This window comes from Pan paniscus, chromosome 6, assembly GCF_029289425.2.
Source record: "Pan paniscus chromosome 6, NHGRI_mPanPan1-v2.0_pri, whole genome shotgun sequence".
In the NCBI taxonomy this organism is placed as follows: domain Eukaryota; kingdom Metazoa; phylum Chordata; class Mammalia; order Primates; family Hominidae; genus Pan; species Pan paniscus.
Window position 1 is genome coordinate 124,749,651 of NC_073255.2, and position 72,089 is coordinate 124,821,739.

Consider the following 72,089-nt stretch of genomic DNA (forward strand, 5'->3'; position numbering starts at 1 on the left):
TGTCTACACCACTATCTGTGCAAAGATGGAAATTTGTAGACCGCAATCTGTGCAAAGATGGAAATAACTACACCGCTATCTTTGTAAACATGGAAATATCTACACCACTCTCTCCATAAACATGGAAATAACTACACCGCCATCTCTATAAACATGGAATTATCTACACCGCTATCTCTATAAATATAGTAATATCTACACCACCATCTCTATAAACATGGAAATATCTACACTGCCATCTGCATAAACATGGAAATACCTACACCGCCATCTGTATAAACATGGAAATATCAACACCGCTATCTGTGCAAAGTTGGAAATTTGTACACCGCAATCTGTGCAAAGATGGAAATATCTATACCGCTATCTGTGTAAACATGGAAATATCTACACCACTATCTCCATAAACAAGGAAATATCTACACCACCATCTCTATAAACATGGAATTATCTACACCGCTATCTCTATAAATTCAGTAATAACTACGCAACCATCTATATAAACATGGAAAAATCTACACCGCCATCTACATAAACATGGAAATATCTACACCGCCATCTGTATAAACATGGAAATATCTACAGCGCTATCTCTATAAACCTGGAAATCTCTGCACCGCTGTCTGTATAAACATGGAAATATCTACACCGCTATCTCTACAAACATGGAAATATCTACACCGCCATCTGTGTAAACATGGAAATATCTACACAGTCATCTGTATAAACATGGAAATATCTACACCACCATCTCTATTACATGGAAATATCTACACTGCCATCTGTATAAACATGGATATATCTACACCACCATCTCTATAAACATGGAAATATCTACACTGCCATCTGTATACACATGGAAATATCTACACAGCCATCAGTATAAACATGGAAATATCTACACCGCTATTTCTATACACATGGAAATACCTATACCGCTATCTCTATAAACATGGAAATATCTACATAGTCACCGCAATAAACATGAAAATATCTACTCCGCCATCTCCATAAACATGGAACTATCTACACCTCCATCTGTGTAAACGTGGAAATATCTACACCGCTATCAGTATAAACATGGAAATATATACACTGCCATCTGTATAAAGATGGAAATATCTACACTGCAAGCTGTATAAATATGGAAATATCTACACCGCTATCTGTATAATCATGGAAGTACCAACACCGCTATCTGTATAAACATGGAAATAGCTACACCGCTATGTATATAAACATGGAAATATCTACGCCAGTATCTCCAAAAACATGAAAATAACTAAGACGCCATCTCTATAAACATGGAATTATCTACACCGCTATCTCTATAAATATAGAAAAAACTACACCGCCATCTCTATAAACATGGAAATATCTACACCGCCATCTGCATAAAAATGGATATATCTACAACGCCATCTGTATAAACATGGAAATATCTACCCTGGTGTTTGTAAAAAGATGGAAATATCTACACCGTGATTTGTATAAACATGGAAATATCTACACCGGTATTTGTATAAACATGGAAATATCTACACCACGATCTGTATCAACATGGAAATATCTACACCACTATCTCCAGAAGCATGGACTTGTCTACACCTCTATCTGTATAAACATGGAAATATCTACATGGCTATCTCTATAAACATGGAAATTTCTACACCATCATCTGCATAAAATTGGAAATACCTACACAGTCTTCTGTATAAACATGGAAATACCTACAGCAACATCTGTATAAACATGGAAATATCTACACTGCCTTCTGTATAAACTTGGAAATATCTACACAGCCATCTCTATAAACATGGATATATCCACACCGCTATCTGCATAAACATGGACATATCTGCACCGCTATCTGTATAATCGTGGAAATACCTACATCCCCATGTGTATAAACATGGAAATATCTACACCATCATCTGTATAAACATGGAAATATATCATCGCTGTCTGTATTAACATGGAAATATCTACACTGCTATCTCTATAAACATGGAAATATCTGCTCAGCTATCTGTATAAACATGGAAATAACTACACCGCTATCTCTTTAAACATGGAAATATCTAAACCGCCATCTGTATAAACATGGAAGTATCAACACAGACATCTGTATAAACATGGATATATCTACTCCACCATCTCTATAAACATGAAAATATCTGCACTGCCATCTGTATACACAAGGAAATACCTACACAGCCGTCAGTATAAACATGGAAACTTCTACAACGCTATCTCTATACACATGGAAATACCTACACTTCTATCTCTATAAACATGGAAATATCTACACCGTCATCTCTATAAACATGAAAATATCTACACTGCCATCTCCATAAACATGGAACTATCTGCAACGCCATCTGTGTAAACATGGAATTATCTACACAGCTATCTGTATAAACATGGAAATATCTACACTGACATCTGTATAAAGATGGAAATATCTACAACACGAGCTGTATAAACATGGAAATTTCTACAACGCTATCTGCATAAACATGGAAATACCAACACTGCTATCTGTATAAACATGGAAATATCTACACCGCTATCTGTATAAACATGGAAATATCTACAACGCTAATTGTGTAAACATGGAAATATCTACACTGCCATCTCTATACACATAGAAATATCTACACAGCCATCAGTATAAACATGGAAACATCTACACCGCTATCTGTATACACATGGAAATAACTATACCGCTGTCTCTATAAACATGGAAATATCTACACCGTCATCTCTGTAAACATGAAAATATCTACACCGCCATCTCCATAAACACGGAAATATCTACACCGAGATCTGTTTAAACTTGGAAATATCTACACCGCTCTCTGCATAAATATGGAAATATCTACACTGCCATCTGAATAAAGATGTAAATATCTACACCACGAGCTGTATAAACATGGAAATATAAACACCGCTATCTGTATAAACAAGGAAATAACAACACCGCTATCTGTGTAAACTTGGAAATATCTACACTGGTATCTATATAAACATGGAAATATATACAACGCTACCTGTGTAAAGATGGAAATTTCTACACCTCAATCTGTGCAAAGATGGAAATATCTACACCGCTATCTGTGTAAACATGTAAATATCTTCACCGATATCTGTATAAACATGGAAATATCCTCCCCACCATGTGTATAAACATGGAAATATCTACGTCGTCATCTGTATAAACATGGAAATATCTACACTACTATCTGTATAAACATGGAAATGTCTACAGCGCTATCTCTATAAACATGGAAATATCTGCACCGCTATGTGTATAAACATGGAAATATCTACACCGCTATCTAAACATGGAAATATCTACACCACTATCACTATAAATATGGAAATGTCTACACCGCTATCTCTATAAACATGGAAATGTCTACACCGCTTTTTGTATAAAGATGGAAATATCTACATGGATATCTGTATAAACATGGAAATATCTACACCGCCATCTGTATAAACTTGGAAACACCTGCACAGTCTTCTGTATAAACATGGAAATATCTACACCACCATCTTTACAAACCTGGAAATATCTACACTGCCATCTGTATAAACATGGAAATATCAACACAGCCATCTGTATAAACATGGAAATATCTACACTGCTATCTGTATAAATATGGAAATATCTACACCGCTATCTGTATAAACATGGAAATATCTACACCGCCATGTGTAGGAACATGGAAATATCTACACCGTCATCTGTATAAATATAGAAATATAACACCGCTATCTGTACAACCATGGAAATATCTACAACACAATCTCTATAAACATGGAAATATCTACACAGACAACAGTATAAACATGGAAACATCTACACCGCTATCTCTATACACATGGAAATACCGACACCGCTATGTCTATAAACATGGAAATATCTGCACTGCAATCTGTATAAACATGGAAATATCTACACCGCCATCTCTATAAACATGAAAATATCTACACTGCCATCTCCATAAACATGGAACTATCTGCAACGCCATCTGTGTAAACATGGAAATATCTACACAGCTATCTGTATAAACATGGAAATATCTACACTGACATCTGTATAAAGATGGAAATATCTACACCACGAGCTGTATAAACATGGAAATATCTACAACGCTATCTGCATAAACATGGAAATACCAACACTGCTATCTGTATAAACATGGAAATATCTACACCGCTATATGTATAAACATGGAAATATCTACAACGCTAATTGTGTAAACATGGAAATATCTACACTGCCATCTCTATACACATAGAAATATCTACACAGCCATCAGTATAAACATGGAAACATCTACACCGCTATCTCTATACACATGGAAATAACTATACCACTGTCTCTATAAACATGGAAATATCTACACCGTCAACTCTGTAAACATGAAAATATCTACACCCCCATCTCCATAAACACGGAAATATCTACACCTCCATCTGTTTAAACTTGGAAATATCTACACCGCTATCTGCATAAATATGGAAATATCTACACTGCCATCTGAATAAAGATGTAAATATCTACACCGCGAGCTGTATAAACATGGAAATATAAACACCGCTATCTGTATAAACAAGGAAATAACAACACCGCTATCTGTATAAACGTGGAAATATCTACATCACTATCTATATAAACATGGAAATATCTACAACGCTACCTGTGTAAAGATGGAAATTTCTACACCTCAATCTGTGCAAAGATGGAAATATCTACACCGCTATCTGTGTAAACATGGAAATATCTACACCGCTATCTGTATAAACATGGAAATATCCTCCCCACCATGTGTATAAACATGGAAATATCTACGTCGTCATCTGTATAAACATGGAAATATCTACACTACTATCTGTAAAAACATGGAAATGTCTACAGCGCTATCTCTATAAACATGGAAATATCTGCACCGCCATGTGTATAAACATGGAAATATCTACACCGCTATCTAAACATGGAAATATCTACACCGCTATCACTATAAATATGGAAATGTCTACACCGCTATCTCTATAAACATGGAAATGTCTACACCGCTTTTTGTATAAAGATGGAAATATCTACATGGCTATCTGTATAAACATGGAAATATCTACACCGCCATCTGTATAAACTTGGAAACACCTGCACAGTCTTCTGTATAAACATGGAAATATCTACACCACCATCTTTACAAACCTGGAAATATCTACACCACAATCTGTGCAAAGATGGAAATATATACACCGATATCCGTGTAAACATGGAAATATCTACACTGCTATCTGTATAAACATGGAAATATCTACACCGCTACCTGTATAAACATGGAAATAACTACACCGGTATCTGTATATACATGGAAATATCTACACCACTATCTGTATCAACATGGATATATCTACACCGCTATCTCCATAAACATGGAAATATCTACACCGCTATCTGTATAAACATGGAAATATCTACACAACCATCTTTATAAACATGGAAATATCCACACTGCCATCTGTATAAACATGGAAATATGTACACAGCCATCTCTATAAACATGGAAATATCTACACCGCTATCTGTATAAACATGGAAATATCTACATATTCATGTGTACAAACATGGAAATATCTACACCACCATCTCTATAAACATGGAAATGTCTACACTGCCATCTGTATACACATGTAAATATCTACACTGCCATCAGTATTAACATGGAAACATCTACACCGCTATCTCTATACACATGGAAATAGCTACACTGCTATCTCTATAAACATGGAAATATCTACACTGCCATCCCTATAAACATGGAAATATCTACACCGCCATCTCTATAAACATGAAAGTATCTACACCGCCATCTGCATAAACATGTTTCTATCTACACCGCCATCAGTGTAAACATGGAAATATCTACACCGCTATCTGTATAAACATGGAAAATCTACACTGCCATCTGTATAAAGATGGAAATATCTACACCGTGATCTGTATAAACATGGAAACAACTACACCGCTACCTGTATAAACATGGAAATATCTACTCCGATATCTGTATAAACATGGAAATATCTACACCACGATCTGTATAAACATGGAAATATCTACATGGCTATCTGTATAAACATGGAAATATGTACACCGCCATCTGTATAAACTTGGAAATACCTGCACAGTCTTCTGTATAAACATGGAAATATCTACACCACCATCTGTATGAACACGGAAATATCTACACTGCCATCTGTATACATGGAAATATCTACACAGCCATCTCTATAGACATGGAAATATCTACAACACTGTCTCTATAAACATGGAAATATCTACACCGCCATCTCCATAAACATGAAAATATCTACACTGGCATCTCCATAAACATGGGAATATCTCCACCGCCATCTGTATAAACATGGAAATATCTACACTGCCATCTGTATAAAGATGTAAATATCTACACCGCGAGCTGTATAAACATGCAAATATCTACACCGATATCTGTATTAACCTGGAAATATCGACACCACAATCAGTATAAACTTGGAAATATCTACACCGCTATGTGTATAAACATGGAAATATCTACTCCACTATCTCTATAAACATGGAAATACCTACACCACTATCTCTATATACATGGAAATATCTACACTGCTGTCTCTATAAACATGGCAATATATACACTGCCATCTCTATAAACATGGAAATATCTACACCGCTACGTGTGTAAAGATGGAAATTTATACACCGCAATCTGTTCAAAGATGGAAATAACTACACCGATATCTGTGTAAACATGGAAATATCTACACCACTGTCTGTATTAACATGGAAATATCTACACCGCTGTCTGTATAAACTTGGAAATATCTACACCACCATTGGTATAAACATGGAAATATCTACACCGTCATCTGTATAAACATGGAAATGTCTACACTACTATCTGTGTAAACATGGAAGTATCTACACCACCATGTCTATAAACATGAAAATGTCTACACTGCCATCTGTATACACATGGAAATATTTACACTGCCATCAATATAAACATGGAAACATCTACACCGCTATCTCTATACACATAGAAACACCTATACTGCTGTCTCTTTAAACATGAAAATATCTACACCTCCATCTCCATAAAGATGTAATTATCTACACCGCCATCTTTGTAAACATGGAAATATCTACACCGCTATCTGTATAAACATGGAAATACCTACGCTGCCATCTGTATAAAAATGGAAATATCTACACCGTGAGCTGTATAAACATGGAAATACCTACACCGCTATCTGTATAAACATGGAAATACCAACACAGCTATCTGTATAAACATGGAAATAGCTACACCGCTAACTGTATAAACATGGAAATACCTACACCAATATCTCCATAAACATGGAAGTACCTACACCGCCATCTCTATAAACATGGAAATATCTACACCGCCATCTGCATAAACATGGAAATATCTACACTGCCATCTGCTTAAACATGGAAATATCTACACCTCGATCTATGTCAACATGGAAATATCTACACCGCTATCTCCATAAACATGGAAATATCTACACCGCTATCTGTATAAACATCAAATATCTACACAACTATCTTTATAAATATGGAAATATCTACACTGCCATCTGTATAAACATGGAAATATCTACACAGCCATCTCTATAAACATGGAAATATCTACACCGCTATCTGTATAAACACGGAAATATCTACACCGCTCTCTGTATATACATGGAAATATCTACACCGCTATCTGTATAAACAGGGAAATATCTGCACCGCCATGTGTATAAACATGGAAATATCTACACCGTCATCTGTATAAACATATAAATATAACACCGCTATCTCTATAAACATGGAAATATCTGCACCGCTATCTGGATAAACATGGAAATATCTGCACCACTGTCTCTGTAAACATGGAAATATCTACACCGCTATCTCTGTAAGCATGGAAATATCTACACCGCCATCTCTATAAACATGGAAATATCTACATATTCATGTGTATAAACATGGAAATATCTACACCACCATCTCTATAAACATGGAAATATCTCCACCGCCATCTGAATAAACATGGAAATATCTTCAATGCCATCTGTATAAACAGGGAAATATCTCCACCGCCATCTGGTTAAACATGGAAATATCTACACCGCTATCTGTATAAACATGGAAATATCTACACCACAATCTGTGCAAAGATGGAAATATCTACACCGATATCCGTGTAAACATGGAAATATCTACACCGCTATCTGTATAAACATGGAAATATCTACAGCGCTACCTGTATAAACATGGAAATATCTACACCGCCATGAGTATAAACGTGGAAATACCTACACCGTCATCTGTATAAACATGGAAATGTCTACACTATTACCTGTGTAAACATGGAAGTATCTACACCACCATGTCTATAAACATGAAAATGTCTACACTGCCATCTGTATACACATGGAAATATCTACACAGGCATCAGTATGAACCTGGAAACATCTACACCGCTTTCTCTATACACATGGAAACCCCTATACCGCTATCTCTTTAAACAGGAAAATATCTACACCTCCATCTCCATAAAGTTGTAATTATCTACACCGCAATCTTTGTAAACATGGAAATATCTACACCGCTACCTGTATAAACATGGAATTATCTACACTGCCATCTATATAAAGATGGAAATATCTACACGGTGATCTGTAGAAACATGGAAATATCTACACCGCTACCTGTATAAACATGGAAATATCTACACCGGTATCTGTATATACATGGAAATATCTACACCACGATCTGTATCAACATGGATATATCTACACCGCTATCTCCATAAACATGGAAATATCTACACCGCTATCTGTATAAACATGGAAGTATCTACACAACCATCTTTATAAACATGGAAATATCTACACTGCCATCTGTATAAACATGGAAATATGTACACAGCCATCTCTATAAACATGGAAATATCTACTCCGTTATCTGTATAAACATGGAAATATCTACACCGCAATCTGTATAAACATGGAAATATCTACACCGCCATGTGTATAAACATGGAAATATCTACACCGTCATCTGTATAAACATGGAAATATCTACAGATTCATGTGTACAAACATGGAAATATCTACACCACCATCTCTATAAACATGGAAATGTCTACACTGCCATCTGTATACACATGGAAATATCTACACTGCCATCAGTATTAACATGGAAACATCTACACCGCTATCTCTATACACATGGAAATAGCTACACCGCTATCTCTATAGACATGGAAATATCTACACTGCCATCTCTATAAACATGGAAATATCTACACCGCCATCTCTATAAACATGAAAGTATCTACACCGCAATCTGCATAAACATGTTTCTATCTACACCGACATTAGTGTAAACATGGAAATATCTACACCGCTATCTGTATAAACATGGAAATATCTACACTGCCATGTCTATAAAGATGGAAATATCTACACCGTGATCTGTATAAACATGGAAACATCTACACCGCTACCTGTATAAACATGGAAATATCTACTCCAGTATCTGTATAAACATGGAAATACCTACACCACGATATGTATAAACATGGAAATATCTACATGGCTATCTGTATAAACATGGAAATATCTACACCGCCATCTGTATAAACTTGGAAATACCTGCACAGTCTTCTGTATAAACATGGAAATATCTACACCACCATCTGTATGAACATGGAAATATCTACACTGCCATCTGTATACATGGAAATATCTACACAGCCATCTCTATAGACATGGAAATATCTACAACACTGTCTCTATAAACATGGAAATATCTACACCGCCATCTCCATAAACATGAAAATATCTACACTGCCATCTCCATCAACATGGGAATATCTCCTCCGCCATCTGTATAAACATGGAAACATCTACACCGCCATCTGTGTGAATAAGGAAATATCTACAATGCCATCTGTATAAAGATATAAATATCTGCACCGCGAGCTGTATAAACATGGAAATATCTACATCGCTATCTGTATAAACGTGGAAATACCAACACATCTATCGGTATAAACATTTAAATATCTACAACGCCATCTATATAAACATGGAAATATCTACACCGCTATGTCTATAAACATGGAAATACCTACACCGCTATCTCTATAAACATGGAAATATCTACACTGCTATCTGTATAAACATGGAAATATCTACACCGCTATCTGTATAAATATGGAAATATCTACACCGCGATCTGTATAAACATGGAAATATCTACAGCGCGATCTGTATAAACATGGAAATATCTTCACCACGATCTGTATAAACATGGAAATATCTAAACCGCTATCTGTATAAATATGGTAATACCTACACCACCATCTATATAAACATGGAAATATCTACACCGCCATCAGCATGAACATGGAAATATCTACAATGCCATCTGTAGAAAGATGGAAATATCTACACCGCAATCTGTGTAAACATGGAAATATCTACACCGATATCTGTAAAAACATGGAAATATCTACACCGCTATCTGAATAAACATGGAAATACCTACACCACGATCTGTATAAATATGGAAATATCTACAGCGCCATCTCTATAAACATTGAAATATCTACACTTCCATCTGTAAAACATGGAAATACCTACACAGTCATCTGAATAAACATGGAAATATCTACACCACCATCTGTATAAACATGGAAATACCTACAATACTATCTGTATACACTTGGAAATATCTACACAGACATCTCTATAAGTATGGAAATATTTACACCGCCATCTGTATAAACATGGAAATATCTACACTGCCATCTGTAGAAAGATGGAAATATCTACACCGCTATCTCTATAAATATGGAAATATCTACACCGCCATCTCTGTAAACATGAAAATATCTACACTGCCATCTCTATAAAGATGGAAGTATCTACTCCGCCATGTGTATAAACACGGAAATATCTACACAAACATCTGTGAAAACATGGAAATATCTACACCGCTCTCTGTATAAACATGGAAATATCTACGCTGCCATCTGTATAAACATGGAAATATCTACACGGCCATCTGTGTATACATGGAAATATCAACAACGCCATCTGTAAAAACATGGAAACATGTACACCGCTATATCTATAAACATGGAAATATCTGCAGAGCCATCGGTAAAACATGGAAATACCTCCACAGTCATCTGTATAAACATGGAAATATCTTCAATGTCATCTGTATACACATGGAAATATCTACACAGCCATCTGTATAAACATGTAAATATCTACACTGCTATCTCTATAAACATGGAAATATCTACACCGCCATCTCTATAAACATGAAAATATCTACACTGCCATCTCCATAAACATGGAACTAACTACTCCGCCATCTGTATAAACATGGAAACATCTACACCGCCATCTGTGTGAATAAGGAAATATCTACAATGCCATCTGTATAAAGATATAAATATCTGCACCGCGAGCTGTATAAACATGGAAATATCTACATCGCTATCTGTATAAACGTGGAAATACCAACACATCTATCGGTATAAACATGGAAATATCTACAACGCCATCTATATAAACATGGAAATATCTACACCGCTATGTCTATAAACATGGAAATACCTACACCGCTATCTCTATAAACATGGAAATATCTACACCGCTATCTGTATAAACATGGAAATATCTACACCGCTATCTGTATAAACATGGAAATATCTACATCGCGATCTGTATAAACATGGAAATATCTACAGCGCCATCTCTATAAACATTGAAATATCTACACTGCCATCTGTACAACATGGAAATATCTACACAGTCATCTGAATAAACATGGAAATATCTACACCACCATCTGTATAAACATGGAAATACCTACAATACCATCTGTATACTCATGGAAATATCTACACAGACATCTCTATAAGTATGGAAATATCTACACCGCCATCAGTATAAACATGGAAATATCCACACTGCCATCTGTAGATAGATGGAAAAATCTACACCGCTATCTCTATAAATATGGAAATATCTACACCGCCATCTCTATAAACTTGAAAATATCTACACTGCCATCTCTACAAAGATGGAAGTATCTACTCTGCCATGTGTATAAACACGGAAATATCTACACCACCATCTGTGAAAACATGGAAATAACTACACCGCTATCTGTATAAACATGGTAATATCTACACCGCCATCTGCATGTCCATGGAAATATCTACGCTGCCATCTGTATAAACATGGAAATATCTACACGACCATCTGTGTATAGATGGAAATATCAACAACGCCATCTCTACAAACATGGAAATATCTACACCGCTATCTCTATAAACATGGAAATATCTGCACAGCCATCTGTAAAACATGGAAATACCTCTACAGTCATCTATATAAACATGGAAATATCTACACAGCCATCTGTATAAACATGTAAATATCTACACTGCTATCTCTATAAACATGGAAATACCTACACCGCCATCTCTATAAACATGAAAATATCTACACTGCCATCTCCATAAACATGGAACTAACTACTCCGCCATCTGTATAAGCATGGAAACATCTACACCGCCATCTGTGTGAATAAGTAAATATCTTCAATGCCATCTGTATAAAGATATAAATATCTGCACCGCGAGCTGTATAAACATGGAAATATCCACATCGCTATCTGTATAAACGTGGAAATACCAACACATCTATCGGTATAAACATGGAAATATCTACAACGCCATCTACATAAACATGGAAATATCTACACTGATATGTCTATAAACATGGAAATATCTACAACGCCATCTGTATAAACATGGAAATATCTACACCGCGATCTGTATAAACATGGAAATATCTACACCGCGATCTGTATAAACATGGAAATAACTTCACCACGATCTGTATAAACATGGAAATATCTACACCGCTATCTGTATAAACATGGTAATATCTACACCACCATCTATATAAACATGGAAGTATCTACACCGCAATCTGCATAAACATTGAAATATCTACACTGCCATCTGTAAAAACATGGAAATATCTACACAGTCATCTGAATAAACATGGAAATATCTACTCCACCATCTGTATAAACATGGAAATACCTACAATACCATCTGTATACACATGGAAATATCTACACAGACATCTGTATAAGTATGGAAATATCTACACCGCCATCTGTATAAACATGGAAATATCTACACTGCCATCTGTAGAAAGATGGAATTATCTACACTGCTATCTCTATAAACATGGAAATATCTACACCGCCATCTCTATAAACATGAAAATATCAACACTGCCATCTCCATAAAGATGGAAGTATCTACTCCGCCATGTGTATAAACACGGAAATATCTACACCACCATCTGTGAAAACATGGAAATATCTAAACCGCTATCTTTATAAACATGGAAATATCTACATCGCCATCTGCATGTCCATGGAAATATCTACGCTGCCATCTGTATAAACATGGAAATATCTACACGGCCATCTGTGTATAGATGGAAATATCAACATCGCCATCTGTACAAACATGGAAATATCTACACCGCTATCTCTATAAACATGGAAATATCTGCACAGACATCTGAAAAACATGGAAATAACTCTACAGTCATCTGTATAAACATGGAAATATCTACAATGCCATCTGTATACACATGGAAATATCTACACAGCCATCTGTATAAACATGTAAATATCTACACTGCTATCTCTATAAACATGGAAATATCTACACTGCCATCTCTATTAACATGAAAATATCCACACTGCCATCTCCATAAACATGGAACTAACTACTCCGCCATCTGTATAAACATGGAAACATCTACACCGCCATCTGTGTGAATAAGGAAATATCTACAATGCCATCTGTATAAAGATATAAATATCTGCACCGCGAGCTGTATAAACATGGAAATATCTACATCGCTATCTGTATAAACGTGGAAATACCAACACATCTATCGGTATAAACATGGAAATATCTACCATGCCATCTATATAAACATGGAAATATCTACACCGCTATGTCTATAAACATGGAAATACCTACACCGCTATCTCTATAAACATGGAAATATCTACACAGCTATCAGTATAAACATGGAAATATCTACACCGCTATCTGTATAAACATGGAAATATCTACACAGCGATCTGTATAAACATGGAAATATCTACACCGCGATCTGTATAAACATGGAAATATCTACACCGCGATCTGTATAAACATGGAAATATCTACACCACCATCTATATAAACATGGAAATATCTACACCGCCATCTGCATAAACATGGAAATATCTACAATGCCATCTGTAGAAAGATGGAAATATCTACACCGCAATCTGTGTAAACATTTAAATATCTACAGCGATATCTGTAAAAACATGGAAATATCTACAGCGCCATCTCTATAAACATTGAAATATCTACACTGCCATCTGTAAAACATGGAAATATCTACACAGTCATCTGAATAAACATGGAAATATCTACACCACCATCTGTATAAACATGGAAATACCTACAATACCATCTGTATGCACATGGAAATATCTACACAGACATCTCTATAAGTATGGAAATATCTACACCGCCATCTGTATAAACATGGAAATATTTACACTGCATTCTGTAGAAAGATGGAAATATCTACACGGCTATCTCTGTAAATATGGAAATATCTACACCGCCATCTCTGTAAACATGAAAATATCTACACTGCCATCTCCATAAAGATGGAAGTATCTACTCCGCCATGTGTATAAACACGGAAATATCTACACCACCATCTGTGAAAACATGGAAATATCTACACCGTTCTCTGTATAAACATGGAAATATCTACGCTGCCATCTGTATAAACATGGAAATATCTACACGGCCATCTGTGTATACATGGAAATATCAACAGCGCCATCTGTAAAAACATGGAAACATGTACACCGCTATATCTATAAACATGGAAATATCTGCAGAGCCATCGGTAAAACATGGAAATACCTCCACAGTCATCTGTATAAACAAGGAAATATCTTCAATTTCATCTGTATACACATGGAAATATCTACACAGCCATCTGTATAAACATGTAAATATCTACACTGCTATCTCTATAAACATGGAAATATCTACATCGCCATCTCTATAAACATGAAAATATCTACACTGCCATCTCCATAAACATGGAACTAACTACTCCGCCATCTGTATAAACATGGAAACATCTACACCGCCATCTGTGTGAATAAGGAAATATCTACAATGCCATCTGTATAAAGATATAAATATCTGCACCGCGAGCTGTATAAACATGGAAATATCTACATCGCTATCTGTATAAACGTGGAAATACCAACACATCTATCGGTATAAACATGGAAATATCTACAACGCCATCTATATAAACATGGAAATATCTACACCGCTATGTCTATAAACATAGAAATACCTACACCGCTATCTCTATAAACATGGAAATATCTACACCGCTATCTGTATAAACATGGAAATATCTACACCGCTATCTGTATAAACATGGAAATATCTACATCGCGATCTGTATAAACATGGAAATATCTACAGCGCCATCTCTATAAACATTGAAATATCTACACTGCCATCTGTACAACATGGAAATATCTACACAGTCATCTGAATAAACATGGAAATATCTACACCACCATCTGTATAAACATGGAAATACCTACAATACCATCTGTATACTCATGGAAATATCTACACAGACATCTCTATAAGTATGGAAATATCTACACCGCCATCAGTATAAACATGGAAATATCTACACTGCCATCTGTAGATAGATGGAAAAATCTACACCGCTATCTCTATAAATATGGAAATATCTACACCGCCATCTCTATAAACTTGAAAATATCTACAATGCCATCTCTATAGAGATGGAAGTATCTACTCTGCCATGTGTATAAACACGGAAATATCTACACCACCATCTGTGAAAACATGGAAATAACTACACCGCTATCTGTACAAACATGGTAATATCTACACCGCCATCTGCATGTCCATGGAAATATCTACGCTGCCATCTGTATAAACATGGAAATATCTACACGACCATCTGTGTATAGATGGAAATATCAACAACGCCATCTCTACAAACATGGAAATATCTACACCGCTATCTCTATAAACATGGAAATATCTGCACAGCCATCTGTAAAACATGGAAATACCTCTAAAGTCATCTATATAAACATGGAAATATCTACACAGCCATCTGTATAAACATGTAAATATCTACACTGCTATCTCTATAAACATGGAAATACCTACACCGCCATCTCTATAAACATGAAAATATCTACACTGCCATCTCCATAAACATGGAACTAACTACTCCGCCATCTGTATAAGCATGGAAACATCTACACCGCCATCTGTGTGAATAAGTAAATATCTACAATGCCATCTGTATAAAGATATAAATATCTGCACCGCGAGCTGTATAAACATGGAAATATCCACATCGCTAACTGTATAAACGTTGAAATACCAACACATCTATCGGTATAAACATGGAAATATCTACAACGCCATCTACATAAACATGGAAATATCTACACTGATATGTCTATAAACATGGAAATATCTACAACGCCATCTGTATAAACATGGAAATATCTACACCGCGATCTGTATAAACATGGAAATATCTACACCGCGATCTGTATAAACATGGAAATAACTTCACCACGATCTGTATAAACATGGAAATATCTACACCGCTATCTGTATAAACATGGTAATATCTACACCACCATCTATATAAACATGGAAGTATCTACACCGCAATCTGCATAAACATTGAAATATCTACACTGCCATCTGTAAAAACGTGGAAATATCTACACAGTCATCTGAATAAACATGGAAATATCTACTCCACCATCTGTATAAACATGGAAATACCTACAATACCATCTGTATACACATGGAAATATCTACACAGACATCTGTATAAGTATGGAAATATCTACACCGCCATCTGTATAAACATGGAAATATCTACACTGCCATCTGTAGAAAGATGGAATTATCTACACTGCTATCTCTATAAACATGGAAATATCTACACCGCCATCTCTATAAACATGAAAATATCAACACTGCCATCTCCATAAAGATGGAAGTATCTACTCCGCCATGTGTATAAACACGGAAATATCTACACCACCATCTGTGAAAACATGGAAATATCTAAACCACTATCTTTATAAACATGGAAATATATACATCGCCATCTGCATGTCCATGGAAATATCTACGCTGCCATCTGTATAAACATGGAAATATCTACACGGCCATCTGTGTATAGATGGAAATATCAACATCGCCATCTGTACAAACATGGAAATATCTACACCGCTATCTCTATAAACATGGAAATATCTGCACAGACATCTGAAAAACATGGAAATAACTCTACAGTCATCTGTATAAACATGGAAATATCTACAATGCCATCTGTATACACATGGAAATATCTACACAGCCATCTGTATAAACATGTAAATATCTACACTGCTATCTCTATAAACATGGAAATATCTACACTGCCATCTCTATTAACATGAAAATATCCACACTGCCATCTCCATAAACATGGAACTAACTACTCCGCCATCTGTATAAACATGGAAACATCTACACCGCCATCTGTGTGAATAAGGAAATATCTACAATGCCATCTGTATAAAGATATAAATATCTGCACCGCGAGCTGTATAAACATGGAAATATCTACATCGCTATCTGTATAAACGTGGAAATACCAACACATCTATCGGTATAAACATGGAAATATCTACCATGCCATCTATATAAACATGGAAATATCTACACCGCTATGTCTATAAACATGGAAATACCTACACCGCTATCTCTATAAACATGGAAATATCTACACCGCTATCTGTATAAACATGGAAATATCTACACCGCTATCTGTATAAACATGGAAATATCTACACAGCGATCTGTATAAACATGGAAATATCTACACCGCGATCTGTATAAACATGGAAATATCTACACCGCGATCTGTATAAACATGGAAATATCTACACCACCATCTATATAAACATGGAAATATCTACACCGCCATCTGCATAAACATGGAAATATCTACAATGCCATCTGTAGAAAGATGGAAATATCTACACCGCAATCTGTGTAAACATTTAAATATCTACACCGATATCTGTAAAAACATGGAAATATCTACAGCGCCATCTCTATAAACATTGAAATATCTACACTGCCATCTGTAAAACATGGAAATATCTACACAGTCATCTGAATAAACATGGAAATATCTACACCACCATCTGTATAAACATGGAAATACCTACAATACCATTTGTATACACATGGAAATATCTACACAGACATCTCTATAAGTATGGAAATATCTACACGGCCATCTGTATAAACATGGAAATATTTACACTGCCATCTGTAGAAAGATGGAAATATCTACACGGCTATCTCTGTAAATATGGAAATATCTACACCGCCATCTCTATAAACATGAAAATATCTACACTGCCATCTCCATAAAGATGGAAGTATCTACTCCGCCATATGTATAAACACGGAAATATCTACACCACCATCTGTTAAAACATGGAAATATCTACACCGTTCTCTGTATAAATATGGAAATATCTACAGCGCCATCTGCATGTCCATGGAAATATCTATGCTGCCATCTGTATAAACATGGAAATATCTACACGGCCATCTGTGTATAGATGGAAATATCAACAACGCCATCTGTACCAACATGGAAATATCTACACCGCTATCTCTATAAACATGGAAATATCTGCAGAGCCATCGGTAAAACATGGAAATAGCTCTACAGTCATCTGTATAAACATGGAAATATCTACAATGCCATCTGTATACACATGGAAATATCTACACAGCCATCTGTATAAACATGTAAATATCTACACTGCTATCTCTATAAACATGGAAATATCTACACCGCCATCTCTATAAACATGGAACTAACTACTCCGCCATCTGTATAAACATGGAAACATCTACACCGCCATCTGTGTGAATAAGGAAATATCTACAATGCCATCTGTATAAAGATATAAATATCTGCACCGCGAGCTGTATAAACATGGAAATATCTACATCGCTATCTGTATAAACGTGGAAATACCAACACATCTATCGGTATAAACATGGAAATATCTACAACGCCATCTATGTAAACATGGAAATATCTACACCGCTATGTCTATAAACATGGAAATAACTACACCGCTATCTCTATAAACATGGAAATATCTAAACCGCTATCTGTATAAACATGGAAATATCTACACTGCTATCTGTATAAACATGGAAATATCTTCACCGCGATCTGTATGAACATGGAAATATCTATAACGCGATCTGTATAAACATGGTAATATCTTCACCACGATCTGCATAAACATGGAAATAACTACACCGCTATCTGTATAAACATAGTAATATCTACACCACCATCTATATAAACATGGAAATATCTATACCGCCATCTGCATAAACATGGAAATATCTACAATGCCATCTGTAGAAAGATGGAAATATCTACACCACAATCTTTGTAAACATGGAAATATCTACACCGATATCTGTAAAAACATGGAAATATCTACACCGCTATCTGTATAAACATGGAAATATCTGCACCACGATCTGTATAAACATGGAAATATCTACACCGCCATCTGTATAAACATGCAAATATCTACACCACGATCAGTATAAACATGGAAATATCTACAACGCTATCTGTTTAAAGATGGAAATATCTCCACTGCTATCTCTATAAACATCGAAATATCTACAAAGCCATCTGTATAAACATGGAAATCCTTACAAAATTATCTGCATAACCATGGAAATTTCTACACCACCATCTGTATAAACATGGAAATATCTACACAGCCATGTGTATATACATGAAAATATCTACACCGCTATCTATATAAACATGGAAATAACTACAACGCTATCTGTATAAACATGGAAATATCTACACCGCCATCTATATATCCATGGAAATATCTGCCCCGCCATCTATATAAGCATGGAAATATCTACACGGTCATCTGTGTATAGGTGGAAATATCAACACCGCCATCTGTACAAACATGGAAATATGTGCACCGCTATCTGTATAAACATGGAAATATCTACACCGCGGTCTGTGTAAACATGGAAATATCTACACCGCTATCTGAATAAACATGGAAATATCTACACGGCTATCTCTATAAACATGGAAATATCTACACCGTGATCTGTATAAACTTGGAACTATTTACACCGCTATCTGTATAAACATGGAAATTTCTACACCGTTATCTGTATAAACATGGAAATAATATCTACACAGCTATCTCTATAAACTTGGAAATATCTACACCGCCATCTGTAGAAACATGGAAATACCTATACAGTCATCTGTGTAAACATGGAAATATCTACACAACCATCTGTATAAACATGGAAATATCTACAATGCCATCTGTATACACATGGAAATATCTACACGGCAATCTGTGTATAGATGGAAACAACAACACCGCCATCTGTGCAAACATGAAAATATCTACACTGGTATCTCTATAAACATGGAATTATCTACACTGCATTCCGCATAAACATGGAAGTATCTACACGGGTATCTGTATGAACATTTAAATACCTACACCACAGTCTGTATAAACATGGAAATGTATACAGCGCTATCTGTATAAACATGGAAATATCTGCACCGCTATCTCTATAAACATGGTAATATCTTCAAAGCCATCTGTATAAACATGGAAATACCTACACAGCCATGTGTAGGAACATGGAAATATCTACACTGCCATCTGTATAAACCTAGAAATATCTACACAGCCCTCTGTATAAATATGGAAATATCGGCATAGGCATCGTGTAAACATGGAAATATCTGTACCGCTATCTGTATAAACATGGAAATACCTACACAGCTGTCTCTATAGACATGGAATTATGTACATCGCTATGTGTATAAACATGGAAATATCTCCACTGCTGTCTGTATAAACATGGAAATACCTCCACCGATATCTGTTTAAACATGGAAATATCTACAGCGCCATCTCTATAAACATTGAAATATCTACACTGCCATTTGTAAAAACATGGAAATATCTACACAGTCATCTGAATAAACATGGAAATATCTACACCACCATCTGTATAAACATGGAAATACCTACAATACCATCTTTATACACGTGGAAATATCTACACAGACATCTGTGTAAATATGGAAATATCTACACGGCCATCTGTATAAACATGGAAATATCCACACTGCCATCTGCAGAAAGATGGAAATATGTACACCGCTATCTCTATAAATATGGAAATATCTACACAGCAATCTCTATAAACATGGAAATATCTACACCGCCATCTGTATAAACATGGAAACATCTACACCGCCATCTGTGTGTATAAGGAAATATCTACAATGCCATCTGTATAAAGAAATAAATATCTGCACCGCGAGCAGTAAAAACATGGATATACCTACGTCGCTATCTGTATAAACGTTGAAATACCAACACCGCTATGGGTATAAACATGGAAATATCTACAACGCCATCTCTAGAAACATGGAAATATCTACACCGCTATGTCTGTAAACATGGAAATACCTACACCGCTATTTCTACAAACATGGAAATAGCTACACGGCTATCTGTATAAACATGGAAATACCTACACCGCGATCTGTGTAAACATGGAAATATCTACACCGCTATCTCTATAAACATGGAAATAACTACACCGCGATCTGTATAAACATGGAAATATCTACCCCGTGATCTGTATAAACATGGAAATATCTTCACCACGATCTGTATAAACATGGAATTATCTACACCGCTATCTGTCTAAACATGGTAATATCTACACCACCATCTATATAAACATGGAAATATCTACACCGCCATCTGCATAAACATGGAAATATCTACAATGCCATCTGTAGAAAGATGGAAATATCTACACCGCAATCTGTGTAAACATGGAAATATCTACACCGATATCTGTAAAAGCATGGAAATATCTACACCGCTATCTGTATAAACATGTAAACATCTACACCGCGTTGTGTATAAACATGGAAATATCTACACAGTGATCTGTATAAAGATGGAAATATCTACACAGATATCTCTATAAACATGGAAATATCTACACCGCCATCTGTATAAACATGGAAATACCTACAAAGTCACGTGTATAAACGTGGAAACATCTACACAGCCATCTGTATAAACATGGAAATATCTACACAGCCATCTGTATATACATGGAAATATCTACATCGCTATCTGTATAAACATGGAAATAACTACACCGTTATCTGTATATACAAGGAAATATCTACACCGTGATCTGTATAAACATGGAAATATCTACACCGCTATTTGTATAAATAAGGAAATATCTACACAGGTATCTGTATAAGCATGGAAAAAACTACACCTCTATTTGTATAAACAAGGAAATATATACACCGTGATCTGTATAAACATGGAAATAACCACACCGCTATTTGTAAAAACAAGGAAATATCTACACAGCCATCGGTTTAAACATGGAAATATATTCACAGACATCTGTTTTTACATGGAAATATCTACACCGTTATCTGTATAAACATGCTAATAACTACACCGCTATCTGTATAAATGTGGAAATATTTACACCGCTATCCCTATAAACATGGTAATATCAACACCGCGATCTGCATAAACATGGAAATATCTACACCATGATCTGTATAAACATGGAAATATCTACACCGCGATCTGTATAAACATGGAAATATCTACACCGTGATCTGTATAAACATGGAAATAACTACACCGCCATCTCTATAAACATGGATATATCTACACCCCTATCTGTATAAACATGGAAATATCCACACCGCTATCTCTATAAACATGGAAAAATCAACACCGCTATCTCTATGAACATGGAAATATCTACACCGCTATCTCTATGAACATGGAAATATCTACACCGCCATCTCTATAAACATGGAAATATCTACACCGCGATCAGTATAAACGTGGAAATATCTACACCGCCATCTGTATAAACATGGAAATACTTACGAAGTTATCTGTATAAACAAGGAAATATCTACACCGCCATCTGTATAAACTTGGAAATATCTACACCGCCATCTACGTATCCATGGAAATATCTGTGCCGCCATCTGTATAAACACGGAAATATCTACACGGTCATCTGTGTATAGATGGAAATATTTACACCGCCATCTCTATAAACATGGAAATATCTACACCGTGGTCTGTATAAACATGGAAATATCTAAACCGCTATCTGTATAAACATGGAAATATCTACACCGCTAACTCTATAAACATGGAAATATCTACACCGTGATCTGTATAAACATGGAAATATTTACACCGCTATCTGTATAAACATGGAAATTTCCACACCGGTATCTGTATAAATATGGAAATATATACACCGCTATCTCTATAAACATGGAAATATCTACACCGCCATCTGTATAAACATGGAAAAACCTATACAGTCATCCGTGTAAACATGGAAATATCTACACCACCATCTGTATAAACATGGAAATATCTACACCGGTATCTGAATAAACATGGAAATATCTACACCACGATCTGTATAAACAAGGAAATATATACACCGCTATCTGTATAAACATGGAAATATCTGCACCGCTATCTCTATAGACATGGAAATATCTAAAAAGCCATCTGTATAAACATGAAAATACCTACACAGTCATGTGTAGGAACATGGAAATATCTACACTGCCATCTGTATAAACATAGAAATATCTACATAGCCCTCTGTATAAATATGGAGATATCTTCATAGGCATCTATATATACCTGGAAATATCTACACCAACATCTGTATAAACATGGAAATATCTACACCGCTATCTGTATAAACATGGTAATATCTACACCACCATCTATATAAACATGTAAATATCTACACCGCCATCTGTATAAACATGGAAATATCTACAATGCCATCTGTTGAAAGATGGATCTATCCACACCGCAATCTGTGTAAAGATGGAAATATCTTCACCGATATCTGTAAAAACATGGAAATATCTACACCGCTATCTGTATATACATGGAAATATCTACACCGCGATCTGTGTAAACATGGAAATATCTATTGCTCCATCTCTATAATCATTGAAATATCTACACTGCCATCTGTAAAAACATGGAAATATCTACACAGTAACATCTGAATAAACATGGAAATATCTACACCACCATCTGTATAAACATGGAAATACCTACAATACCATCTGTATACACATGGAAATATCTACACAGGCATCTGTTTAAATATGGAAATATCTAGACTGCCATCTGTATAAACATGGAAATATCTACAGTGGCATCTGTAGAAAGATGGAAATATCTACACCGCTATCTCTATAAATACGGAAATATCTACACCGCCATCTCTATAAACATGAAAATATCTACACTGCCATCTCCATAAAGATGGAAGTATCCACTCCGCCATGTGTATAAACACGGAAATATCTACACCACCATCTGTGTAAACATGGAAATCTCTACACCGCTATCTGTATAAACATGGAAATATCTACACCACCATCTTCATGTCCATGAAAATATCTATGCCGCCATCTGTATAAACATGGAAATATCTACACGGCCATCTGTGTATAGATGGATATACCAACACCGCCATCTGTACAAACATGGAAATATCTACACCGCTATCTCTATAAACATGGAAATATCTGCACTGCCATCAGTAAAAACGTGGAAATACCTATACAGTCATCTGTATAAACATGGAAATATCTACAATGCCATCTGTATACACATGGAAATATCTACACAGCCATCTGTATTTACATGTAAATATCTACACTGCTATCTCTATAAACACTGAAATATCTACACCGTCATCTATATAAACATGAAAATATCTACACTGCCATCTCCATAAACATGGAACTAACTACTCCGCCAGCTGTATAAACATGGAAACATCTACACCGCCATCAGTGTGAATAAGGAAATATCTACAATGCCATCTGTATAAAGATATAAATTTCTGCACCGCGAGCTGTATAAACATGGAAATATCTACATCGCTAACTGTATAAACGTGGAAATACCAACACATCTATCGGTATAAACATGGAAATATCTACAACGCCATCTATATAAACATGGAAATATCTACACCGCTATCTCTATAAACATGGAAATATCTACACCGCTATCTGTATAAACATGGAAATATCAACACCGCGATCTGTATAAACATGGAAATATCTACACAGCGATCTGTATAAACATGGAAATATCTACACCGCTATCTGTATAAACATGGAAATATCTACACCGCGATCTGTATAGACATGGAAATATCTACACAGCTAACTGTATAAACATGGAAATATTTACACAGACATGTGTATAAACATTTAAATATCTCCGTCGCTGTCTGTATAAACATGGAAATACTTACACCGTTATCTGTATAAACATGGAATTATATACACCGCTATCCCAATAAACATGAAATATCAACAACGCTGTCCATATAAACATGGAAATATCTACACCGCTATCTGTATAAACCTGGAAATAACTACACCGCTATCACTATAAACATGGAAATACCTACACCGCTATCTCTATAAACATGGAAATATCTACACCGCCATCTCTATGAACTAGGAAATATCTACACCGCCATCTGCATGAACATGGAAATATCTACACCGCCACCTGTATAAACATGGAAATATCCACACGGCTATCTGTATCAACATGGAAATATCTGCAACACTATCTGTGTAAACATGGCAATATCTACATCGCTATCTGTGTAAACATGGAAATATCTACTCCGCTATCTGTATAAAGATGGAAATATCTACACCGCTATCTGTATAAACATGGAAATGTCAACATCGCTATCTCTATAAACACGGAAATATCTACACTGCTATCTATATAAACATGGAAATATCTACACCGCCATCTCCATAAATATGGAAATATCTACACCGCTATCTCTATAAACCTGGAAATATCTACACTGTTATGTGTATAAACGTGGAAATATCTACAACGCTATCTGTGTAAACATGGAAATATCTACACAGCTATCTGTGTAACCTTGGGAATATCTACACCGCAATATGTGTAAAGATGGAAAGATATACACCGCAATGAGTTCAAAGATGGAAATATCTACACCGCTAACTCTGTAAACATGGAAATATCTACACAGCTATCTGTATAAACATGGAAATGTCTACACCGCTATCTGAATAAATATGGAAATATCTACAGCGCTATCTCTATAAAAATGGAAATATCTACAACACTATCTGTGTAAACATGGAAATATCTACACCGCTATTTTTATAAACATGGAAATATCTACACCGCAATCTGTATAAACATGGATATATCTGCACCGCAATCTTTATAAACATGGAAATATCTATACCGCAATCTGTATAAACATGGAAATATCTACAAAACTATCTGTGTTAACATGGAAATATGTACACCGCTATCTGTGGAAACATGGAAATATGTACACCGTTATCTGTATAAATATGGAAATATCTACACCACGATCTCTATAAACATGGAAATAGTCACACCGCTATCTGCATAAACATGGAAATATCTACACAGCCATCTGTAAAAACATGGTAATATCTACACCACTATCTGTAAAAACATGGAAATTACACCGCTACCAGTATAAAAATGGTAGTATCTACTCCGCCATCTGAATAAACATGGAAATATTTTACACCGCTATTTGTATAAACGTGGAAATATCTACACCATTATCTGCACATACATGGAAATACTAACCCTGCCATCTGTATAAACATGGAAATATCTAAACCGCCATCTGTAAAACATGGAAGTGTCTACAATGTCATCTGTATAAACATGGAAAAACCTACACAGCCATCTGTATAAACATGGAAATATCTACTCTGCCATCTATATACACAAGGAAATATGTACACTGCCGTCTGTATGAACACGGAAATATCTTCACCGCTATCTCTATAAATATGGAAATACCTACACCGCCATCTGTATAAACATGTAAATATCTACACCGCTATCTGTATAAAGATGGAAACATCTACACCGCTATCTTTATAAACATAGAAATATCTGCACTATTATCTCTATAAACATGGAAATATCTACAACATTATCTGTGTAAACATGGAAATATCTACACCGCTATCTGTGTAAACATGGAAATATGTACACCGCTATCTGAGTAAAGATGGAAATATCTACACCGCAATCTGTGCATAGATGTAAATATCTACACCGCTATCTCTGTAAACATGGAAATATCTACACTGCTGTCTCAATAAACATGAAAATATCTACACTGCTGTCTGTATAAACATGGAAATATAAACACCACGATCTGTATAAACATGGAAATATCTACACCACGATCTGTATAAAGATGGAAATATTTACACCGCAATCTGTATAAACGTGGAAATACCTACAACACTATCTGTGTTAACACGGAAATAAATACACCTCTATTTGTGTAAACATGGAAATATGTACACAGCTATCTGTATAAACATGGAAATATCTGCAACACTATCTGTATAAACACGGAAATATCTCCACCGCTATCTGTATAAACATGGAAATATCTACATGGCTATCTTTATAAACATGGAAATATCTACAACACTATCGGTATAAACATGGAAATATCTGCAACACTATCTGTATAAACATGGAAATATCTACACAGCCATGTGTATATACATGAAAATATCTACACCGCTATCTATATAAACATGGAAATAACTACAACGCTATCTGTATAAACATGGAAATATCTACACCGCCATCTATATATCCATGGAAATATCTGCCCCGCCATCTATATAAGCATGGAAATATCTACACGGTCATCTGTGTATAGGTGGAAATATCAACACCGCCATCTGTACAAACATGGAAATATGTGCACCGCTATCTGTATAAACATGGAAATATCTACACCGCGGTCTGTGTAAACATGGAAATATCTACACCGCTATCTGAATAAACATGGAAATATCTACACGGCTATCTCTATAAACATGGAAATATCTACACCGTGATCTGTATAAACTTGGAACTATTTACACCGCTATCTGTATAAACATGGAAATTTCTACACCGTTATCTGTATAAACATGGAAATAATATCTACACAGCTATCTCTATAAACTTGGAAATATCTACACCGCCATCTGTAGAAACATGGAAATACCTATACAGTCATCTGTGTAAACATGGAAATATCTACACAACCATCTGTATAAACATGGAAATATCTACAATGCCATCTGTATACACATGGAAATATCTACACGGCAATCTGTGTATAGATGGAAACAACAACACCGCCATCTGTGCAAACATGAAAATATCTACACTGGTATCTCTATAAACATGGAATTATCTACACTGCATTCCGCATAAACATGGAAGTATCTACACGGGTATCTGTATGAACATTTAAATACCTACACCACAGTCTGTATAAACATGGAAATGTATACAGCGCTATCTGTATAAACATGGAAATATCTGCACCGCTATCTCTATAAACATGGTAATATCTTCAAAGCCATCTGTATAAACATGGAAATACCTACACAGCCATGTGTAGGAACATGGAAATATCTACACTGCCATCTGTATAAACCTAGAAATATCTACACAGCCCTCTGTATAAATATGGAAATATCGGCATAGGCATCGTGTAAACATGGAAATATCTGTACCGCTATCTGTATAAACATGGAAATACCTACACAGCTGTCTCTATAGACATGGAATTATGTACATCGCTATGTGTATAAACATGGAAATATCTCCACTGCTGTCTGTATAAACATGGAAATACCTCCACCGATATCTGTTTAAACATGGAAATATCTACAGCGCCATCTCTATAAACATTGAAATATCTACACTGCCATTTGTAAAAACATGGAAATATCTACACAGTCATCTGAATAAACATGGAAATATCTACACCACCATCTGTATAAACATGGAAATACCTACAATACCATCTTTATACACGTGGAAATATCTACACAGACATCTGTGTAAATATGGAAATATCTACACGGCCATCTGTATAAACATGGAAATATCCACACTGCCATCTGCAGAAAGATGGAAATATGTACACCGCTATCTCTATAAATATGGAAATATCTACACAGCAATCTCTATAAACATGGAAATATCTACACCGCCATCTGTATAAACATGGAAACATCTACACCGCCATCTGTGTGTATAAGGAAATATCTACAATGCCATCTGTATAAAGAAATAAATATCTGCACCGCGAGCAGTAAAAACATGGATATACCTACGTCGCTATCTGTATAAACGTTGAAATACCAACACCGCTATGGGTATAAACATGGAAATATCTACAACGCCATCTCTAGAAACATGGAAATATCTACACCGCTATGTCTGTAAACATGGAAATACCTACACCGCTATTTCTACAAACATGGAAATAGCTACACGGCTATCTGTATAAACATGGAAATACCTACACCGCGATCTGTGTAAACATGGAAATATCTACACCGCTATCTCTATAAACATGGAAATAACTACACCGCGATCTGTATAAACATGGAAATATCTACCCCGTGATCTGTATAAACATGGAAATATCTTCACCACGATCTGTATAAACATGGAATTATCTACACCGCTATCTGTCTAAACATGGTAATATCTACACCACCATCTATATAAACATGGAAATATCTACACCGCCATCTGCATAAACATGGAAATATCTACAATGCCATCTGTAGAAAGATGGAAATATCTACACCGCAATCTGTGTAAACATGGAAATATCTACACCGATATCTGTAAAAGCATGGAAATATCTACACCGCTATCTGTATAAACATGTAAACATCTACACCGCGTTGTGTATAAACATGGAAATATCTACACAGTGATCTGTATAAAGATGGAAATATCTACACAGATATCTCTATAAACATGGAAATATCTACACCGCCATCTGTATAAACATGGAAATACCTACAAAGTCACGTGTATAAACGTGGAAACATCTACACAGCCATCTGTATAAACATGGAAATATCTACACAGCCATCTGTATATACATGGAAATATCTACATCGCTATCTGTATAAACATGGAAATAACTACACCGTTATCTGTATATACAAGGAAATATCTACACCGTGATCTGTATAAACATGGAAATATCTACACCGCTATTTGTATAAATAAGGAAATATCTACACAGGTATCTGTATAAGCATGGAAAAAACTACACCTCTATTTGTATAAACAAGGAAATATATACACCGTGATCTGTATAAACATGGAAATAACCACACCGCTATTTGTAAAAACAAGGAAATATCTACACAGCCATCGGTTTAAACATGGAAATATATTCACAGACATCTGTTTTTACATGGAAATATCTACACCGTTATCTGTATAAACATGCTAATAACTACACCGCTATCTGTATAAATGTGGAAATATTTACACCGCTATCCCTATAAACATGGTAATATCAACACCGCGATCTGCATAAACATGGAAATATCTACACCATGATCTGTATAAACATGGAAATATCTACACCGCGATCTGTATAAACATGGAAATATCTACACCGTGATCTGTATAAACATGGAAATAACTACACCGCCATCTCTATAAACATGGATATATCTACACCCCTATCTGTATAAACATGGAAATATCCACACCGCTATCTCTATAAACATGGAAAAATCAACACCGCTATCTCTATGAACATGGAAATATCTACACCGCTATCTCTATGAACATGGAAATATCTACACCGCCATCTCTATAAACATGGAAATATCTACACCGCGATCAGTATAAACGTGGAAATATCTACACCGCCATCTGTATAAACATGGAAATACTTACGAAGTTATCTGTATAAACAAGGAAATATCTACACCGCCATCTGTATAAACTTGGAAATATCTACACCGCCATCTACGTATCCATGGAAATATCTGTGCCGCCATCTGTATAAACACGGAAATATCTACACGGTCATCTGTGTATAGATGGAAATATTTACACCGCCATCTCTATAAACATGGAAATATCTACACCGTGGTCTGTATAAACATGGAAATATCTAAACCGCTATCTGTATAAACATGGAAATATCTACACCGCTAACTCTATAAACATGGAAATATCTACACCGTGATCTGTATAAACATGGAAATATTTACACCGCTATCTGTATAAACATGGAAATTTCCACACCGGTATCTGTATAAATATGGAAATATATACACCGCTATCTCTATAAACATGGAAATATCTACACCGCCATCTGTATAAACATGGAAAAACCTATACAGTCATCCGTGTAAACATGGAAATATCTACACCACCATCTGTATAAACATGGAAATATCTACACCGGTATCTGAATAAACATGGAAATATCTACACCACGATCTGTATAAACAAGGAAATATATACACCGCTATCTGTATAAACATGGAAATATCTGCACCGCTATCTCTATAGACATGGAAATATCTAAAAAGCCATCTGTATAAACATGAAAATACCTACACAGTCATGTGTAGGAACATGGAAATATCTACACTGCCATCTGTATAAACATAGAAATATCTACATAGCCCTCTGTATAAATATGGAGATATCTTCATAGGCATCTATATATACCTGGAAATATCTACACCAACATCTGTATAAACATGGAAATATCTACACCGCTATCTGTATAAACATGGTAATATCTACACCACCATCTATATAAACATGTAAATATCTACACCGCCATCTGTATAAACATGGAAATATCTACAATGCCATCTGTTGAAAGATGGATCTATCCACACCGCAATCTGTGTAAAGATGGAAATATCTTCACCGATATCTGTAAAAACATGGAAATATCTACACCGCTATCTGTATATACATGGAAATATCTACACCGCGATCTGTGTAAACATGGAAATATCTATTGCTCCATCTCTATAATCATTGAAATATCTACACTGCCATCTGTAAAAACATGGAAATATCTACACAGTAACATCTGAATAAACATGGAAATATCTACACCACCATCTGTATAAACATGGAAATACCTACAATACCATCTGTATACACATGGAAATATCTACACAGGCATCTGTTTAAATATGGAAATATCTAGACTGCCATCTGTATAAACATGGAAATATCTACAGTGGCATCTGTAGAAAGATGGAAATATCTACACCGCTATCTCTATAAATACGGAAATATCTACACCGCCATCTCTATAAACATGAAAGTATCTACACTGCCATCTCCATAAAGATGGAAGTATCCACTCCGCCATGTGTATAAACACGGAAATATCTACACCACCATCTGTGTAAACATGGAAATCTCTACACCGCTATCTGTATAAACATGGAAATATCTACACCACCATCTTCATGTCCATGAAAATATCTATGCCGCCATCTGTATAAACATGGAAATATCTACACGGCCATCTGTGTATAGATGGATATACCAACACCGCCATCTGTACAAACATGGAAATATCTACACCGCTATCTCTATAAACATGGAAATATCTGCACTGCCATCAGTAAAAACGTGGAAATACCTATACAGTCATCTGTATAAACATGGAAATATCTACAATGCCATCTGTATACACATGGAAATATCTACACAGCCATCTGTATTTACATGTAAATATCTACACTGCTATCTCTATAAACACTGAAATATCTACACCGTCATCTATATAAACATGAAAATATCTACACTGCCATCTCCATAAACATGGAACTAACTACTCCGCCAGCTGTATAAACATGGAAACATCTACACCGCCATCAGTGTGAATAAGGAAATATCTACAATGCCATCTGTATAAAGATATAAATTTCTGCACCGCGAGCTGTATAAACATGGAAATATCTACATCGCTAACTGTATAAACGTGGAAATACCAACACATCTATCGGTATAAACATGGAAATATCTACAACGCCATCTATATAAACATGGAAATATCTACACCGCTATCTCTATAAACATGGAAATATCTACACCGCTATCTGTATAAACATGGAAATATCAACACCGCGATCTGTATAAACATGGAAATATCTACACAGCGATCTGTATAAACATGGAAATATCTACACCGCTATCTGTATAAACATGGAAATATCTACACCGCGATCTGTATAGACATGGAAATATCTACACAGCTAACTGTATAAACATGGAAATATTTACACAGACATGTGTATAAACATTTAAATATCTCCGTCGCTATCTGTATAAACATGGAAATACTTACACCGTTATCTGTATAAACATGGAATTATATACACCGCTATCCCAATAAACATGAAATATCAACAACGCTGTCCATATAAACATGGAAATATCTACACCGCTATCTGTATAAACCTGGAAATAACTACACCGCTATCACTATAAACATGGAAATACCTACACCGCTATCTCTATAAACATGGAAATATCTACACTGCCATCTCTATGAACTAGGAAATATCTACACCGCCATCTGCATGAACATGGAAATATCTACACCGCCACCTGTATAAACATGGAAATATCCACACGGCTATCTGTATCAACATGGAAATATCTGCAACACTATCTGTGTAAACATGGCAATATCTACATCGCTATCTGTGTAAACATGGAAATATCTACTCCGCTATCTGTATAAAGATGGAAATATCTACACCGCTATCTGTATAAACATGGAAATGTCAACATCGCTATCTCTATAAACACGGAAATATCTACACTGCTATCTATATAAACATGGAAATATCTACACCGCCATCTCCATAAATATGGAAATATCTACACCGCTATCTCTATAAACCTGGAAATATCTACACTGTTATGTGTATAAACGTGGAAATATCTACAACGCTATCTGTGTAAACATGGAAATATCTACACAGCTATCTGTGTAACCTTGGGAATATCTACACCGCAATATGTGTAAAGATGGAAAGATATACACCGCAATGAGTTCAAAGATGGAAATATCTACACCGCTAACTCTGTAAACATGGAAATATCTACACAGCTATCTGTATAAACATGGAAATGTCTACACCGCTATCTGAATAAATATGGAAATATCTACAGCGCTATCTCTATAAAAATGGAAATATCTACAACACTATCTGTGTAAACATGGAAATATCTACACCGCTATTTTTATAAACATGGAAATATCTACACCGCAATCTGTATAAACATGGATATATCTGCACCGCAATCTTTATAAACATGGAAATATCTATACCGCAATCTGTATAAACATGGAAATATCTACAAAACTATCTGTGTTAACATGGAAATATGTACACCGCTATCTGTGGAAACATGGAAATATGTACACCGTTATCTGTATAAATATGGAAATATCTACACCACGATCTCTATAAACATGGAAATAGTCACACCGCTATCTGCATAAACATGGAAATATCTACACAGCCATCTGTAAAAACATGGTAATATCTACACCACTATCTGTAAAAACATGGAAATTACACCGCTACCAGTATAAAAATGGTAGTATCTACTCCGCCATCTGAATAAACATGGAAATATTTTACACCGCTATTTGTATAAACGTGGAAATATCTACACCATTATCTGCACATACATGGAAATACTAACCCTGCCATCTGTATAAACATGGAAATATCTAAACCGCCATCTGTAAAACATGGAAGTGTCTACAATGTCATCTGTATAAACATGGAAAAACCTACACAGCCATCTGTATAAACATGGAAATATCTACTCTGCCATCTATATACACAAGGAAATATGTACACTGCCGTCTGTATGAACACGGAAATATCTTCACCGCTATCTCTATAAATATGGAAATACCTACACCGCCATCTGTATAAACATGTAAATATCTACACCGCTATCTGTATAAAGATGGAAACATCTACACCGCTATCTTTATAAACATAGAAATATCTGCACTATTATCTCTATAAACATGGAAATATCTACAACATTATCTGTGTAAACATGGAAATATCTACACCGCTATCTGTGTAAACATGGAAATATGTACACCGCTATCTGAGTAAAGATGGAAATATCTACACCGCAATCTGTGCATAGATGTAAATATCTACACCGCTATCTCTGTAAACATGGAAATATCTACACTGCTGTCTCAATAAACATGAAAATATCTACACTGCTGTCTGTATAAACATGGAAATATAAACACCACGATCTGTATAAACATGGAAATATCTACACCACGATCTGTATAAAGATGGAAATATTTACACCGCAATCTGTATAAACGTGGAAATACCTACAACACTATCTGTGTTAACACGGAAATAAATACACCTCTATTTGTGTAAACATGGAAATATGTACACAGCTATCTGTATAAACATGGAAATATCTGCAACACTATCTGTATAAACACGGAAATATCTCCACCGCTATCTGTATAAACATGGAAATATCTACATGGCTATCTTTATAAACATGGAAATATCTACAACACTATCGGTATAAACATGGAAATATCTGCAACACTATCTGTATAAACATGGAAATATCTACACCGCTATCTGTATAAACATGGAAATATCTACACCTCGATCTGTATAAACATGGAAATACCTTCACTGCTATCTGTATAGACATGGAAACATCTACACCGCTATCAGCATAAACATTGAAATATCTACACCGCTATCTGTGTAAACATGGAAATATCTAAACAGCTATCTGTGTAAACATGGGAATATCTACACCGCTATCTCTGTAAAGATGGAAATATCTACACCACAATCTGTGCAAAGATGGAAATATCTATGCTATCTCTATAAACATGGAATTATATGCACCGCTCTCTGTATAAACATGGATATATCTACACCGCTATCTGTTTTATCATGGAAATATCTACAAGGCTATTTCTAAAAATATGGAAATATCTCCACCGCCATCTGTATAAATATGGAAATATCTACACCGCGAGCTGTATAAACATGCAAATATCTACATCGCTATCTGTATAAACATGGAAATAGCAACACCACTATCTGTATAAAAATGGGAATATCTACACCGCTATCTGTATAAACATGGAAATATCTACACCACTATCTCTATAAACATGGAAATACCTACACCGCCATCTCTATAAACATGGAATTATCTACACCGCCATCTCTATAAACTTAGAAATATGTACACTGCCATCTCTATAAACATGAAAATATCAACACCGCCATAAGCATAAACATGGAAATAACTACACCGCTGTCTGTATAAATATGGAATTATCTAAACAGCCATCCCTATAAACATAGAAATATCTACACTGCCATCTGTAGAAAGATGGAAATAACTTCACCGAGATCTGCATAAACATGGAAATATCTACACCTCTACATGTATTAACATGGAAGTATCTACACCGCTATCTGCATAAACATGGAAATACCTACACTGCCATCTGTATAAACATGGAAATACCTGCACCGGGATCAGAATAAACATGGAAATGTCTACACCGCTATGTGTATAAACATGGAAATATCAACACCACTATCTGTATAAGCATGGAAATATCTACACCGCTATCTGAATAAACTTGGAAATAACTACACCACTATCTTTATAAACATGGAAATACCTAGACCACCATCTCTATAAACATGGAATTATCTTCACCGCTATCTCTATATACATAGAAATATCTACACCGCCATCTCTATAAACATGGAAATATCTACACCGCCGTCTGCATAAACATGGAAATATCTACAACGCGATCTGTATTAACATGGAAATATCTACACCTCTATCGGTATAAACATGCAAATATCTACACCACTATCTGTATAAACATGGAAATATCTACACCGCTATCTGTATAAACTTGGAAATATGTACACCGCCATCTGTATAAAGAGGGAAATATCTCCATGGCCATCTGTATAAACATGGAAAGATCTCCACCGCTATCTGTATAAACATGGAAATATCTACAATGCTATCTGTATAAACATGGAAATGTCTACAACATTATCCGTGTAAACATGGAAATATGTACACCGCTATCTGTGTAAAGATGGAAATATCTGCACCGCAATCTGTGCAAATATGGAATTACCTACACCACCATCTTTGTAAACATGGAGATATCTACAGTGCTATCTGTATAAACATGGAAATATCTACTCCACTAACTGTATAAACATTGAAATATCTACACCACTGTCAGTATAAACATGGAAATATCTACACCACCATCTGTATAAACATGGAAATAACCACACCGCCTTCTGAATAAACATGGAAATATCTACACCGCTATCTGTATAAATGTGGAAATATCTACACCGCTATCTCCATAAACATGGAAATATCTACACCACGATCTGTATAAACATGGAAATATCTCCACCGCTATCTGTATAAACATGGAAACATCTACACCGCTATCTATATAAACATGGAAATATCTACACCGCTGTCTGTATAAACATGGAAAAATCTACAACACTATCTGTGTAAACATGGAAATATCAACACAGCTATCTGTGTAAACATGGAAATATCTACAAAGCTATCTGTATAAACATGGAAACATATACACCACGATCTGTATAAAAAGGAAATATCTACACCGCCATCTGTATCAACATGAAAATATCTGCACAGCCCTCTGTATAAACATAGAAATATCAACACTGCCATCTGTATTAACATGGAAATACCTACACAGTTATCTGAATAAACATGGAAACATCTACACCACTATCTGTGTAAACATGGAAATATCTACACCGTAATCTGTGTAAACATGGAAATATCTACACCGCTATCTTTGTAAAGATGGAAATATCTACACTGCAATCTGTGCAAAGATGGAAATATCTAAACCGCTATCTTTGTAAACATCGTAATATCTTCACCGGTATCTGTATAAACATGGAAATAACTACAACGCTATCTGTGTAAATATGGAAATGTCTACACAGCTATCTGTGAAAACATGGAAATATCTCCACCGCTATTTTTGTAAATATGGAAATATCTGCACCACAATCTGTGCAAACATGGAAATATTTACACCGCTATCTCTATAAACATGGAAATATCTACACAGCAGTCTGTATAAACATGGAAATACCTACACAGTCATCTGTATAAACATGGTAACATCTACACTGCTATCTGTATAGTCATGGAAATATCTACACCACTATCAGTATAAACATGGAAATATCTACAGCGCTATCTGTGAAAACATGGAAATGTCTACACAGGTATCTGTGTAAACATGGAAATATCTACACTGCAATCTGTAAACACATGGAAATATCTACACAGCCATCTATATAAACATGTAAATACCTACACGGCTATCTCTATCAGCATGGAAATACCTCCACTGCTATCTGTATAAACAGGGAAGTAGCCACACCGCGATCTGTATAAACAATGAAATATCTACACTGCAATGTGTAAAAATATGAAAATATCTACACAGTCATCTGTATAAACATGGAAATATCTACACCTCCATCTGTATAAACATGGAAATATCTACACTGCAATCTCTATACATATGGAAATATCTACACAGCCATCTGTATAAACATGGAAATATCTACACCGCTACCTCTATAAACATGGAAATACCTACACCGCAATGTTTATAAACATGGAAATATCTACACCGCTATCTGTATAAACATGGAAATATCTACACCGCTTTCTTCATAAACTTTGAAATACCTACACCGCCATCTGTATAAACATGGATGTATATCCACCGCTATCTATATAAACACGGAAATACCCCCACCGCTATCTGTATAAACAGGGAAATATCTACAATATTATCAGTAAAAACATGGACATATCTACACGGCTATTTCTATAAACACAGAAATAGCTACACAGCAATCTGTATAAACATGGAAATATCTACACCGCCATCTGTATAAACATGGAAATATATACGCTGCTATCTGTATAAATATGGAAATATCTACACCGCTATCTCTATAAACATCGAAATGTCTACAACGCTATCTGTATAAACATGGAAATATCAACATCGCCATCTGTAAAAACATGGAAATATCTACAAAGTAATCTGTATAAACTTGGAAATATCTACACCTCCATCTGTATAAACATGGAAATATCTACACTGCGATCTGTATAAACATGGAAATATTCACACCACTACCTATATAAACATGGAAATACCTACACTGCAATCTTTATGAACATGGAAATACCTATGCCACTATATATATAAACATAGAAATATCTACACCGATATCTGTATAAATATGGAAATATCTACACCGCTATCTTTATATACATGGAATTGTCTACACCGCTATCTATATAAACATGGAAATATCTACACTGCTATCTGTAAATACATGGAAATATCTACACCGCTTTCTGTATAAACATGGAAATATCTAAAACGCAATCTGTATAAACATGGAAACATCTACATGGCTCTCTCTATAAACATGGAAATATATACACGGCCATGTGTATAAACATGGAAATACCTACACAGTCATCTGTATAAACATGGAAATATCTACACATCCATCTGCATAAACATGGAAATATTTACTCTGCCATCTGTATACACCTGGAAATATCTACACAACCATCTGTATAAACATGGAAATATCTACACTGATATCTCTATAAATCTGGAAATACCTTCACTGCAATCTGTATAAACATGGAAATAACTGCATTGCTATCTGTATAAAAATGAAAATATCTAAACCGCTATCTGTATAAACTTGGAAATATCTACACTGCCATCTGAATAAACAAGGCAATATCTCCACCGCTATCTGTATAAACATGGAAATATCTCCACCGCTGTCTGTATAAACATGTAAATATCTCCACCGCTATCTGTATAAACATGGAAATATCTACAACGCTATCTCTATAAACATGGAAATATCTTCACTTTCTGTATAAACATGGAAATACCTACACTGCTATCTCTATAAACATGGAAATATCTACATCGCTATCTGTATCAACATGGAAAAATCTCCACCGCTATCTCTATAAACATGGAAATATCTACACCACTATCTGTATAAACATGGAAATATCTACTCTGCCATCTGTATAAACATGGAAATATCTACACAGCCATCTCTATAAACATGGAAATAGCTCCACTGCTATCTGTATAAACTTGGAAATAGCCACACAGCTATCTGTATAAACAATGAAATATCTACACCGCCATGTGTAATAATGTGAAAATATGTTCACAGTCATCTGTATAAACATGGAAATATCTACACCTCCATCTGTATAAACATGGAAATATCTACACTGCCATCTGTATACACATGGAAATATCTACACAGCCATCTGTATAAACATGGAAATATCTACACCGCTATCTCTATAAACCTGGAAATACGTACACTGCAATATATATAAACATGGAAATAACTCCACTGCTATCTGTATAAACATGGAAATATCTACAAGGCTATCTGTAGAAACTCGGAAATATCTACACCACCATCTGTATAAATAAGGCAATATCTCCACCGCTATCTGTATAAACATGGAAATATCTCCACCGCTATCTGTATAAACATGGAAATATCTACACCGCTGTCTCTATAAACATGGAAATATCTTCACCGCTATCTGTATAATCATGGAAATACCTACACTGCTGTCTGTATAAACATGGAAATATCTACATCGCTATCTGTATGAACATGGAAATATCTCCACCGCTATCTCTATTAACAAGGAAATATCTACACCTCCATCAGTATAAACATGGGAAATCTACACTGCCATCTGTATACACATGGATATATCTACACAGCCATCAGTATAAACATGGAAATACCTACACCGCAATCTCTGTAAACGTGGAAATATATCCACCGCTATGGGTATAAACATGCAAATATCTACACCGGTATCTGCATAAACATGGAAATACCTACACGGCTATCTGTAGAAACTTGGAAATATGGACAACGCTATCTGTACAAACATGAAAATATCTACACCCCGATCTGTATAAAAATGGAAATATCTCCACAGCTATCTGTATAAACATGGATATACCTCCACCGCTATCTGTTTAAACATGGAAATACATACACTGCTCTCTGTATAAATATGCAAATATCTACACCGCTATCTGTATAAATATGGAAATATCTACACCGCTATTTGTATAAATATGGAAAATCTACAACGCTATCTGTGTAAACATGGAAATATCTACACAGCTCTCTGTGTAAACCTGGAAATATCTACACCGCTCTCTGTGTAAAAATGGAAACATCAACACCACAATCTGTGCAAAGATGGAAATATCTACACCGCTATCTGTGTAAACATGGAAATATCAACACCGCTACCTGTATAAACACGGAAATAACCACACCTCTATCTGAATAAACAGGGAAATATCTACACCGCCATCTCTATAAACATGGAAATATCTACACAGTGATCTGAATAAACATGGAAATATTTACACCGCTATCTGTATAAATATGGAAATATATACAATGCTGTCTCTATAAAAATGGAAATATCTGCACCGCTATCTGTATAAGCATGGAAATATCTACACCAATATCTCTATAAACATGGAAATATATACACCGCCATCTCTATAAGTATGGAAATATCTTCACAGTCATCTGTATAAACATGGAAATATCTACACCGCAATCTCTATAAACATGAAAATATCTACACCACCATCTCCATTAATTTGGAACTATCTACACCACCAGCTCTGAAAACATGGAAATATCTACACCGCTATCTGTATAAACATGGAAATATCTACACTGTCATCTGTATAAAGGTGGAAATATCTACACCGCGAACTGTATAAACATGGAAATATCTACACCGCTATCTGTATAAACATGGAAATATCTACACAGTCATCTGTATAAACATGGAAATATCTTCACCGCTATCTGTATGAACATGGAAATATCTACACCGCTATCTCTATAAACATAGAAATATATACACGGCCATCTCTATAAACATGGAAATATCTACTCCACCATCTGCATAAACATGGAAAGATCTACACCGCCATCTGTATTAACATGGAAATATCTACAACGCTATCTCTATAATCATAGAAATATCTACACCGCCATCTCTATAAACAGGGAAATATCTACACCGCCATCTGTATAAACATTGAAATATCTACACTGCCCTCTCTAGAAAGATGGAAATGTCTACACCGCGATCTGTATAAACTTGGAAATATCTACAGTGCTACGTGTATTAATTGGGAAATATCTACACCGTTATCTGTATAAACATGGAAGTATTTACACCAAGAATTCTATAATCATGGAAATATCTACACCACTATATGTATAAACATGGAAATATCTAAACCGCTATCTGTATATACATGGAAATAACTACACTGCGATCTGTATAAACATGGAAATATATACATGGCTATCTCTATAAACATGGAAATATCTAAACCACCATCTGTATAAATATGGAAATAACTACACAGTCATCAGTGTAAACGTGGAAATATCTACACCACCATCTGTATAAACGTGGAAATATCAACACCGGTGTCTGTGTAAACATGGAAATATCTACACCGCAATCTGTGTAAAGATGGAAATATCTACACCGCAATCTGTGCCAAGGTGGAAATATCTACAACGCTACCTTTGTAAACATGGACATATCTTCAATGCTATCTGAGTAAAAATGGAAATATCTACACAGCTATCTGTGTAAACTTGGAAATATCTTCACCGCTTTCTGTATAATGATGGAAATATCTGCACCGCAATCTTTGCAAAGATGGACATATCTGCACCGCTATCTCTGTAAACATGGAAATATCTACACCGCTATCTATATAAACATGAAAATATCTACACCGCCATCTGTATAAACATGGAAATATATACAGTCATCTGTATAAACATTTAAATATCTACACCAACATCTCTATAAACATGGTAATATCTACACTGCCATCTGTATTCACATGGAAATAGCAACACAGCCATCTATATTCACATGGAAATATCTACACAGCCATCTGTACAAACAAGGAAATATCTACATCGCTATCTCTATAAACATGGAAATCTCTACACCGCTATCTGTATAACATGGAAATACCTACACCGCTATCTGTATAAATATGGAAATATCTACAGTGCTATCTGTAAAAACATTTAAATATCTACACCGCTATCTGTATAAACTTGGAAATACCTACACCACTATCTGTGTAAACATGGAAATATCTACACCGCTGTCTCTGTAAACATGGAAGTATCTACACCACTATCTCTGTTAAGATGGAAATATCTACAGCACAGTCTGCGCAACGATGGAAATATCTACACCGAAATCTGTGCAAAGATGCAAATATCTACTCCGCTATCTGTATAAACGTGGAAATATCTACACCACGATCTGTATAAACATGGAAATATCTACACCACTATCTGTATAAACAGGGAAATATCTGAACCACTATCTGTATAAACATGGAAATATCTACACCGCTATCTGTATAAACATGGAAATATGTAAACCACTATCCCTGTAAACATGGAAATATCTACACCGCTATCTGTAGATACATGGAAATATCTAAACAGCTATCTCAATAAACATGGAAACATCTACAACACTATCTGTGTAAACATGTAAATAACTACAGAGCTATCTGTGTAAACATGGAAATATCTACACCACTATCAGTATATACATGGAAATAACTACACCGCAATCTCTGCAAAGATGGAAATATCTACACCGATATCTCTGTAAACATGGAAATATATACACCTCTATCTGTATAAACATGGAAATATCTACACCGCCATCTGAGTAAACATGGAAATATCTACACCGACATATGAATAAACATGGAAATATCTACACCGCCATCTGTTTAAATATGGAAATAACTACACCACTATCTCTATAAATATGGAAATATCTACACCGAAATCTGTATAAACATGGAAATATCTCCACCTATATCTGTATAAACATAGAATCATGTACACCGCTATCTCTATAAACATGGAAATATCTACACGGCTATCTGTATAAACATGGAAATACCTACACCACTATCTGTATAAACTTGGAAATAACCGCACCGCTATCTGTATAATCATGGAAATATCTACATCACTATCTCTATAAACATGGAAATAACTTCACCGCCATCTCTATAAACATGGAAAAATCTACACCGCTATCTGTATAAGCATAGAAATGTCTACACTGCTATCTGTATAAATATGGAAATATCTACACCACTATCTCTGTAAACATGGAAATGTCTACACCGCTATCTGTATAAACCTGGAATTATCTACATCGCTATCTCTATAAACCTGAAAATATCTACACCTACATCTACATAAACATGGAAATACCTACACAGTCATGTGTATAAACATGGAAATAACTACACCACTATCTCTATAAACATGGAAATATCTACACTGCCATCTGTATAAAGATGGAAATATCTACAAAGCCATCTCTATAAACAAGGAGATACCTACACCGCTATCAGTATAAACATGGAAATATCTACACTGCTGTCTTAATAAACATGGAAATATCTACACCGCCATCTGTATAAACATGCAAATATCTACACATTCATCTGTATAAACATGGAAATATCTACACCACCATCTGTATAAACATGGAAATACCTACACTGCCATCTGTATACACATGGAAATATCTACACAGCCATCTGTATAAACATGGAAATATCTACACTGTTATCTCTATAAATATAGAAATATCTACACCGCTAAGTGTATAAACTTGGAAATATCTACTCCGGTATCTGTGTAAACATGGAAATACTTACAACGCTATATGTGGATTCATGGAAATATCTACACAGCTATCTGTGTAAACTTGGAAATATCTACACTGCTATCTGTGTAAAGATGGAAATATCTGTACCATAATCTCTGCAAAGATGGATATATCTACAACGCTATCTCTGTAAACATGGAAATATCTAAACCGCTATCTGTATAAACATGGAAATATCTACACCGCCATCTGTATAAACATGGAAATATCTACACAGTCATCTGTATAAACATGGAAATATCTACTTCACCATCTCTATAAACATGGAAATAACTACACTGCCCCTGTATACACTTGGAAATATCTACACAGCCATCTGTATAAACATGGAAATATCTACACTGTTATCTCTATGAACATGAACATATCTACACCGCAATCTCTATAAACATGAAAATATCTACACCGCCATCTTCATAAACATGGAACTATCTACACCGCCATCTGTATAAACATGGAAATATCTACACCACTATCTGTGTAAATATGGAAATATCTACACCGCTCTCTCTGTAAACATGGAAATGTCTACCCCGCTGTATGTATATACATGGAAATATCTACATCGCTATCTCTACGAACCTGAAAATATCTACACCGACATCTGAATAAACATGGAAATATTTACACCAAGATCTCTATAATCATGGAAATATCTACACCACTATATGTATAAACATGGAAATATCTAAACCGCTATCTGAATAAACATGGAAATAACTACACTGCGATCTGTATAAACATGGAAATATCTACATGGCTATCTCTATAAACATGGAAATATCTAAACCTCCATCTGTATAAATATGGAAATAACTACACAGTCATCTGTGTAAACGTGGAAATATCTACACCACCATCTGTATAAACGTGGAAATATCAACACCGGTATCTGTGTAAACATGGAAATATCTACACCGCAATCTGTGTAAAGATGGAAATATCTACACCGCAATCTGTGCCAAGGTGGAAATATCTACAACGCTATCTTTGTAAACATGGACATATCTTCAACGCTATCTGAGTAAAAATGGAAATATCTACACAGCTATCTGTGGAAACTTGGAAATATCTTCACCGCTTTCTGTATAATGATGGAAATATCTGCACCGCAATCTGTGCAAAGATGGAAATATCTGCACCGCTATCTCTGTAAACATGGAAATATCTACACCGCTATCTATATAAACATGAAAATATCTACACCGCCATCTGTATAAACATGGAAATATATACAGTCATCTGTATAAACATTTAAATACCTACACCAACATCTCTATAAACATGGAAATATCTACACTGCCATCTGTATTCACATGGAAATAGCAACATAGCCATCTATATTCACATGGAAATATCTACACAGCCATCTGTACAAACAAGGAAATATCTACACCGCTATCTCTATAAACATGGAAATCTCTACACCGCTATCTGTATAACATGGAAATACCTACACCGCTATCTGTATAAATATGGAAATATCTACAGTGCTATCTGTAAAAACATTTAAATATCTACAGCGCTATCTGTATAAACTTGGAAATACCTACACCACTATCTGTGTAAACATGGAAATGTCTACACCGCTGTCTCTGTAAACATGGAAGTATCTACACCACTATCTCTGTTAAGATGGAAATATCTACAGCACAGTCTGTGCAACGATGGAAATATTTATACCGCTATCTGTGTAAAGATGGAAATATCTACACCGAAATCTGTGCAAAGATGCAAATATCTACTCCGCTATCTGTATAAACATGGAAATATCTACACCACGATCTGTATAAACATGGAAATATCTACACCACTATCTGTATAAACAGGGAAATATCTGCACCGCTATCTGTATAAACATGGAAATATCTACACCGCTATCTGTATAAACAAGGAAATATGTAAACCACTATCCCTGTATACATGGAAATATCTACACCGCTATCTGTAGATACATGGAAATATCTAAACCGCTATCTCTATAAACATGGAAACATCTACAACACTATCTGTGTAAACATGTAAATACCTACAGAGCTATCTGTAAACATGGAAATATCTAAACCACTATCAGTATATACATGGAAATAACTACACCGCAATCCCCGCAAAGATGGAAATATCTACACCGATATCTCTGTAAACATGGAAATATATACACCTCTATCTGTATAAACATGGAACTATCTACACCGCCATCTGAACAAACATGGAAATATCTACACCGACATATGAATAAACATGGAAATATCTACACGGCCATCTGTATAAATATGGAAATAACTACACCACTATCTCTATAAATATGGAAATATCTACACCGAAATCTGTATAAACATGTAAATATCTCCACCTATATCTGTATAAACATAGAATCATGTACACCGCTATCTCTATAAACATGGAAATATCTACACAGCTATCTGTATAAACATGGAAATACCTACACCGCTATCTGTATAAACTTGGAAATAACCGCACCGCTATCGGTATAGTCATGGAAATATCTACATCACTATCTCTATAAACATGGAAATAACTTCACCACCATCTCTATAAACATGGAAAAATCTACACCGCTATCTGTATAAGCATGGAAATGTCTACACCGCTATCTGTATAAATATGGAAATATCTACACCGCTATCTCTGTAAACATGGAAATGTCTACACCGCTATCTGTATAAACCTGGAAATATCTACATCGCTATCTCTATAAACCTGAAAATATCTACACATACATCTATATAAACATGGAAATACCTACACAGTCATCTGTATAAACATGGAAATAACTACACCACTATCTCTATAAACATAGAAATATCTACACTGCCATCTGTATAAACATGGAAATATCTACAAAGCCATCTCTATAAACAAGGAGATAGCTACACCGCTATCAGTATAAACATGGAAATATCTACACCGCTATCTTAATAAACATGGAAATATCTACACCGCCATCTGTATAAACATGCAAATATCTACACATTCATCTGTATAAACATGGAAATATCTACACCACCATCTGTATAAACATGGAAATATCTACACTGCCATCTGTATACACATGGAAATATCTACACAGCCATCTGTATAAACATGGAAATATCTACACTGTTATCTCTATAAACATAGAAATGTCTACACCGCTAAGTGTATAAACTTGGAAATATCTACTCCGCTATCTGTGTAAACATGGAAATACTTACAACGCTATATGTGGATACATGGAAATATCTACACAGCTATCTGTGTAAACTTGGAAATATCTACACTGCTATCTGTGTAAAGATGGAAATATCTGTACCGTAATCTCTGCAAAGATGGATATATCTACAATGCTATCTCTGTAAACATGGAAATATCTACACCGATATCTGTATAAACATGGAAATATCTACACCGCCATCTGTATAAACATGGAAATATCTACACAGTCATCTGTATAAACATGGAAATATCTACTTCACCATCTCTATAAACATGGAAATAACTACACTGCCTCTTTATACACTTGGAAATATCTACACAGCCATCTGTATAAACATGGAAATATCTACACTGTTATTACTATGAACATGAACATATCTACACCGCAATCTCTATAAACATGAAAATATCTACACCGCCATCTTCATAAACATGGAACTATCTACACCGCCATCTGTATAAACATGGAAATATCTACACCACTATCTGTGTAAATATGGAAATATCTACACCGCTCTCTCTGTAAACATGGAAATGTCTACCCCGCTGTCTGTATATACATGGAAATATCTACATCGCTATCTCTACAAACCTGAAAATATCTACACCGACATCTGAATAAACATGGAAATAAATACACAGTCATATGCGTAAACATGGAAATATCTACACCAGTATCTCTATTAACATGGAAATATCTACACTGCCATCTGTATAAACTTGGAAACATCTACACCGCTATCTGAATAAACATATAAATATCTGCACCGCTATCACTACACACATGGAAATACCTATACCGCTATCTCTATAAACATGGAAATATCTACACCGCTATCTCTATAAACGCGGAAATATCTATGCCACCATTCTATAAACTTGGAAATATCTACACCACCATCTGCATAAACATAGAAATATCTGCACCGCTGTCTGCATAAACATGGAAATATCTACACCGCCATCTGTATAAGCATGGAAATATCTACAAAACTATCTGTAAAACGTGGAAATATCTACACCGCTACCTGTATAAACGTGGAAATATCTACACCGCTATCTGTATAAACGTGGAAATATCTACACCTCTATCTGCATAAATATGGAAATATCTACAACACTATATGTGTAAACACGGAAATATCTACAATGCCATGTGTATAAACATGGAAATATCCACTCTGCCATCTGTGGAAAGATGGAAGTATCTACACCACGATCTGTATAAACATGGAAATTTCTACACCACAACCTGCATAAACATGGAAATATCTACACAGCTATCTGAATAAAAATGGAAATATCTACACCCCTATCTTTATAAACATTCAAATATCAACACTGCCGTTTGTATAAAGATGGAAATATCTACACCGCGAGCTGTATAAAGATGGAAATATCTAAACCACAATCTGTATAAACATGGAAATAACAACACCGCTATCCGTATAAACTTGGAAATATCTGCACCGCTATCAGTATAAACATGGAAATATCTATACCACTATCACTATAAACATGGAAATACCTACATCGCTATCTGTATAAATATGGAAATATCTACAGAGCCGTCTCTGTAAACATGGAAATGTCTTCACCGTTATCTGTATAAACATGGAAATATCTACATCGCTATCTCTATAAACCTGAAAATCTCTACACCGCCATCTCTATAAACCTGAAAATATCTGCACCGTGATCTCCATAAGCATGGAAATAACTACACCAACATCTGTATAAACACGGAAGCATCTACACCGCTATCAGTAAAAACATGGAATTATCTACACTGCCATCTCTATAAAGATGGAAATAACAACACCGCGAGCTGTATAAACATGGAAATATCTACAATGCTAGTTGTATAAACATGGAAATACCAACACCACTATCTGTATAATCATGGAAATATCTACACCGCTATCTGTATAAACATGGATATAGCTACACCGTTATCTGTATAAACATGGAAATATCTACAACGCTATATTTAAAAATATGGAAATATATCCACCGCTATCTGTATAAACATGGATATATCTACACTGCCATCTGTATAAGCATGTAAATATCTACACCGCCATCTGTATAAACATGGAAATATCTACAACGCTATCTCTATAAACATGGAAATATCTACACCGCCATCTCTATAAACGTGAAAATATCTACACGGCCATCTCCATAAACATGAAACTATCTACACCGCCATCTGTATAAACATGGAAATAACTTCTACGCTATCTGAATAAACATGGAAATATCTACACCACTATCTCTATAAACATGGAAATACCTACACCACTGTCATTATAAACATGGAAATACCTACACCGCTATCTCTATAAACATAGAAATATCTACACCGCCATCTCTGTAAACATGGAAATATTTACACCGCCTTCTGAATGAACATGGAAATATCTACACTGCTGTCTGTATAAACATGGAAATTTCTACACTTCCATCTGTATAAACATAGAAATATCTAAACTGCCATCTGAGGAAAATGGAAATATCTACACAACGATCTGTATAAAAATGGATATATGTACACTGCTACCTGTATAAACATGGAAATATCTACACGGCTCTCTTTATAAACATAGAAATATCTACACCACGATTTGTATAAACAAGGAAATTTCTCAACCTTTATCTGTATAAACATGGAAATATCTAATCCGCCGTCTGTATATACATGGAAATATCTACACAGTCATCTGTATAAACATGGAAATATCTACACCAGCATCTCTATAAACATGAAAATATTTACACCGCTATCTGTATAAGCATGGAAATAACAACACAGATATCTGTATAAATATGGAAATATCTAAATCGATATCTGAATAAACATGGAAATATCTACACCGCCATCTGCATAAACATGGAAATATCTAAACCGCTATCACTATAAAGATGGAAATATCTACACCGCGACCTGTATAAACATGGAAATATCTACAACGCTAGTTGTATACACATGGAAATACCAACACCGCTATCTGTATAAACATGGAAATAGCTACACTGCTATCTGTATAAACATGGAAATATCTACACAACTATATCTATAAACATGGAAATACCAACACCGCCATCTCTATACACATAGAAATATCTACACCGCTATCTCTATAAACATAGAAATATCTACACCGCCATCTCTATAAACATGGAAATATCTACACCGCCATCTGCATGAACATGGAAATATCTACACTGTCATCTGTGGAAAGATGGAAATATCTGCACCACGATCTGTATATATATGAAAATATCTACACCGCTATCTGTGTAAAGATAGAAATATCTACACCGCAATCTGTGCAAAGATGGAAATATCTACACCTCTATCTCTGTAAACATGGAAATATCTACACCACTATCTGTATAAACATGGAAATATCTACATAGCTATCTGTATAAACATGGATATATCTACACCGTTATCTGTATAAACATGGAAATAACTACACCGCTATCTGAATAAATATGGAAATATCTTCACCGCCATTTGTGTAAACATACAAATATCTACACAGCCATCTGTATAGACATGGAAATACCTACACAGCCATATGTATAAACATGGATGTATCTACACAGCTATCGCTATAAACAAGGAAATACCAACACCGCTATCTCTATAAACATGGAGATATCTACACCGCAATCTCTACAAACATGGAAATATCTACACTGCCATGTATACAAACATGAAAATATCTACACCGCCATCTCCATAAACATGGAATTATCTACACCGCCATCTTTATAAACATGGAAATATCTACACCACCATCTGTATAAACATGGAAATATCTACACCGCTATCTTTATAAACATGGAAATATCTTCACCGCCATCTGTATAAACATGGAAATACCTACACAGTCATCTGTATGAACATGGAAATATCTACACCGCCATCTCTATAAACATGAAAACATCTACAACGCCATCTCCAGAAACATGGATGTATCTACACCGCCATCTGTAAAAACATGGAAATATCTACACCATTATCTGTATATACATGGAAATATCTTCACTGCTATCTGTATAAAGATGGAAATATCTACACCGCCATCTGTATAAAGATGGAAATATCTAAACCGCAATCTGTATAAATATGGAAATACCTACACCACTATCTCTATAGACATGGCAATATCTAAACCGCTATCTGTATAAACATGGAAATATCTACACTGCCATCTGTATAAAGATGGAAATATCCACACCGCGAGCTGTATAAACATGGAAATATCTACACCGCTATCTGTATAAACATGGAAATACCAACACCGCTATCTGTATCAACATGGAAATATCTACACCGCTATCTCTATAAACATGAAAATACTTACACCGCGATCTCTATAAACATGGAAATATTTACACCGCAATCTCTATAAACATAGAAATACCTACACCGCCATCTCTATAAACATGGAAATATCTACACCATCTGCATAAACTTATAAATATCTACACAGACATCTGTATGAACATGGATATATCTACACCGCCATCTCTATAAGCATGAAAATATCTACACCGCCATCTTCTGAAACATGGATGTATCTACACCGCCATCTGTATAAACATGGAAATATCTACACCTCTATCTGTATAAACATGGGAATATCTTCACTGCCATCTGTATAAACATGGAAATATGTACACCGCCATCTGTATAAAGATGGAAATATCTACATCGCAATCTGTATAAATATGGAAATATCTACACCGCTATCTCTATAGACATGGAAATATCTACACCGCTATCTGTATAAACATGGAAATATGTAAACAGCCATCTGTATAAAGATGGAAATATCTACACCACGAGCTGTATAATCATGGAAATATCTACACCGCTATCTGTATAAACATGGAAATATCTACACCACGATCTGTATAAACATGGATATATCTACACCGCAATCTGTGTAAACATGGAAATATCTCCTCCGTTATCTGTATAAATATGGAAATATCTACACTGCTATCTCTATAAACATGGAAATGTCTACACCGCTCTCTGTATAAACATGGAAATATCTACACCGCCATCTGAATAAACTTACAGATATCTACACCGCTATCTCTATAAATATGGAAGTATCTACACCGCTATCTCTGTAAACCTGGAAATATCTACACCGCTACCTGTATAAACATGGAAATAACTACACCGCTATCAGTATAAACATGGAAATATCTCCACTGCTCTCTGTATAAACATGGAAATATCTCCACCGCTATCAGTATAAACATGGAAATATCTACACCGCAATCTCTATAAACATGGATATACCTACGACACTATCTGTGTAAACAAGGAAATATCTACACAGCTGTCTGTGTAAACATGGAAATATGTACACCGCAATCTGTGTGAGGATGGAAATATCTACACCGCAATCTGTGCAAATATGGAAATATCTACACCTCTATCTCTGTAAACATGGAAATACCTACACCACAATCAGTATAAACAAGGAAATATCTACACCACTATCTGTGTAAACGTGAAAATATCTACTCCGCTATCTGTATAAATATGGAAATATATACACCGCTATCTCTATAAACATGGAAATGTCTACACCGCCTTCTGTATAAACCTGAAAATATCTACACTGCCATCTGTATAAACACGGAAATAACTACACCGCTATCTCTATAAACATGGGAGTATCTACAATGCAATCTGTATATACATGGAAATAGATACACAGTCATCTGTATAAACATGGAAACATCTACACCACTATCTGTATAAACGTGGAAATATCCACAATGCCATCTGTATAAACTTGGAAACATCTACACCGCTATCTGAATAAACATATAAATATCTGCACCGCTATCACTACACACATGGAAATACCTATACCGCTATCTCTATAAACATGGAAATATCTACACCGCTATCTCTATAAACGCGGAAATATCTATGCCACCATTCTATAAACTTGGAAATATCTACACCACCATCTGCATAAACATAGAAATATCTGCACCGCTGTCTGCATAAACATGGAAATATCTACACCGCCATCTGTATAAGCATGGAAATATCTACAAAACTATCTGTAAAACGTGGAAATATCTACACCGCTACCTGTATAAACGTGGAAATATCTACACCGCTATCTGTATAAACGTGGAAATATCTACACCTCTATCTGCATAAATATGGAAATATCTACAACACTATATGTGTAAACACGGAAATATCTACAATGCCATGTGTATAAACATGGAAATATCCACTCTGCCATCTGTGGAAAGATGGAAGTATCTACACCACGATCTGTATAAACATGGAAATTTCTACACCACAACCTGCATAAACATGGAAATATCTACACAGCTATCTGAATAAAAATGGAAATATCTACACCCCTATCTTTATAAACATTCAAATATCAACACTGCCGTTTGTATAAAGATGGAAATATCTACACCGCGAGCTGTATAAAGATGGAAATATCTAAACCACAATCTGTATAAACATGGAAATAACAACACCGCTATCCGTATAAACTTGGAAATATCTGCACCGCTATCAGTATAAACATGGAAATATCTATACCACTATCACTATAAACATGGAAATACCTACATCGCTATCTGTATAAATATGGAAATATCTACAGAGCCGTCTCTGTAAACATGGAAATGTCTTCACCGTTATCTGTATAAACATGGAAATATCTACATCGCTATCTCTATAAACCTGAAAATCTCTACACCGCCATCTCTATAAACCTGAAAATATCTGCACCGTGATCTCCATAAGCATGGAAATAACTACACCAACATCTGTATAAACACGGAAGCATCTACACCGCTATCAGTAAAAACATGGAATTATCTACACTGCCATCTCTATAAAGATGGAAATAACAACACCGCGAGCTGTATAAACATGGAAATATCTACAATGCTAGTTGTATAAACATGGAAATACCAACACCACTATCTGTATAATCATGGAAATATCTACACCGCTATCTGTATAAACATGGATATAGCTACACCGTTATCTGTATAAACATGGAAATATCTACAACGCTATATTTAAAAATATGGAAATATATCCACCGCTATCTGTATAAACATGGATATATCTACACTGCCATCTGTATAAGCATGTAAATATCTACACCGCCATCTGTATAAACATGGAAATATCTACAACGCTATCTCTATAAACATGGAAATATCTACACCGCCATCTCTATAAACGTGAAAATATCTACACGGCCATCTCCATAAACATGAAACTATCTACACCGCCATCTGTATAAACATGGAAATAACTTCTACGCTATCTGAATAAACATGGAAATATCTACACCACTATCTCTATAAACATGGAAATACCTACACCACTGTCATTATAAACATGGAAATACCTACACCGCTATCTCTATAAACATAGAAATATCTACACCGCCATCTCTGTAAACATGGAAATATTTACACCGCCTTCTGAATGAACATGGAAATATCTACACTGCTGTCTGTATAAACATGGAAATTTCTACACTTCCATCTGTATAAACATAGAAATATCTAAACTGCCATCTGAGGAAAATGGAAATATCTACACAACGATCTGTATAAAAATGGATATATGTACACTGCTACCTGTATAAACATGGAAATATCTACACGGCTCTCTTTATAAACATAGAAATATCTACACCACGATTTGTATAAACAAGGAAATTTCTCAACCTTTATCTGTATAAACATGGAAATATCTAATCCGCCGTCTGTATATACATGGAAATATCTACACAGTCATCTGTATAAACATGGAAATATCTACACCAGCATCTCTATAAACATGAAAATATTTACACCGCTATCTGTATAAGCATGGAAATAACAACACAGATATCTGTATAAATATGGAAATATCTAAATCGATATCTGAATAAACATGGAAATATCTACACCGCCATCTGCATAAACATGGAAATATCTAAACCGCTATCACTATAAAGATGGAAATATCTACACCGCGACCTGTATAAACATGGAAATATCTACAACGCTAGTTGTATACACATGGAAATACCAACACCGCTATCTGTATAAACATGGAAATAGCTACACTGCTATCTGTATAAACATGGAAATATCTACACAACTATATCTATAAACATGGAAATACCAACACCGCCATCTCTATACACATAGAAATATCTACACCGCTATCTCTATAAACATAGAAATATCTACACCGCCATCTCTATAAACATGGAAATATCTACACCGCCATCTGCATGAACATGGAAATATCTACACTGTCATCTGTGGAAAGATGGAAATATCTGCACCACGATCTGTATATATATGAAAATATCTACACCGCTATCTGTGTAAAGATAGAAATATCTACACCGCAATCTGTGCAAAGATGGAAATATCTACACCTCTATCTCTGTAAACATGGAAATATCTACACCACTATCTGTATAAACATGGAAATATCTACATAGCTATCTGTATAAACATGGATATATCTACACCGTTATCTGTATAAACATGGAAATAACTACACCGCTATCTGAATAAATATGGAAATATCTTCACCGCCATTTGTGTAAACATACAAATATCTACACAGCCATCTGTATAGACATGGAAATACCTACACAGCCATATGTATAAACATGGATGTATCTACACAGCTATCGCTATAAACAAGGAAATACCAACACCGCTATCTCTATAAACATGGAGATATCTACACCGCAATCTCTACAAACATGGAAATATCTACACTGCCATGTATACAAACATGAAAATATCTACACCGCCATCTCCATAAACATGGAATTATCTACACTGCCATCTTTATAAACATGGAAATATCTACACCACCATCTGTATAAACATGGAAATATCTACACCGCTATCTTTATAAACATGGAAATATCTTCACCGCCATCTGTATAAACATGGAAATACCTACACAGTCATCTGTATGAACATGGAAATATCTACACCGCCATCTCTATAAACATGAAAACATCTACAACGCCATCTCCAGAAACATGGATGTATCTACACCGCCATCTGTAAAAACATGGAAATATCTACACCATTATCTGTATATACATGGAAATATCTTCACTGCTATCTGTATAAAGATGGAAATATCTACACCGCCATCTGTATAAAGATGGAAATATCTAAACCGCAATCTGTATAAATATGGAAATACCTACACCAATATCTCTATAGACATGGCAATATCTAAACCGCTATCTGTATAAACATGGAAATATCTACACTGCCATCTGTATAAAGATGGAAATATCCACACCGCGAGCTGTATAAACATGGAAATATCTACACCGCTATCTGTATAAACATGGAAATACCAACACCGCTATCTGTATCAACATGGAAATATCTACACCGCTATCTCTATAAACATGAAAATACTTACACCGCGATCTCTATAAACATGGAAATATTTACACCGCAATCTCTATAAACATAGAAATACCTACACCGCCATCTCTATAAACATGGAAATATCTACACCATCTGCATAAACTTATAAATATCTACACAGACATCTGTATGAACATGGATATATCTACACCGCCATCTCTATAAGCATGAAAATATCTACACCGCCATCTTCTGAAACATGGATGTATCTACACCGCCATCTGTATAAACATGGAAATATCTACACCTCTATCTGTATAAACATGGGAATATCTTCACTGCCATCTGTATAAACATGGAAATATGTACACCGCCATCTGTATAAAGATGGAAATATCTACATCGCAATCTGTATAAATATGGAAATATCTACACCGCTATCTCTATAGACATGGAAATATCTACACCGCTATCTGTATAAACATGGAAATATGTAAACAGCCATCTGTATAAAGATGGAAATATCTACACCACGAGCTGTATAATCATGGAAATATCTACACTGCTATCTGTATAAACATGGAAATATCTACACCACGATCTGTATAAACATGGATATATCTACACCGCAATCTGTGTAAACATGGAAATATCTCCTCCGTTATCTGTATAAATATGGAAATATCTACACCGCTATCTCTATAAACATGGAAATGTCTACACCGCTCTCTGTATAAACATGGAAATATCTACACCGCCATCTGAATAAACTTACAGATATCTACACCGCTATCTCTATAAATATGGAAGTATCTACACCGCTATCTCTGTAAACCTGGAAATATCTACACCGCTACCTGTATAAACATGGAAATATCTACACCACTATCTCTATAAACATGGAAATAACTACACCGCTATCAGTATAAACATGGAAATATCTCCACTGCTCTCTGTATAAACATGGAAATATCTCCACCGCTATCAGTATAAACATGGAAATATCTACACCGCAATCTCTATAAACATGGATATACCTACGACACTATCTGTGTAAACAAGGAAATATCTACACAGCTGTCTGTGTAAACATGGAAATATGTACACCGCAATCTGTGTGAGGATGGAAATATCTACACCGCAATCTGTGCAAATATGGAAATATCTACACCTCTATCTCTGTAAACATGGAAATACCTACACCACAATCAGTATAAACAAGGAAATATCTACACCACTATCTGTGTAAACGTGAAAATATCTACTCCGCTATCTGTATAAATATGGAAATATATACACCGCTATCTCTATAAACATGGAAATGTCTACACCGCCTTCTGTATAAACCTGAAAATATCTACACTGCCATCTGTATAAACACGGAAATAACTACACCGCTATCTCTATAAACATGGGAGTATCTACAATGCAATCTGTATATACATGGAAATAGATACACAGTCATCTGTATAAACATGGAAACATCTACACCACTATCTGTATAAACGTGGAAATATCCACAATGCCATCAGTATAAACATGGAAATATCTACACAGCCATCTCTATAAACATGGAAATATCTACAACGCTACCTCTATAAACTTGGAAATAGTCACACCGTTATCTGCATAAACATGGAAATATCTACACTGCCATCTGTAAACACATGGAAATATCTACACAGTCATCTGTATAAAGACGGAAATATCTACACCGTTATCTGTATTAACATTGAAATATCTACTCCGCTATCTGTATAAACATGGAAATATCTACACTGCTGTCTGTATAAACATGGATATATCTACACCGCTATCTGTATAAACACGGAAAAATCAACACCGCTATGTGTATAAACATGGAAATATCTACAACGCTATCTATATAAATATGGAAATATCTACACCGCTATCTCTATAAACTTGAAAATATTTACACCACCATCTCTATAAACATGGAAATATCTACATCGCTATATGAATAAACATGGAAACAGCTAAACCGCTATCTGTATAAACATGGAAATATCTACACGGCCATCTGTAAAAATATGGAAATATCTACACAGTCATCTGTAGAAACATGGAAATATCTACACCACTATCTCTATAAACATGAAAATAGTTACACCACCATCTCTATAAACATGGAAACATTTACACCGCTATCTCTTTAAACATAGAAATAATTACACCGCCATCTCTATAAACATGGAAATATCTACACCGCCATCTGCAAAAACATGGAAATATCTACACAGACATCTGTATGAACATGGAAATATCTACTCTGCCATGTGTATAAACTTGGAAATATCAACTCTGACATCTGTAGAAAGATGGAAATATCTACAAAGCGATCTGTATAAACATTGGAATTTCTACACCGCTACCTGTATAAACATGGAAATATCTACAACGCTATCTGTATCAACATGGAAATAATTACACCGCAATCTGTATAAACATGGAAATATCTACAATGCTATCTCTGTAAACATGGAAATATCTACAGAGCTATCTGTATCAACATGGAAATAACTACACCGCAATCTGTATAAACATGGAAATATCTACAATGCTATCTCTGTAAACATGGAAATATCTACACAGCTATCTCTGTAAACATGGAAATATCTACACCGCTATCTGTATAAACATGGAAATATCTACAATGCCATCACTATAAACATGGAAATATCTACAGCGCCATCTGTATAAACATGGAAATATCTACACCGCCATCTGTATACACATGGAAATATCTACCGAGCCATCTGTATAAACATGGAAATATCTACACGGCTATCTCTATAAACATGGAAATATCTACACCGCTATCTGTGTAAACTTGGAAATATCTACACAGCTATCTGTGTAAAAATGGAAATATCTGCACAGCATTCTGTGCAAAGATGGAAATATCTATTCCGCAGTCCCTATAAACATGGAAATATCTACACCGCTATCAGTATAAACATGGAAATATCTACACCGTTATCTGTATAAACATGGAAATTTTTACACCGCTATCTGTATAAACATGGAAATATCTCCACTGCTATATTTATAAAAACGGAAATACCTACACCGGTATCTTTATCAACATGGAAATACCTACAATGCTATCTGTATAAACAGGGAAATATCTACACAGCTATCTGTAAAACGTGGAAATATCTACACCGCTATCTGTATAAACATGGAAATATCTAAACCGCTATCTGTATAAATGTGGAAATACCTACAATGCTATCTGAATAAACGTGGAAATATCTACATCGCTAGCTGTATAAACGTGGAAATAGCTTCACCACTACCTGAATAACCCTGAAAATATCTACACCGCTATCTGTATCAACATGTAAATAACTACACCGCTATCTGTATAAACATGGAAATATCTAAAATGCTATCTCTGTAAACATGGAAATATCGACACAGGTATCTGTGTAAACTTGGAAATATCTACACCGCTATCTGTGTAAAGTTTGCAATGTCTACATCGCAATCTGTGCATAGTTGGAAATATTTTTACCGCTATATATGTAAACATGGAAATATCTACACCGCTGTATGTATACACATGGAAATATCTACACCGACATCTGTATAAACATGGAAATATCTACACAGCCATCTGTATAAACATGGAAATATCTACACCGCTATCTCTATAAACTTGGAAATATCTACACCGCTATCTGTGTAAAGTTTTCAATGTCTACATCGCAATCTGTGCAAAGATGGAAATATTTTTACCGCTACATATGTAAACAAGGAAATATGTACACCACTATATGTATACACATGGAAATATCTACACCGACATCTGTGTAAACATGGAAATATCTACACAGCAATCTGTGTAAACTTGGAAATATCTACAAAGCTATCTGTATAAAAATGGAAATATCTATACGGCAATCTGTGCAAAGATGGAAATATCTACACCGCTATCTCTGTAAACATGGAAATATCTACACCGCTATCTGTATAAACAAGGAAATATCTACACCGCCATCTTCAGAAACATGGAAATAGTTACACCGCCATCTGTATAAACATGGAAATATCTACACCGCTACTTGTATAAATTTGGAAATGTCTATACTGCTATCTCTATAAACATGGAATTACCTACACCACTTTCACTATAAACATGGAAATATCTACACAGCTATCTGTGTAAACTTGGAAATATCTACACTGCTATCTGTATAGACAAGGAAATATCTACACTGCTATCTGTATACACATGGAAATATCTACACTGCCATCTGTATAAACATGGAAATAGACACACCGTTATGTTTTATAAACATGGAAATATCTACACCACCCTCTGAATAAACATGGAAATATCTACATGGCTATCTGTATAAATATGGAAATATCTACACCACTACCTCTATAAACATGGAAATATCTACACAGCTATCTGTATAAACATGGATATATCTACAGCGCTATCTGTATAAACATGGAAATATCTGCACCGCCATCTGTATAAACATGGAAACATGTACACAGTCATCTGAATAAACATGGAAATAACTACACCGCTGTCCGTATAAACATGGAAATATATACACCGCTATCTGTATAAACATGGAAATATCTACACCGCTACCTGTATAAATATGGAAATATCCACACCGCTATCCCTATAAACATGGATATGTCTACAACGCTATCTGTATAAACATGGAAATATCTACATGGCTATCTCTATAAACATGAAAATATCAACACCGCTATCTGCATAAACACGGAAATATCTCCACCGCTATCTGCATAAACATGGAAATATCTGCACTGCTATCTTTATAAACATGGAAATATATACTCCACTATCTGTATAAACATGGATATAACTACACGGCCATCTGAATACACATGATAATAGCCACACCGCTAACTGTATAAACGTGGAAATATATACACCACCATCTGAATAAACATACAAATATCTACACCGCTATCTTTATAAATATGGAAATATCTTCACCGCTATCTCTGTAAAGATGGAAATATCTACACCGCTACCTCCATAAACTTCGAAATATCTACACCACCATCTCTAGAAACATAGAAATATCTCCACCGCTATCTGTATAAACATGGAAATATCTCCACCACTCTCTGAATAAACATGGAAATATCTACACCGCTCTCAGTATAAACATGGAAATATCTACAGCGCTATCTGTATAAACATGGAAATATCTACACTGCTATCTGTATAAACGTGCAAATATCTACAGCGCTATCTGTATAAACATGGAAATATCTCCACTGCTATCTGTATAAACATGGAAATATCTACACCGCAATCTCTATAAACATGGAAATACCTACAACGCTATCTGTGTAAACATGGAAATATCTACACAGCTGTCTGTGTAAACATGGAAATATGTACACCGCAATCTGTGTGAGGATGGAAATATCTACAACGCAATCTGTGCATATATGGAAATATCTATACCTCTATCTCTGTAAACATGGAAATATCTACACCAAGATCTGTATAAACATGGAAATATCTACAGCGCTATCTGTATAAACATGGAAATATCTCCACTGCTATCTGTATAAACATGGAAATATCTACACCGCAATCTCTATAAACATGGAAATACCTACAACGCTATCTGTTTAAACATGGAAATATCTACACAGCTGTCTGTGTAAACATGGAAATATGTACACCGCAATCTGTGTGAGGATGGAAATATCTACAACGCAATCTGTGCATATATGGAAATATCTACACCTCTATCTCTGTAAACATGGAAATATCTACACCAATATCTGTATAAACGTGGAAATATCTACACCGCTATCTGTATAAACATGGAAATATCCACATCAAAATCTGTATAAACATGGAAATATCTACACCACAATCTGAATAAACATGGAAATATCTACTCCGCTATCTGTATAAATATGGAAATACCTGCACCGCTATCTCTATAAACATGGAAATGTCTACACCGCTATCTGTATAAACATGAAAATATCTACACCACCATCTGAATAAACATACAAATATCTAAACCGCTATCTGTATAAATATAGAAATATCTACACCGATATCTCTGTAAACATGGAAATATCGACACCGCTACCTGTATAAACATGGACATATCTAAACCGCTATCTCTATAAACATGGAAATATCTACTCCGCTACCTGCATAAACTTGGAAATATCTACACCACCATCTCTAGAAACATGGAAATATCTCCACCGCTATCTGTATAAACATGGAAATATATCCTCCACTTTCCGTATAAACATGGAAATATCTGTACCGCTATCTGTAGAAACATGGAAATATCTACACCGCTATCTCTATAAACATGAAAATATCTACACCGCTATCTGTATAAACATGGAAATATCTACATCGATATCTGTATAAACAGGGAAATATCTCCACCGCTCTCTGTATAAATATGGAAAGATCTACACCGCTATCTTTATAAACATGGAAATATCTACACCATTACCTGTATAAACATGGAAATATCTACACCGCTCTCTGAATAGACATGGAAATATCTACAACGCTATCTGTGTAAACATGGAAATATCTACACAGCAATCTGTGTAAACTTGGAAATATCTACTCAGCTATCTGTTTAAAAATGGAGATATCTACACGGCAATCTGTGCAAAGATGGAAATATCTACACCGCCATCTTTAGAAACATGGTAATATTTACACCGCCATCTGCATAAACATGGAAATAGCTACACCGCTACCTGTATAAATATGGAAATGTCTACACCGCTATCTCTATAAACATGGAAATACCAACACCACTTGCACTATAAACATGGAAATATCTACAGAGCTATCTGTGTAAACTTGGAAATATCTACACCGCTATCTGTGTCAGCATGGAAATATCTACAACGCTATCTGTGTAAACATGGTAATATTTACAACGCTATCTGTGTAAACAGGGAAATATCTACACCACTATCTGTATAAACATGGAAATATCTTCACTGCCATCTGTATAAAGATGGAAATATCTGCACTGCGAGCTGTATAAACATGAAAATATCTACACCGCTATATATATAAACATGGAAATACTAAAACCGCTATCTGTGTAAACATGGAATTATCTACACCTCTATCTGAATAAACATGGAAATATCTGCACTGCTATCTCTATAAACATGGAAATACCTACACCACCATCTGTATAAACATGAAAATATCTACACCGCTATCTGTATAAACATGGAAAAACCAACACCGCTATCTGTGTAAACATGGAATTATCTACACCTCTATCTGAATAAACATGGAAATATCTGCACTGCTATCGCTATAAACATGGAAATACCTACACCACCATCCCTATAAACATGGAAATATTTACACCACAATCTGTATAAACATGGAAATATCTACACCGCTGCCTGTATAAACCTGGAAAAATCTACACCGCTATGTGTATATATATGGAAATATCTACACCGCTATCTCTGTAAACATGGAAATGTCTACACCGCTCTCTGTATAAACATGGAAATATCTACATCGCTATCGATATAAACATGAAAATATCTAAACCGACATTTGTATAAACATGGAAATACCTACACTGTCATATGTATAAACATGGAAATATCTACACCACCATCTGTATAAACATGCAAATATCTACACGGAAATCTGTATAAACATGGAAATATCTATAACACTATCTGTATAAACATGGAAATATCTGCACCGCTATCTTTTTAAACATGGAAATATCTGCAACTCTACCTTTTTAAACATCGAAATATCTTCAAGGATATCTGTGAAAACATGGAAATATCTGCACCGGTATCTGTATAAAGATGGAAATATCTACACCACTATCTGAAAAACTTGGAAATATCTACACCGCTCTCTGTATAAACGTGGAAATATCTACACCGATATGTGTATAAACATGGAAATATGTACACCGCTATCTTTATAAATAAGGAAATATCTACATCGCCAACTGTATAAAAATGGAAATATCTACACCGCCATTTGTATAAACATGGAAATATCTACACCGCTATCTGTATAAATACGGAAATATCTACACCGCAATCTCTGTAAACATGGAAATATCTAAACCAATATCTTCATAAACATGGAAATATCTACACCGTTATCTCTATAAACATGGAAATATCTACGCCACCATCTGTATAAACATGCAAATACCTACCCAGTCATCTGCATAAACATGGAAATATCTACACCACCATCTCTATAAACATGGAAATATCTGCACCACTATATCTATATACATGGAAATATCTTCACAGCCATCTGTATGAACATGGAAATATCTTCACTGTTGTCTCTATAAACATGGAAATATCTATACCGCTGTCTGTGTAAACAAGGAAATACCTACACCGCTATCTGTATAAACATAGAATTATCACCACCGCTATCTGTATAAACATGGAAATATCTCCATCGCTATCTCTATAAACATGGAAATACCTACACCTGTATCTGTATCAACATGGAAATACCTAAACCGCTACCTGTATAAACAATGAAATATCTACAACGCTATCTGTATAAACATGGAAATATCTACACAGCTATCTGTGTAAACTTGGAAATATGTACACCACTATCTGTGTAAACATGGAAATATCTACAACGCTATCTGTGTAAACATGGAAATATTTACAACGCTATCTGTGTAAACATGGAAATATCTACACTGCTATCTGTGTAAAGATGGAAATATCTACAACGCTATCTGTGTAAACATGGAAATATCTACACCGCTATCTGTATAAACATGGAAATACCAACACCGTTATCTGTATAAACATTGAAATATCTACACCGCTACCTGTATAAAGATGGAAATATCTACAACGCTATCTGTGTAAACATGGAAATATCTACACAGCGATCTGTGTAAACTTTGAAATATCTACACAGCTATCTGTGCAAGATTGAAATATCTACACCGCTATCTCTGTAAACAGGGAAATATCTACACTGCTATCTGTATAAACATGGAAATACCTACAACGCTAACTGTATAAAGATGGAAATACCAACACCACTATCTATATAAACATGGAAATATCTACACCGCTATCTGTATAAATACGGAAATATCTTCACCACTATCTCTATAAACATGGAAATACCTACACCGCCATCTTTATACACATGGAAATATCTACACCGCTATCTCTATAAACACAGAAATATCTACACGGCCATCTCTATAAACATGGAAATATCTACACCGCCATCTGCATGAACATGGAAATATCTACACCGCTATCTGTATAAACATGGAAATATCTACATTGATATCGGTATAAACGTGGAAATATCTCCACCGCTATCTGTATAAACATGGACATATCTACACAGCTATCTGTATGAAGTTGGAAATATCTACAACACTATCTATATAAACTTGGAAATATCTACACTGTTATCACTTTAAAAATGGAAATAACTACACCAACATCTGTATAAACATGAAAACATCTACACAGTCATCTGTATAAACATGGAAATATCTACACCACAATATCTATAAACATGGAAATATCTAAATTGCCATCTGTATACACATGGAAATATCTACAAAGCAATCTGTAGAAACGTGGAAGTATCTATACCGCTATCTCTATAAACATGGAAATACCTACACCGCCATCCCTATAAACATGGAAATATCTACAACACAATCTGTATAAACATGGAAACATCTACACCGCTATCTGTATAAACATGGAAATACCTACAAATCTATCTGTGAAAACATGGAAATATCTACACAGCTATCTGTGTAAACTTGGAAATATCTACATAGCTATCTGTGTAAAGATGGAAACATCTACACCACAATCTGTGGAAAGATGCAAATATCTACACCGCTATCTCTGTAAACATGGAAATATCTGCACCACAATCTGCATAAACATGGAAATGTCTACACTGCCATCTGTATAAAGATGGAAATATCTACACCGCGAGCTGTATAAACTTGGAAATATCTACATCGCTCTCTGTAAAAACATGGAAATACCAACACCGCTATCTGTATAAACATGGAAATACCTACAATGCTATCTGTTTAATCATGGAAATACCTACACAGCTATCTGTGTAAACTTGGAAATTTCTACACAGCTATCTGTGTAAAGATGGAAATATCCACACCGCAGTCTGTGCAAAGATGGAAATATCTACACTGCTATCTCTATAAACATGTAAATATCTACACCGCTATCTGTGAAACGTGGAAATATCTACACCACTATCTGTATAAACATGGAAATATCAACACTGCCATCTGTATAAACATGGAAATATCTCCACAGCTGTCTCCTTAAACATGGAAATATCTGCACTGCTATCTGTATAAACATGGAAATATCTGCACTTCCATCTGTATAAACATGGAAATATCTACACTGCCATCTGTATACACATGGAAATATCTACACCGCTGTCTTTATAAACATGGAAATATCTACACTGCTATCTGTATAAACATGGACATATCTACAAAAATATCTGTGTAAACATGGAAATATGTACACAGCTGTCTGTGTAGACATGGAAATATGTACAACGCTATCTGTGTAAAGATGAAAATATGTTCACCCCAATCTGTGCAAATATCAAAATATCTACACCGCTATCTCTGTAAACATGGAAATATCTGCAACACTATCTGCATAAAGATGGAAATATCTACACCGCAATCTGTATAAAAATGGAAATACCTACACCACGAGCTGTATAAACTTGGAAATATCTACACCGGTCTCTGTAAAAACATGGAAATACCAACACCGCTATCTGTATAAATATGGAAATATCTACAATGCTATCTGTGTAAACATGGAAATACCTACACAGCTATCTGTGTAAACTTGGAAATACCTACACAGCTATCTGTGTAATGATGGAAATATCCACACCGCAATCTTTGCAAAGATGGAAATATCTACACCGCTATCTCTGTAACCATGGAAATATCTGCACCGCTATCTGCATAAACATGTAAATATCTACACCGCTATCTGTAAAACGTGGAAATATCTACACCGCTATCTGTATAAACGTGGAAATATCTACAACAATATCTGTGTAAACATGGAAATATCTACACAGCTATTTGTGTAGACATGGAAATATGTACAACGCTATCTGTGTAAAGATGAAAATATGTACACCCCAATCTGTGCAAATATCAAAATATCTACACCGCTATCTCTGTAAACATGGAAATATCTACCCCGTTATCTGTATAAACATGGAAATATCTACACCACGATCTGTATAAACATGGAATTGTCTACACCGCTATCTGTATAAACATGGAAATATCTACACCACTATCTGCATAAACATGGAAATATCTACACCGCTATCTCTATAAATATTGAAATACCTACAACGCTATCTGTATAAACATGGAAATATCTACAACAATATCTGTGTAAACATGGAAATGTCTACATCGCTATCTGTATAAACATGGAAATATCTACACCGCTTTCTTTATAAACATGGAAATATCTACACCGCTATCTGTAAAAACATGGGAATATCTACAACAATATCTGTGTAAACATGGAAATATCTACACAGCTATCTGTGTAAACATGGAAATATGGACACCACTATCTGTGTAAAGATGAAAATATGTACACCGCAATCTGTGCAAATATCAAAATATATACTACGCTATCTCTGTAAACATGGAAATATCTACCCCGTTATCTGTATAAACTTGGAAATATCTACACCGCTATCTGTATAAACATAGAAATATCTACAACACTATCTGTAAACCTGGAAATATCTACGTCACTATCTGTATAAACATGGAAATATCTCCAGCGCTATCTCTATAAACATGGAAATATCTACACCGTTATCTTTGTAAACATGGAAATATCTACACCGCTACCTGTATAAACATGGAAATATCTACAACACTATCTGTGTAAACATGGGAATACCTTCACAGCTATCTGTGTAAACATGGAAATATGTACACCGCTATCTGTGTAAAGATGGAAATATCTACCCCGCTGTAAGCGCAATTATGGAAATATCTACACAGCTATCTCTGTAAACATGCAAATATCTACACCGCTATCTGTATAAACACGGAAATATCTGCACTGCTATTTGCATAAACCTGGAAATATCTACATGGCTATCTACATAAACATGGAAATATCTACACTACCATCTGTATGAACATGGAAATACCTACACAGTCATCTTTATAAACATGGAAAAATCTACACCACTATCAGTATAAACCTGGAAATATCTACACTGCCATCTGTATAAACATGGACATATCTACACAGCCATCTGTATAAACATGGAAATATCTACAAAGCCATCTCTACAAACATGGAAATATTTACATTGCTATCTGTATAAACATGGAAATAGCCACACCGCTATCCGCATAAACATGGAAATATATACACCGCCATCTGTAAAAACATGGAAATATCTACACAGTCATCTGTATAAACATGGAAATATCTACACCTCCATGTGTATAAACATGGAAATATCTACACTGCCATCTGTATACACATGGAAATATCTACACAGCCATCTGTATAAACACGGAAATATCTACACCGCTATCTCCATAAACATGGAAATAACTACACCGCAATCTGTATAAACATGGAAATATCTACACCACTATCTGTATAAACATGGAAGTATCTACACCACTATCGGCAAAAATATGGAAATATCTACACCGCTATCTCCATAAACATGGAAATATCTACACCGCTAGCTGTATAAACGTGGAAATATCTACTTGGATATCTCTAGAAACATGGAAACATCTACACCGCCATTTGTACAAACATGGAAATACCTACACAGTCGATTGCATAAACATGGAAATATCTACACCAATATCCGTATAAACATGGAAATATCTACACCGCTATCTGTATAAACTTGGAAATATCTACACCGCTATCTGTGTAAACATGGAAATACCTACACCGCTATCTGTATAAACACGGAAATATCTTCACCGCTATCTCTATAAACATGGAAATATCTACACTGCCATCTCTATAAACATAGAAACATCTACAGTGCCATCTGTAGAAAGACGGAAATATCTACACCGAGATCGGCATATACATGGAAATATATACACCTCTACCTGTATAAACATGGAAATACCTACAAAGCTATCAGTATAAATATGGAAATATTTACACTGCTATCTCTATGAACATGGAAATGTCTACACCGCTATCTATGTAAACATGGAAACATCTACATGCGTATCTCTATAAACATGGAAATGTCTACACCGCTATCTGTATAAAAATGGAAATACATATTTGGCTATCTCTACAAACATGGAAATATCTACACTGCCACCTTTATGAACATGGGAATACCTACACAGTCATCTATATAAACATGGAAATATCAACACCGCTATCTGAATAAACATGGAAATATCTACACCGCTATCTGTATAAACATGGAAATATATACAATGCTATCTGTGTAAACATGGAAATATCTACACAGCTATCTGTGTAAACTTGGAAATATCTACACACCTATCTGTGTAAAAATGGAAATATCTACACAGCAATTTGTGCAAAGATGGAAATATCTACACCGCTATCTCTATAAACATGAAAATATCTACACTGCTATCTCTATATACATGGAAATATCTACACCTCCATCTGTATAAACATGAAAATATCTACACCGCCATCTTCAGAAACATGGATGTATCTAAACCGCTATCAGTATAAACATGGAAATATCAACACCACTATCTGTATAAACATGGAAATACCTTCACTGCCATCTGTATAAACATGGAAATATCTACACCGCCATCTGTATAAAGATGGAAATATCTACACCGCAATCTGTATAAATATG